Source organism: Sciurus carolinensis, chromosome 2, assembly GCF_902686445.1.
Source record: "Sciurus carolinensis chromosome 2, mSciCar1.2, whole genome shotgun sequence".
Lineage (NCBI taxonomy): Eukaryota > Metazoa > Chordata > Mammalia > Rodentia > Sciuridae > Sciurus > Sciurus carolinensis.
In genome coordinates, this window is record NC_062214.1 from 51,692,362 (window position 1) to 51,764,450 (window position 72,089).

Here is a 72,089-nt window from a genome sequence, read left to right on the forward strand (position 1 = left end):
GTGTGTCACATATACAGAAAGCTGAAGAACTCAAAAGTTCTTACTCCAGAGACTGTATTCTGAACAACAGCAGAAGAATGAGAAAATGGAATAAACAGTTCTTATAGATATTTACACATTATGTGCCCTTTAGGAAAAAATAATCTCCTAATATAGATTACATAGTTATTGTTTTTCATAGGTGGTGGGGACATATCTTCACTTTGCACTGGTAGAGAGACTTTCAATGCAAAGAGGCTCAGATCAACCAGAGCTGCCATGCAGAAGGTTCCTAGGGCAGTGTTCTAGAATCCAGAATAATACTCCCCAGCTATAGGCAACTTTGGGCATGGACAGAGTTCTAGGATCTAGAATGAATACTCCCCAACTCTGGGCAATTGTCAGATGTGGGCGGGTTCTAGAATTTAGAATGAATGTTCCTCACTTCTGGGCAACATTGAATTTGAATAGTGTACTGGTTTCTAGAATGATTATTTCTTAACTCTGGGCAATGCTGGGTGTGGACAGGGTTCTAAGGTCTAGAATAAATGCTCCCCAGCTCTGAGCAACCTTGGACTGTGGATTGCTAAGCATCATGGTTTGATATAGAAGTAGGGCTGACACAAGGAGATGCTAGTCCCAGGAAAGATGAGGGTACCTGAAACAAGGAAACAAGGGGAGAAACTGATAGGTGACCACCATGAGACTGCCATGAAAAGAACATTTTTCCTTTTTCCTTGAACTCTGAAAGTGGTCACTTTTTGAATTTTTTATTGAAAAGTGCATATATCGTAAGTACATACAGAAAAAGTATACAAATCATAAGTGTACAGCTTCATGAACTCTCAGAGACAACATATTCATGTAGCCAGAACCTAACCCAAAAAATAGAGTATGACCAACATTTCTGAAGCCACGTGATGCTCCCTCCTGGTTGCTTTTTGCCTACGCCCACCCAGGTCACCATGGTTTCAAATTCTAACACCAAAGATTGGTCTTGTCAGATTTTGAACCGCAGACACATAGTAAATACAGAATATTCAGCTGACCCTTGACTTATGATGGGTCAAGAATCCATGAAGTCCAATGAAGTTAGCATAGTAGAAAATATCAAAAGTCAAAATACATTTAATTTGCTTAACTTACTGCACATCCTAGCTTAGCAACCCAGCACACTCTGGTGTCAGTTTTTCACCTTCACAATCATGCAGCTGACTGGGAACTGAAGCTGCTGCTTCCTGGCTTCAAGAGAGAGAGTATCTGACCAATATTCACAGCCAGGGGAAAAATAATCAGAATTCAAGATTGGAAAAATCATTTCTACTGAATATGCACAGCTTTCTTGGCATTGGAAAGTAACAAATCCTAAGTCAAACCATTGTAATTCAGTAGCCATCTCTACCTTTTTCTGCCTATAATCTTTTGTCCATCAATTTCTTTGTATGATTCATCAATATTGTTGCACTGGTTTAGTTATAGCTTGTCTATTTTTGTTGCTATATAGTATTTATTTCTTTCTATGAATATAGTGTCATCCATCCATTCTACTTTTGATGGACTTTTGAATATTTCCAAGTTTAATGCTATGGTAAATAAAGCTGCTACAAACATCCTCATATAGGTCTTCTGGTGAACCTTGTATGAATTTTTAAAAATCATTTTTTAGTATCTAGTCTTAAGTGGACTTTCCCCCAACTACATTTAACTGCCTCATCTCCAGGAACTTCATCTTCACCAACAGTGAAGTCTTTTATGTATTCATATATTAAGTTCAAAATTTGAAGAAGAGGGTAGAGAAAGGAGAGGTACTGGGAATGAAACAGATCAAATTATGTTATGTGGAAGTATGAATATGTAACAACAAAGCCCACTATTATGTATAATCATAATGCACCAATAAAAGAAGAAGAAATCTGCAAAAGAAATTACATATGATTCCAAATGTCCATCAACAGTAGAACAAATAATTACTCATTGGTGTATTCACAGAATGAAATGCTATATCATACCATGGGATGAGGGGACTTGGGAGACTGAGAAGTAGGGGAACCAAAGCTTCTCCTATTACTTCATCTCATCATGGCTGTGGCCACATCACATTCAGGAAATAGGCGTTTTGTCATTCTAGACAGTTGCTGATGGCAATCTCTGTGTATTGGCAAAGATGAAAAAGGTCCCCAACAGGGACAATCAGAAAATTCCAGGTTCAGAGTAAAGTCACAGCAGGGTCAACTTCACACTCCCTCAGAGCTGAACTATCCTCCTTCATTCTGATTTTGTGTTTTCATAAGACAATTTCCTCTTTTGAGGGAAGCCATTAAGCATGCTGCTGAGGAATTTTTCTCTGAGATAAATAGGATCCCATTTTCAGGAGTAGAATTGGATGAAAATAAACATGAGAATGCTTTAAGATAACAAGTGCATGTGAATGAGAGAAGGAGAGCAGAGAGAGAAAGGCAGACAGAGAACTATCCAATTAAATAGTTATCAGGTCCTGAGAATGGGATTTGAAGAGATGTTTCCAAATCCACATGCAAGAGTGATTTGTATTCCTAGTAAAATGTTCTAAGCCAGCCATCCACAGGTCTATGTAAGTAACAGGGCTAGTGAGGGAAATTCCTGGATTGTATTTAACCAATTTCTCCTCATTTAAGTTTCTGTATTAAAGAAACTCATGAGGCTTATGAATGGATTCTGCAATATAAATGAGAACCTCTGTTTCCAAATCAAAGACAGGGAGAGAGCACCTATAAGGTTTGAAAACTAAAGTTGAAAAGTGCCCTTAACATGTCAGAACCCTGTGAAAACACACATTAATATTGATTGATTTTCAATAAATGCTCATGAAGGAAAATCTCTTTCCAAAGAAAGTAAGCCAAATTACTTTATTTCAGATATTTTTCCATCTTTCCTCCCAACTTTCCAAAACCCACTTCCATCTGTCTTGAAAAAGAAAATAAAGTTGTTTTCCAGAAATGAGTATAAACAAACACCTCCATTTTGAAACAGCTATTGGGACGTCTGCATGGAGAACACAGGCGGGTTTTTTGGGGTTTTTTACATAGATCAATCACCCTGTGAGAGGTAGAGCACATTCCCCAGGGAACACATTTCACATAATGCTGCGTGCTCCTGCTCTTTTCCAGGAAAGACAAATGATTAACCACAAAAAAACACTCTTCTCTCTGCCAGTGGCTGAGTAGGAAGTTCTCAAAGTCAGCCTAAACTGATTATTTTCCAATTTAACTGGTGTGTTTTTGTATGTTTGTTTTTAATCTGTTTCCCAGGCACCTCGCCTGAGATTTTCCCAGAGTGTTCCATTTTATATAAGCTTTGTCAGTGAACTGCAGCGACTGTCAGAGACCAGACCAGGTCCCTTCAGCTCTGCTGTGGGGAGAGGAACAATGAGCTAGGGGTGTAGAAGCTACCTGATCCCTCCTCCCCTGAAGGTATGAAGGTCAAAGCTGCATGCCTACATGAAATAACATCTTAAATATAACCAAAGTCACAAGTACTAGGAGTGAAATAGTTAAACAAAAGTAACACTGAGTTGTTTTAATGGTGTCATCAAGAACTCATGGGTCTGTTAAGGATTCTGTTCAAGGGAAAACTCATTCTCAGTTTGGACCCTGTATTACTCAGGTTTCCCCAGAGAAGCAAAACTAATAGAAAATATTCACAGACATAACAGAAACCAGCAGGTGCAAGCATTTACTCACTGATGCAGCAAAAACATGTTGAGTGCCTACCCTATGCCTTGCACTGCAGAAGGCATTGGAAACACAGTAGAAAACAAAACAGACCACACACAAACACACACACACACACACACACACACACACACACACACACACACACAGTGTTAGTTAGGTTTTCATCACTGTGACCAAAATACCTGACCAGAGCAACTTAGAGGAGGAAAAGCTTATTTTGGCTCATGGTTTTAGAGTTTCCGTCCATGGTCAGCTGACTCTATCATGCCAGGTCCCACCTTAGATGGAGCATCATGGTGGGAGGAAAGTAACTCATCTCATGGTAGACAGGAAGCAGAGAGAGAGCAGAAGGAGCAAAGGCCAAAATATATAATTCCCAAGGCATGCCCCCAGTAACCCATTTCCTCCAACAATGCCCCATCTGCCTACATTTACCACCCAGTAATCATTCAAATTATGAATCCATCAAACCAATTAGGTTGCACCTCTCATTATTGAATCATTTCACCTTCTGTGTGAACACAGGAGTTTTGGGGGGACACCTCATATCAAAACCACCAGAGAGAGAGAGAGAGAGAGAGATTATGAGTAATCGCTCACATGATTGTAGAGGCTGAAAGTTGCATCGTCTCCCATCTGTAAGCTATAGACTCAGGAAAGTCATAGTGAAGCTCTACTCCAAGTCCAAAGAATGAGAAGCAGGAGAGCTAATAGAGTAAATCCCAGTCCAAGGGCTGGAGAAGATGAGCTGAGATGTCCCAGCTCAAGCAAACAGGTAGGAAGACGAATCGCTCCTCCCTCTGCCATTTTATTCTATTCAGACCCTCAGTGGAGTTGGTGATACCCACTCACTTGGGCCATCTACTCTGCTGAGCCCACTGATTCAAATGCTAATCTAGTTCAGAAACACCCCCATGGACATATTAGAAATAAGGTGTATTCTGGGAGCTCATGACACGTGAGCTTTAAGTTGACACAAAATTAACCGTCCGAGACCAAATTTGAAAGTTACTACTTGCACTAAAAAGAATAGGAAAAAATACCTTTCCATTATAGCAGCACAAAAAGAACATAGGCAGCTGAGGAAAATATACAGACACAATATATAGTATAAAATATAACAGACACAACATGGACAGAAAGTAGCAGGTACAAACGTTTACTCATCAACTCAGATACCAAGTGCCTACCCTATGCCAGGCACTTCAGTAGACACCAGACATACAGTGGAGAACAAAACAAACCAAGTCCTGCACACAAGAGCCCACAAGATGGTGGGAAAACAGATAATGAGTACAATAAAAACCCAACGAAACAGGTTAAAAGGAACTGCAAGGTTGGATGGGATAGTCATTGAACACCACTCCAAGTAAGTGACATTTGAGGAGGATCTGGATGATATGAGGAGTGAGCAACAAATTTGAAGGCAGATCATTGCAGACTGAGAAGATGACCAGTAGAAAGGCCCACAGCAACAAGAAACAGAAGAGAACATTTGTTTAGGATGCACACCTGAATACTGGAGAATACTGAAACAAGAAATTCTATCCAGATTAAGGGAAAAATAACTGTTTTAGTTTTAGCCACATCAAGATGTTTTCTTCAGTATTTTTTAGCGGATAGGGATTATGTATGATGACAAGGACCCAATTCACCCACCTTTAAGCCTTTAAGCAGGGGCAGAAAGAGCAAGGACATGTCTGGGTTTAATGGACAGCCTTTCTTCACTGAAGGGGTGATCAGTTCCTCCTCACTGCCAATATCCTGATTTTAAAACTGAAAGTTCAACATCCAAGGAAAACCCTAGGTCCTGGCTGAATGTAAGGTTGAATTCTAGAGAAAAGTCATCTTGAAGCATATGAGAATTGGTCTTCAGTATGGTAAAAAAAATATATTTATATATAACATATTTTACATAATATATATTTTAGATATATAACATATTTATATATAATATATATATAATGAAAAGAAGAAGCTGCAGTCAAAAGTAAAACAAAGAGTTTGAAAAATATTTGCAAGAAGAAACAAATTGAACTCTCATGAGTATCTTCCTGCTCTTCTTAAGAAATAAAAAAAAAAAGTTAAATATGACATATAAATGTAAAGATTACTCTTAAAACAAAGAAATATAGTAGAGTCCCCTCAGTATCCATGGGGTATTATTTCCAGGACCCATACAGGAATACTTAATCCCTTGTCATTAGATAAAATTTTTTAAAAGCCATTTGGAGAATGAGGACAGAACTGTACTCTGGAATCTGGGGAAGTAGGTCTGGCCCACTCCACTGTGACTCTGGCCCTTGTGTGGCTTTAAGAAAATCCCTTAACCTTTCAGGATCCTGATTTCTTCTCATACAAAACAAAAAAGGAAGCAGGCGTGGGCTTAGAGGTCAGAGGAGAAAGTTTTAGAATAAATGCAAGAGAACTTAACCAGTCACAATGCTCCCTTATTTCTGTCCCACAACAAGCAGAGCAGTTTGCTATAGACTTGATCTTAAGTGTCTCTCCAAAGCCCATGTACTAAAAGTTTTGTACCAAACCTGGGATGATTTTGGTAGGCTGTGGAACATTTAAGAGGTGGGGACTAATAGAAGGAACTTAGCTCATTAGGGAGATGTTCTTGAAGAGACCTCAGTTCCTTCCTGTTATTTCCCTTTCACTTCCTGGTCACTGTGAGGTGGCAACTTTCTCCATGGTGCCCTTCTGCCGTGATGTACTGTTGCCACCACAGGCCCAAAGCAATATGACCAATTGACCACAGACTGAAACCTCTGAAGCCATGAGCCAAAATAAACCTTTTCTCTATTTAATTTTTTAATTTTTTATTTTGTTGGGTTAATTTTCTTTTAGTTATACATGATAGTAGAATTTATTTTGATATAATTACACAAGCATAGAATATATCTTATTCTAATTAGGACCCCATTATTAAGGATGTACACAATAGTAGGATTCACTATGGTCTATTCATATATGTACATAGGCAAATTATTTTTGATTCATTCTACTGTCTTTCTTTTCCCATCCCCTCCCTTCATTCCCCTTCATTTAATAACCTTTCCTTTTTTTAAGTTGTTTATCTGGTATTTTGTCATAGCAACAAAAAGCTAGCTAGCACACAGTTTCATGCACATGTTCTCATTTAAACAGAGGTGGACTTGGTGAAAAATGTATATCACAGTCACCCTATCTCTCCACCACCCATTGGTGTTGTCACATCCACAGGAAAAAATTTCTAATTTTAGGAAGGGAATGTTCACTTGTACTAAAAACTGCCAAGATGGCAGGAAAATTGTCTATGGTTTCAGCAATGATAATGACATCAATTACCTCAGCAGTAATTAGTTTTTGTGGATAATGGGAGCAGACAAGAGATTTTAGTGGACTCAGATAAGTGGGAAACTTGGAAATCAAAAAATGAAGGCAGAAGGTTTGAACTATACTTTCAGGCAGGTGAAAATTATGAAATGCAGCTGTGTGAGTGGCAGATCCAGGGTCATCTGAAGGTGATTGCCATTTCATTTTTATTTGGTTTTAGATGAGACTTGCACATGATCATGAACCACAGAGAAGATGACAGGAGACAGGCAAAAATGAAAGGTTAGAAACATGGGGGAGGGACAAAATAGGAGTAGCTGCTATATAAATCACAAATAAAAGGAAGATTTTCTCCTAAGCTGAGGTAGAAGTGAAGGGCAATGAGGAAGGAGAAGACAAGAGGTTCAGAGTGAACATGCTGATTGCCTCTCAAGTAGAAGATCAAGTCATCTGAGAATCGTGTGCAGGAGGGAAATCTAAATCAGAGTGGGGAGGGTTTGCAGTAGCCACTGATTGTGATGGGGGAAGAGCATGACCAGGTTTTCATAGAAGACTTGCAAAGTGATATCTGTAGTTCCCAGTTATTTCCCTTCATTGTTAAGTAACCAAGTGGTCGCTCATGGGCAGGGTTGAAAGGTGAGTGATTGGAATATTCTAAGACTGAGTCAAACAGAGTGGAGGTTATAGAAGGACAAAAGGCAGCCAGGACCTGGAAGGCAAGTGAGAGGGTTTAGAGAATAATGTTCTCTTTGATTCGGGCTGAATGGGGAAGGGAAATGAGGCCATGAGTGATGGGATATTGTGGGAGGGGAGCAGAAATGTGTGTGTGTGTGTGTGTGTGTGTGTATGCGTGCGCATGCACGGTATGATAGGTGAGGGTGTTTATTTTAGGTTGTTTGTGGCCCAAGAGTGGGTTTTTAGGAATGTTAACATGAAGAATGGGAGTGAAGTGTGTGGAAATGGAGAGGGGGAGTGGGATCAAAAGGGAACGCTGGAGTTTAAGATTCAAACTCTGAGTTTCCCACAATTCCCTATTGATGGCTGTAAGCACTCAGGCTAAGTGGTTAAGTTCCTCTGTACTCAGGGTAACCTTCCAGTCTATCTCCAGCTCCCATAACCATGACAACTCACATTCCACAATAGCATTAGAGCCATTATTAGAATGATGAAGAGAAGCAAAACAATCAATGCCCAAATTACCCCACCTCAGAGATGATTATCTCAGAGGTCTCAATCATTGATCTTGTTGGTTCTTGATCAGCCAACACCTCAGTGCCAGAGGGCTAACATGTCAACAGCATCCACAGATTATGTTTGGAAAACAAACAGGTAGAATAAGACCATTGTGTTTTAAACACCAAAGGGGACTACAGAACATCCCAAGATCTAGAACAGAGACTCCAGAGAGGTCACCAAGAATGCAAGATATCACTGAGCAACACAACCACTAATCAGAGAAAACAAAAAGGTAAGAAATGGAGGGAAAAAATTGCTGAGATGAGTCTGAAATATCCATGAAGCAGTATGCTGAGCACAGCACACCCCACTTCTATTTTAGGATCCCTCACCAATTTCTTAGAAACAAAATCATTCTGGATGATGGCAAGGTGCAAAGTAGTCAAGGCCCTGACTAAGTTGGAAGTAAAGGCCACTGGAAGTGAGGAGACCACAGAACTCTAAAACTAATGTGTTAGTGATGGATTCCCCAGGGAGTAAGATTTCCCAGGGTATAAGAGGTTTGGTGTTGATGCCAAAGCCTTAGATTAATTTCATGTTTTGTAGATTATAGTGCCAAGACATGGTGTGAACCTCATGTAAAAATTAATTTTTGCCCAGAATTTGGAAATGGTTGAGTCCCATGACAAATCAAATCCTCTCACACCAGCTTCATTATTTAAGAGGGTAGATAAAAGAGAAGACCCACTAAAGAGGGTGCATTGGTTGAGAAATGAATATCTTTAGCATGCCTCTAAGCTTTCATTCAGGCAAAAGATGGAGGAACATTTGGAAAAGGGACTGGAATTTAAGGAGAATATGTCCTTGTGTTGGCAAGAATACAAGAGGACATTATACATAGAACCAGAGGAATCCATAGTTAAAAGTCAAGGAAGGAGCCTGCAGAAGCAGGAACACACATACATGGTAAAGACAACCTGAAGAGCTTAAATTTTGGATGGTAGCTAGGACTGGGTTGAATCAGGAAGCATCATGGTTACACAGTGATCAATGTTAAAAATGTTATTTTGGAAGACCTGAGCTTCTGGGAACCATTCTTTAGGTGCTCAAGAGATAAGTGTTACACTGAATTTTCTAATCTGGGTCTTTACAACAATCTCATAACTAATATTTTAAATCTCCAGTTGCAACTTCCACCTAAATCTAAATCCCATAATCCCATCAGAATTATCCTCCTAAAATGTGGATTCAGGACTTGGGACTCCTCTGCTGGAATGATTAATCAAATTCTCACCAAATTAAGGATAAACACTTTAAATGGGTCATTTAAGCCAGCACAATTCTGCACCATCCTACCCACCAGCCTGATCAGTTCTATCTAACCCGTTCTATCTGGTTCAAGCCACTAGATTTCCTACCATGGGGAAGGATGAGGTAGTAAGTCAGAGTTCAGACCTCAAAGGCAATTTGGTTTGGAACTGGGGTTTATCAAATGACTGACATAGCCATGTGACCTTGCTTTAGTTATGTAACCCCTCTTTCCACTTTGTGAAAATGCAGTGGTAATGATATCTGCCTCAGAAATGATTAAATTAGTTAATCCAGTCAAAGTACCAAGTATGTGATCAATAAATACTAGAGATTATGGAACAAGAGTTCACATTTCTCCATGAAACTGTAGACTCGTTTCTCCACTGGAAATGTTCATCCCACCTTTCCCATCTCAAAATACTTGTCTTCTCTCAAGTTTCAGCTTAAATATCACCATTTCTTTGAATTCTTTGAAGTTTTTAGAGGTTTTTTTTACCTAATCAGCTAAGTTAATCACTGATAATGTGTTCCCATGAGATTTATTCAGACCAATTAGAGCAATAATAGCAGTGCATTTGAATTAACTGCTTAATGCAGTTTTGACTCTTGCAAATCATGGAGTGGATTTACCCTTCCACAAAGAGCCACAGGCTAATTCAAGTTCCACGGTCTTTGATACGCAAAATAATGAAAGGGACAGTACATTCTGAAGCAGAAAAAAGAAAAAGATTTGCTATGTTTTGAAAAAAAGAAACTGTTATATGCTTTCCTGACTGCCAGGAAAAATCCAATTACTGTCTTACTCAAAACTTCTACATCCCCAAGGTCTAAATAGTGCTAAGCACTTAGTAGGTACTCCGTAAAGGTCTTTTGAATAAAATGGGATATAACAGAATAATACTGAATGGAATTTAATATAGTTACATTTCAGAGAGGTTGAAATGTCCACCATACAGGTATTACTTGCATAAGGGGCATCTATTTTGAAGAAAAATTCTAAGCTGAACCACTAATAATATGAACAGCTAAGATGCATTTTAATGAGCAACAGAAAGCTTATCATGTCCCTCTGCACTAGCCAGCAATATGTCCTTTTTCTTGCCAGCAATATTTTCAATGGGAAAAGTATCTACAAGTATTTCTAGCTCCCTTTATGTTATTAAAAGTACCAGCGTAACCTAGCAACCACCAAGATACAGATATTAAAACAGACACTTTATAATATATTCCAGCACTTTGCCATCCATTTAGTGTAAATGTCTACATTCTAATAATTACCCATTTCTTATTTATGAGAATAATTTTATGCCACTTTCCACAATGTCTTTTTCAAAACCCCTTTTCCCTCCCCTCAATATTTTGACAGATCTACTCAAAAGTAGAGTGAGGGAAAGCACATGCTAATTTTAAAACAAAAGAAGTAAGTCAGCTTTGACAGGTCAGGTCAAGTGAAATGAAAGAACACTTGACTTGGCCTAACAGAGTCACTTGGACTTTCATTTTTGAACCTGAATAGGCTGCTTTATTAGCGATGGAGGGGCATCCATTTTGGTTGAAAATCTTTGCATCATTATGCAAAGAGTCACAGAGGCCCTTGCAATAAATGCCTTAAGTCAATTTATAGTCTCATAATCTTTTGGCCCAGGGATCATAAATTGGTTAAAGCTGGTTTTTAACCAAGCTGCAGGGCAATGAACAACAGAATCACAGAATTGGAGGTTAAAGAGCATCCTGAGTCATCTCCACCACCTTTGCTTATATCTCAGCCACCCTGACTGAGTCTTGGAACACATAGACTTCACTGGCAGTGTTTAGTGCCACTAAAAGAAAGGCAATGAGATGTGGTCCGAAGTGGGTGTAGAGGATCTGGAGTTCTCCATTTCTTTGAAAATCTTGGATGTGAATAGAGGAATGAATGTTGAATGTTATTCAAGACACAGAGAAAGTCCAACAAGATCCTTTTTAGCCTCTTACCCCCTACAGTGCACTTTAAATGATGAGTGAAGGTGAAAAGATGATGCTCCTAAAGAAAGATCATGGCAACAGGGTGCAAAGCCTGGGGTAGGCACGAGGAGTATGTTAATGAAGTTCACATAAGTCCAAAAAAATAAGAAAATCTCTTCCTAGGTGTTAAAAAGGAAGAAACAGAAAATAGTTGGAATAGAAGTGCATTTCTAAAAATATGTTTTTCATTTACTTGAATTTAATAGAACTATTTCCCTTTGTCATGCACTGTCCTAAGCCCTGGGGAGGGGGAACACAATTCCCTGTGTCCAGTAGTAGGGAGAAGATCAAAAGTGGAAGATCACTGTTGCAACAAGAGGATAAACAAAGCAATGAAAGAAAGGCCCTAAGATTCAGGAGATGCTTAATTCATGCCTCAACCAGGATGATTTCCAAGGGCAGGTGGCATGTTATGGTGACAATAAAGAAAGTGGTTGATGTTATCAGTAAATTGACTGGATTTTCTGACCACTATTTTTCTCTGTAATTGAGAAGAATAAAACTAATGAATTGTATGTAAGCTTAAATAAATTTATAAGATTTAAGAATGTGATGCAGTTGCTAAAGCAATCTGACAGCATCTCCTGCATCTAGTTCCATGCTTCACTCTAGAAACCACAGTTTAAGTGCATCCAATGATAAAAAAAAAAAAAAAAATCACACCAGCAGATGTTCAGAGGAAAGAACTGAGCACATGTCGGCCATGAAGAGTATCTCAAAGGTTATCAGTGAGCATGTGGATGTGATCCCTTCCCCAAAACGATCCAGTGATATATGAATTGGAAGATGGCATCAGTTTCACATTTTAGGGTTACTTGGCAATAGTTCCCCAAAAGTTTTAAAATTAATGTAGGATACACTCCCCACCCCACATCTGCAGGAAACAGCCTCTGGGCATGGACTCGGCATGGGTTTCAGCTCCTGAATTCATTTCAGAGTGTCATACTTTGCTCCTCTCCTCACATCTTCTTGGCCTGTAAAGCCTTGAAATTCTTCATTTTACCCTGTCTAGCAGGTTCCTGCTGGTCCTCAGGCTGGAGGAAAAGATGGACAAAGACTGAGAATGAGCAGCAGGACCAAGAGTGAGAGGAGTGAGTGTAGTATCAGTCTCCCTCAACCCCCTTCAACCCTGTGACTGGAGAACAAATGGGACCCTGAGCTGTTCCCTGAAAAAAAAAGCTGCTTGCCAAGACTAACACCATCTGTCACATGCCCCAGATCAGCTCTACGGTGCTGATGGCATTGGCTCAAGTCCTGGATAGTAGGTGCTGTCTAAATACCCAGTATATATGAGGAAGTGAGATTTAATTGGGACGAAGATGGGGTAGGTAATTCATAGTGGAAGCAACATAAGACGTGATGAACTCATAAGGTGGCATATAGAACTGTTGAAGAATGACAAAAGCCAACAGAAAAAGATAGGACTAGAAACAAGGACCTAGAGCTTGGTAGGAAAATATCACGATGGGATCAAAGTTGGCACTGAGTTCAGGCAGTTGTGGAGTGACTGTGGCAAAGGCCTGGTGTTGTCGCTTCCTTTCATATGCCTGGGGGTACATTGCTTCAGTTAAAGAACCAGAGACAGAGAGCAAATCATTAGTGGGTCCCTGAGAAACCAGGCCTCTTTCTCCAAGACACCAGCCCATCAACCCCATTTAGTTTCTCCTAACAATATCTTATAAAATTGACACAGACAAGAAGTGTAAATCTAAGTCCTTCTGCTACACATTCTGACTGCTGTGGCTGTCAATAGCAGCTGCAGATAGCTCAGGAGAACGAATTCTGAAAGGGGATGAAAAAATTCAACTGAGAGAGCATTATCCTCAACAGTAGCATTTCCTCTTGGTCATATAAACTTGTGGGCTTATTTTGACATGTAGGGAGATTTGTAAGGGACCCACTGTAAATGATATTGGAAAACTAGGATATATCCAGAAGAGAACAATCTAAAAGGTAAGAAGCATTTGAAGGATCTAGAAATGTACCCTGAACCTTCCCTAAATCAGAATTCTCTATAGCAGTGATTCTCTGACTTATAAAGCAAGAATCACCTGAAGGGTTTGTTAAATTAATAGATTACAAGACTCAACTGTCTGTATTTTCTGATTGGTTGGTGTGTGGTGGGCTTGGCAATTTGCATTTCTAATGAATTACCAGGTGCTGCAGCTGCAGCTTCTAAGCAAAGAGGCTGGTTCCACATATCTTTATAAGTATCTTTTCTGTAGAAAACAACTAGGATTAATAAAATATAGTCTTACTTTTGGCTCAATCTAAGACAAAGATTAATATGCAATCATCAAGAATACAAATAACAATAAAACTGGTGCGGATATGGGAAAAAGGAACTCTTATACACTATTATTGGAAATGTAAATTAGTACAGCCACTATGAAAATCAGTATGGAGGTTCCAAAAATACCTAAAACTTGAACTACATATGATCCAGTTATACTATTCCTCGGTACTCAAAAGTCAACATATTTTAGAGATACATACATATCTATCTTTATTGCAGCACAACTCACAATAGCCAAGATACGGAATCAGTTAGGTGTCTATCAACAGATGACAAAAAATGTGGTATATACACACACAATGGAGTTTTATCCAGCCATAAATAAGAATGAAATTATGCCATTTTCAGGAAAATGGATGGATCTGGGGAGCAATATGTAAGCAAATAAGTCAGACTCAGAAAGCCAAGAGTTGTATATTTTCTCTCATATGTGGAAACTAGAGAAAAGAAATGTGTGTCATGAAAGTAGAAGGGAGACCTTAGTGTTATAGCTGGTCTTTATGTCAATGAGTCATTGTGTTGAGTTAAACATATTGAGACCTCCTCCAAATTAATATTCTATTCTTGGATGGTAAGTTCATATCAGAGTGATAAAGGAACACATTGAGGATATTTGTAGGTAGAGAGGCATCCCTTCCCTCGATGCCTTATCCAGCAGAAGTTCCTACCTACACCATCTCACAAACTCCATTTCATCATGTGTTAGGATGTTAGCTCAACCCTGGTCTTCTCACCTGCAACTGTGATATCAGTGACCTAACCTACAGATCATGTCACTCTCCTGCTTCAGCAACCTTCCAGTCTCTCCTGATAAAATTCTTAGCATAATATTCCAGACTCCTTTGATCACATCATTCTCTCCACTTCCAACCCCACACCCTCCTCCATTTCCATTTGAAGCTGGAGCCACAATATGTTGAACTACTTAAGTTCCACAAATAAAGTACAATTGTACATAGGAGTCTTTGCAAAGTTTTTTTTCTATATGCCTAGAATACCCACCCTCACCTTAACCACTCTCAAGAATCCACTCTCCAGGAATCTGTGGGCATGGTAGCATACACCTGTAACCCCAGGGTCTCTGGAGGCTGAGACACGTTGATTACAAGTGTTATGATTTGGATGTGAGGTGTCCCCCAAAAACTCACATATGGAGATAATGCAGGAAGTTTCAGAAGATAAATGATTGGTTTGTAAGAGTCTTAACCCAATCAGTGAATTATTCCCTGATGAAATTAAGTGAAGTGGTAGGGTGGGGCTGGAGGAGGTGGGAATGAGGGTGTGGCTATGGGGTATATATTTTGTATCTAGAGAGTAGAGTCTTTCTCTCTGCTTCCCAATCTCAGGTGAGCAGCTTTTCTCTGCTACACTCCCTACCATGATGTTAAGCCTCACCTCAAACCCCAAGGAATGGAACCAACCTTCTATGGACTAAGACCTCTGAAACCATGAGCCCTCAAATAAATCTTTCCTCCTCTATAATTGTTCTGGTCAGATCATTTAGTCACAGCAGCAAAAAAAAAAAGCTGACTAAAACAACAAGTTTGAGGCCAGCCTCAGCAACTTAGTGAGACCCTGTCTCAAAATAAAAAAATAAAAAGGACTGGGTATATGACTCAGTGGTTAAGAGCCCCTGGGTTCAAGTCCTCAATACAAAAAAAAAAAAAAAAAAGTTTAAAAGAATCTCTAGGAGAATAAAATTATGTCATTTGCAGGTAAATGGATGGAGTTGGAGAATATCATGCTAAGCAAAATAACCAATCCCCAAAAAACAAAGGCCAAATGTTTTCTCTGATATGTGAATGCTGATCCATAAGGGGGCGGGGCAGGGGGGGGCGGCGGCAGGGCAAGGGAAGAATGGAGGAACTTTGAATTGGGCAGAGGGAAGAGAAGGGACCATGGGGATGGGTGGGTGTAGGAAAGATGGTGAAATGAGATGGACATGATTACCCTAGGTACATGTATGATTGCACAAATAGTATGACTCTACATCGTGTACAACCAGAGAAATGAAAAGTTGTGCTCCATTCCTGCACAATGAATCGAAATGCATTCTCCTGTTCATGTATAACTAATTAAAACAAATAAAATAAAGTCAAAAATAAGAATCTCCAGAAATTTAAAAAGCTCAGAACAACTCACCTGATATTGTTCTAATTCATGGGCAAAGACCACAATGTTTTGTTTTTGTTTTCAACACTATCTTCACTGCTTAATTATTTTACATTGCTCAGGTCTGTTGACAAGGAGAACATCTTAATCCTTTCTTATTGACAGTGCCACCTAGTGACTCTACTACATAAAATCCTCCCTGGCCATCAGGCACCTTGTCATGTGAGCTAGTCCAGTTGGTCTTTAACAACTGGAGGTTGCAGCAGCCATATTGGTGGCTGCCGGCTTCCTACAGACAGCTCAGCTTCCCCTGTTGGCTTCTATTTTTATTAGTGAAGGGGGAAAAATAGCATCACTGGTGTTTTATAATTGGAAACATGACCTATATATTCTTGGCTGCCCCAGCCTTTCCTAGAAGGGGGTAAAAAGAAAAATTTAATTTCAGAAACAACAGTTTTTCTAATCTGTGTACTCAGCATAATACCTCCAGGTTAATTAAGGACAATGAATTGTGGTTGATGGAAAACAATGTGAGTCGGAGGCAGAGAAGTCAGATTCCAGAAGTACAAAGCTTCCAAGAGGAAACTGAAGAATAGGCTGCATGCCTGCAGCAGTCACGGGAGTTTTAAATAGCTGGATCTACTTAACTTGCAGTTTAAGCCTTCTGAACACAGCCTTGGAAGAGGGAGGTTTCCATGGACCCTGGGAAACCAACACAGAAGTCTAATCCAGTCCTTGAGCTATGAAGATCCTAGCCACCACCTGTTCCAGGTGACCTTAAACAGGAAGAACATATCCTGCAACTTCTCTAAAGCCATAGATTAAAGAAAAGCACAGATGGAGTCTCCAGATGAGTGACCTCTTGGCCCTTCGTTCTTTTCTATCTTGAGGCTACTGACTGAGGCCCCTCAGTACCTCCACATCTCTTCCTATTTGACTCTAGTGTGAAGTCTCAGCCCTTTCCAACTCCTGAGCCCAGGAGAATATGACCTGGCACCCACAGGTGGGATGTGATTCTGCTGGGTCTCTGTGTTCCTGGCATGAACTCCTGGTGCTGGGAATTCACCAGTCTGAAACTTTCCTGAGCAGAGAGAGCCGGTGCCTGAATGGGATTCAACCTGCTTCCTGCCATCTGCCCTGGTCAGGTTGGAACCAGCTAACATGCTGTGAAGCCTCACAAAGACAGTCCAGCCTCTGACCTCTCTCGGCAACAGCTTTCTTCTGTCACTTATTTCTACAGAATTTTTTGAGGATCTAGTTCTGGCTCAGTTGACTTATTAGCTTGGTAACCTTAGAAATGTCACTTTCTGGGTCTGTTGTCTCTTTAGGGAAATGAACACAGTGACTTCTGCTTCTGCCTCTATAATTCTTCACTCTCTACTATTGTCCCAGAGTTTAGACTTGCCTTTCTTTAGCCCTATGGCAAAAGATGAACCCACCAAAGTAGAGTCAATCATTTATCCTAGGTATAAATTAACTCATTGAGAAAGGAAGGGACAAAGGTGGGTGACTTCTAATGACTATTGTTACTATCTGCCCCACAACTTTCCCATCCTGTATTTCCTTGGGATACTCCCTCCCTAACTTCCAATAATTCTGGTGGGGCTGCCAACCATGTGCCCTGTTTTCTCCTCCCCACTACACATGACCAAGAGTAGACTTCCACTGCACCACAGCCACTCAGCAATGTGCTCCATAATGAGCCTGTCCAGGAAAAATAAATAGTAGATGATTGGCTAGGTTTTCCCATTTTAAGTAGATAGAGAATTTAGAGGATTATAGACACAGGGCTATTGACCACTTCCTCAGGCACATGGAGAAAGCTCATTGAACATGAAGAGTAGCTCAGTAAAAGCAGAGAAACAGGAGGCAAAAAGTGATTCTTAGTGGGTTCTCTATGTTTTCATGGACCCCTCTATCCCATGTACTTCCCAGTAAACCTCCTCTCTGATCACTGCTACCACCCTCTTTTGTTTTCATTCTAAACTAATACGAAGTATATTTTCATGTTAGTCAACTTTATGGCCCTGTTTCCAAATATACCTGACAAGACCAACTTAGAGAAGGAAAATTTTGTTTTGGCTCACAATTCCAGAGGTTTGGTTCATGGCTGGTTAAGTTCACTGCTCTGGGCCCCAGGTGAGATAACAACACCGTGGTGGAAGGGCACGGTGGAGGAGCATTGTTCTGCTCTTGGCAGCCAAGAAGCAGAGAAAGATGGTTAGGAGCTATAGGAAAGATGTACCTTCTAGGGCACATCCCCAGTGATCCAGTTCCTCCAACCACATCCACCTGTCTATAGCTATCACCCAGGGAGTCTGTTCAAACTAGAATGGACTGAATAGGTTAAAGCTCTCACAATCCAGTCATTTCACCATTTAATATTTCTGCATTAGCACAGGAGATTTTGGGGGACATCTCATATCCAAACTATAACTGTATTGCTTGAATCTGAAAGTGTCCTGAATCATAAAATAACTCCCTGCTCATTCCTATTCTTTCTGTGTATGCAACAACACATCCCCTTAAGTTTCTATGTCTTGGTTTTCTTCACAGCACAAAATCTGCATTTCTTGGTCTTTCCTCTAACTCTCATATGCCTGCAGATCTTCCAAATCATTCAGATTCCTTTGACCATCTTGTCAAAAATAAAGCATTTCAAGAAATACAGTCCATGGACCATATACAAGCATGCTATCTTTATTTTAGGGCAGTTTCCAAGCATCCTAGCAAATGGAAAGGTGGGAATACAAACAGCCAAAAAAAGCCAAGCCCTAACACTGCCAGAGATCTATGAAGCCCACATTTCTAATTGCCTCCCTCCAACACAGACCTCTGGAAGACAAATTCCGCCCCCCCCCAACTAACTAGAGTAACCAATTTACTAATCTCAAACTAACCTCTGCAAATACCTTCCATATGCCCAGTCACAAAAGAAGTTACAGTAACATATTATGCATATGCATCATTTCTGCTGGTATTGACTCCCATTCAATCCCATTGAATCTGCTTTTTTTTTTTTTTTAAAGCTCCTGCTCATGCAGGTTGTGAGAGGACACTGCAGTTTAAAATTCTAAACTAAAACATCAAATATAATAATTTTACACCTTTCTTATTCCACAAATAACCATACTTAGTTTAAATGTGTCATTTGGCAGAGCCACAAAGACAAAGGAAAATACTCCTAATGACTAATCTTTTATAAAAACAGTCCTGAAAAAAAAATCTCAGTGCTTTTTGGAGCACAACATACAAAATACAATTTTATTTTTCCATTTTTCCCTAGGTTTCAAATGGCAGAAGCAATCTGATGGACTTCTAAGCTCCTTATGTAGGTCACTGGCACATTTGCATGTCTTCCCAAGAATCATTTTCCATGGGATTTTTGCTCAGGGAGTGAATATATCTAAAATTTAAACTCTCTTTGGAGAGGCTGGTATTCAAGTGGGAAAAAATAGACAGCAGCTCCCAGGCTGTGCTAACAATGTTGGTTCCTTTTCAAAATGTGTTGAATCTGATGAAAATTACAGAGATGACCACCTAAGTTCCCAAAGTAACACACAGCCGAGAACTGTATTTGGGAGGGGAAAAAATTGTGTTGTCATTAACAATTCACATATGCCATTTCTAGATTTATGCCCAAAGGCATCATGTCAGTTATTGTTTGGCCAGTGCTTTTTGGAGACGTTTTTCTGTAATTATTTCCAAGAATTTTCACAGAAGCATCCTCCTTTCAGATGGTGGTGCCCAAGAAGGGAATTATAGAGGCTGAATATCCTAAAAGTCATGGAATGAGAAGTGATGAAAGCCAAGAAGGGACATAGGGTGATTTTTCCAGTTCTATCTTTAGAATGTGTTCATCTCCTAAGTTACTGCGGCAGTGGCAAAAACTCCTTTTGCATTTGTCTCAGTTCCTCCCTCTGTGCTATCCAGTAGAGTGTTTTTTAGACCAAGTACACTGCATGTCCCCTTAACAAACAGGCTAATCTGATGCCACTTATGAAGGAGGCCCAGATGCCCTGATGTATATATGCTGCAAGTCTCCACAATGGGCATAAATTACTGCCTCTACCTCGGGAGAGACTAGCAGCAACTAATTTTTAAGAGGAGCTCCAGGCCTTCCCACCTTTCCCATGAAGATAAGCAACCAAGGCTAAGATTCCAATGCTTCCAGGGGTCAATAGTTGGTAAAGTTAAGAATAAAGACTTGTCAATCAGCCTCTGCTACATGCCACCTTTGAATATTGAATGCCACCTGTTTTGATGGCCTTCTCCCTCTTGGGTTGCAACTTTATCTCATTGTTAGGACACAGGTGGAACCCAGAGAGACAGAATTTTGACACAATGGCTGAATTCTGCCCTTGGCTTTCTTTCAGGTTCCTCCTTCCAGCCTTGTGAGCGATAATGTGACAGTAAAGCCCCAGGAAATGCTCACTGGACATTTCTCTTGTTTCTGTTGAGTCTTGGTACAGGAGAATATTGACTTTCATGTACTTCAGCTCAATTCACCTCATTAGGGTACATTACAGGCTGTCACAATGTGCCACCTTCTAAGCCTAACTGGACCATGGATGGGTGTTATCCTGATAATCCACTTCTCAGGATCTCAGCAGAAAAACACACTCAGCCTTTCCCCCAGGCATACACACTCATTTACTCAACAACTAAGCCCTGTGATGGGGCTAGGGAAATAATGATAGCAGAACCACAGTGACATAGAGGGGACAGATCTAGGGCAGAGTCAGGTAAGTTGATGGCTATGTTTCAGGGTGGTCCATTGTTTTAGTCATGTTTTTCACTTCTCTGGCCAAAAGACCTGTCAAGAACAGTTTAAGGATGAAGAGTTTATTTGGGTGTTCACACTTTCAGAGGTCTCTCTCCATTTCTCAGGACTGAGTTGAGGCAGAACATCATGGTAGTAGTGTGAGGCAGAGAAAAGTAGATGGAAACATGGCACCAGGCAGCAGAGAGAGAGATTTGCTCAGTAAAGACAAAATATAAACCCCAAAGTCACACCTCCAGGGACCCACCTCCTCCAGCTACATCCTATCTGCCTACTGTTACCACCAAGTTAACCCATACAGGGGATTAATGCACTGATTATGTTAACCCTGTTACAGCTTGATTATTCATCTCTTACCTTTCTTGCATGGTCTCACACATGAACTTTCGTGAGACACCTGATATTTAAACCATAATATCCATGTGGATAGAGGTACCAAACAATGATGGATGCATTACCATCCTCAGCTGTTCCTGGAGAAAGGAAAGAGATCTCAGAATGGGTCCAGGGTTGAGCAGGAATCTAAAGAAAGGGGAAGAAGAAGAGGAGGTCCAAGGCAGGAAAAGCAATAAATAAAAAGTACAGGGCAGGGTGGTGTTGTGGCTTAGTGGTAGAGTGCTTGCCTAGCATGCATGAGGCAAGGTTCATGAGGGGTCAATTCCCAGTGCCGCATACAAATAAATAAAATAAAGGTCCATTGACAACTATAAAAATATATTTTAAAGAAAAGTACAGGGCAGGTAAGAAATACTAGGTTTTATTCAGAGGGCAATTATGGGGCAATTCAGAATGGGTAGAGAACCAGACCCAGTAGAAGAAAACAGAAATAGGGGAAAGAAAGGTCAGGGATTTATCACAGAGCTCCTTTTATGTTATTTACTCATTTGTTTGTTAATTCACTCAAAAACTAATTAATGAACACATTCTTAGTAGCTGGCAATCTTCTAAAAACTGGGAATTCAGAAGAGATAGCCCTGGTTTCATGGAGTTTACCTTCTGGTGAGAAAGACAAACACACAAACAAGTCAATGGGATTAGTAATATGAAAAAGCTAAGGTGGGAAGAGAGGAGGGTGTCATTTTATACAGGGTGCCCAGGATCAGAACTGGGCAAAAACCTGAAGGAAGCGAGCAGTGGGCAGGCCAAGAGAGCAGCTGATGAGCACCCTTATCTTTACAGTCCAGTGTTCCCAGATCTTACCTGGACCATTGGCACCACTAAGCTGTCTCACCATGTGTCCCTAACTGGTTGCTTGACCCACAGGCCACAGCATTCCTGCAGACCTTTCCCAACTTCCTGGGCCCTGGACCAACCTACCTGCCCTTGTTCACAGCAGGAGGTAACATTTTCCTACTGCAAAGAGTAATTCAAGGTCACTAGGGCACAAGTTCCATTGTCTGTCCCACAACCACAAACTTCATTTCTGTGTGCACCAGTGCAAAGTCAACTCACCAAAAGCCAGCACACTGAGACACAACCCACAGATTCACCCACCAGGTGAAAAGAGTCAACCCAAAGATTTGCTAAATTTACCACATCCTTTATTCATCAAAAATGCCCTCAATCATTTTATCAATGATTTTCAAAGGGCTTTAAAAATATTCTGTCTTTATTACTGATTACAAAATATAATTTCCTAAATGCAGAATATTTCATTAGCTGAAACCAAAATTCCAATATTCTTTCCAGTTAATGATGATTTTTTTTTTTTAGAATCAATTTGGAAATCTCTTTTAAGATCTTTTGTTTGTTGTTTTACAAATCTTTTCACATATTTTGGATTTAGTTGTACTTCTCAGACCTCGCTTCCTACCACTATACAACTTGGGATGAGGTGGGGGAGCAGACCACCAATGTTAACCACTTTTGTCACTTTTCCTGCTGCCTGTATTTGGGTTCACAAAGCTCTCTTTCCTAGAAAAACTACTTTCAGAACTGGTAAAGGCAAAACCAGAGCTTTCAGCCATCCCTGGTCCAGTAAGGCTCCATGGCAGACTCTCTTCTCTGTCTTAAGCAAATCACTATGTCTGTGCTTCCCCTCCACCTTTTATGATATGGGTATACTTTTATTCATTCTCTGTATTGGTAAAAAGAAAACATGCTTACCAGCATAAAGTACAATTGTCTTTCTCAATCTTAGCATTGTTGCTATTTTGGAGTGGATAATTGTTGTGAGGAACTGTCCTGTGTATTGCAGGATGTTTAGCAGCATCCCCGATGACGTCTACCAGGTAGATGCTCCAATTGTGACAACCCAAACTATTTTCAGACATTGTTTCAACACCTGGGAGCAAAGTTGCCTCCATTTGTGAACCATGATTATACAGGAAGCCAAAGATAGGGAACTAAAATTTAGGGGAATGATTCAGTAAATCATGGAAGTTATTTATATATGTTAATGTCACTTGATTTCTGGAAGTTAAGAATTTTTAGGCCAGAGAATAGTATATTGAAATCTGTGCTTAAGAGCAGGCCTCAGGCAGACAGGAAAGGAAGCTTTCTGAGTCTAATGTTTTTTATATTTTTAATACTACCATTCTTTGTAGATTTTGCATATTGCAAAAATCTTTTCCAAAACTATGAATGGCATCTTAACCTCGATTTAGTATTTTTCAATAAAGAGAAGCATTAAATGTTAATGCAGTAGGAAGTTTCAATCTTTTCCTTTGTTGTTTGTGCTTTCCTTTAGCTTATTTAAAAAAATTCTCACTCCAATATCATAAGCATATTTTTCTGCATTTTATTTTAACATTTTGTTTTACATTCATATGTCTTTAATTCATCCTAGAATTTGTTTTCTTGCAGTACTTGGGATTGAACTCAGGGATGCTCTACCATTGAGTAACATCAAGAGTCCTTTTTTTTTTTTTTTTTTTAATTTTATTTTTTGGTAATTTTGCCAGGTTGACCTGAAACTTGCAATATCCCTACCTTGCCTCCCAAGTAGTCAGGATTATAGGCATGTGCCACCAGCACCCAGTTTATCATTGTTTTTTAAAGGCCTGAGATAGAGATCTAATTTTATTAATTTGGAAAAATTGGCACTGTAAACATAGATATGGCATGGTTCTCCCTTTAAATCAAGTCATCTTTTCTGGCTTAATAGTTTTATTATATTTTTAATAAATATTTTTATCACTTCTGGACAAGAAAATATACAAGAATGTTTATCACAATATATTCCATAACAGTAAACAGAATGTCTCTCAAGAAAAAAAAATGAGTAAATAGCATTCAGTATATTTATACAGTAGTGAAAATAACTGAATGGATAACATGCATCAGAGAAAATCTCAAATTAGAATGTTTAAAGAAAATTAAAAGCTCAGAATATTGTTCTTTGGAGCTATTTAATATGAATAACAGCATCAGATGCACAAAACAATTTCATATGTTTAATATGTAGTAACAGAATAAAAACATACATAGAAACCATTGGCAGACACTGAACTAACCAGTGAGGTCTGGGTAGCAAGAGGGGGACAGAATCAAGGACATGCAGAGATCAGTGATGTTTAAATTTAAAAACAAAAGTAATGTTTAGCTTAAAAACAAAAGAAAAGAAAGTAAAAACCTGAGGTACTACAGATTATTGGGAAACTGGATGGTGTAGGACTGAGCAGAATTGAAGGGTAAAAACTTGAATTTGGAATACTTAGGTGTTAAAATATTTTCCATGCAGTGGTTGTTGAACTTTATGATGGAATCCACTATAAGCAATCTCATACTCTGAGAGAAGAGAGAGAGAGAATTGAAACAAATATTTCATGAAAAAAATATGCACACTTACTAAATTGATGCATTTTGATATTTTCTATTCAAATTTATTCTATTTCTTTTTTATTTTCATAAATTGTACACAGATGGGGTACAACTTTCCTTTCTCTGGTTGTGCGTGAAGTAGGTTCACACCATGTGCGAAATCATACCTGTACATAGGGTAATGATGTTTGTCTCAGTCTATTATCTTTCCTTCCCCCTACCCCCTCCCCATCCTTCATTTTCCTCTATACCATCCATCCTTCCTCCTTTCTTGTCTCCCCCCACTCCCTTTTATGAATCATCATTCTCTTATCAAAGAAATCATTTGGTCTTTGGTTTTTTTGGGATTGGCTTATTTCATTTAGCATGATATTCTCCAATTCCATCCATTTACCTTCAAATGCCACAAGTTTATTCTTCTTTATGACTGAGTAATATTCCATTGCGTATATATACCACAATTTCTTTATCCATTCATCTACTGAAGGGCATCTAGGTTGGTTCCACAATCTAGCTATTGTGAATTGAGCTGCTGAAAACATTGATGTGGTTGTGTCACTGTAGTATACTGATTTTAAGTCCCTTGGGTATAGGCCAAAGAGTGGGATAGCTGGGTCAAATGGTGGTTCCATTCTAAGTTTTCTAAGGAAACTCCATATTGCTTTTCAGAGTGGCTGCACCAATTTGCAACCCCACCAGCAATGTATGAGCGTACCATTTTCCCCACATCTTCATCAACACATATTGTTGCATGATAATACACTTTCTAATTGGGGTGAGATGGAATCTTAGGGCAGTTTTGATTTGCATTTCTCTAATTACTAGAGATGTTGAACATTTTTTCATCTATCTGTTGATTGCTTATAGATCTTATTCTGTGAATTGTCAGCTTATTTCCTTAGCCCATTTATTGATTGGGTTATTTGTATTCTTGGTGTAAAGTTTTTTTAGTTCTTAATAGATTCTGGAGATTAGCGCTCTACCTGTAGTATGTGTGGTAAGGATTTTCTCCCACTCTATAGGCTCTTTCTTCACATTGTTGATAGTTGCCTTTGCTGAGAAAAAGCTTTTTGTTTGAATCTATCCCAATTATTGATTCCTGCTTTTATTTCTTGTACTTTTGGAGTCATGTTAAGGAAATCTGGTCCTAAGATGATATGATGAAGATTTGGACCTATTTTTTCTTCTATTAGGTGCAGAGTCTCTGGTCTAATTCCTAGATCCTTGATTCATTTTGAATTGAGTTTTGTGCAGGATGAGAGATAGGGGTTTAGTCTCATTTTGCTGTATATGGATTTCCAGTTTTCCCAGCACCATTTGTTGAAGAGGCTATCTTTTCTCCATTGTATGTTTTTGGCACCTTTGTCTAGTATGAGATAACTGTATCTATGTGGGATTTTCTCTGTGTCCACTATTCTGTACCATTGGTCTACCTGTCTACTTTGGTGCCATACCATGCTGCTTTTGTTACTATTGCTCTGTAGTATAGTTGAAGTTCTGGTATTGTGATATCACCTGCTTCACTCTTCCTGCTAAGGATTACTTTAGCTATTCTGGGTCTCTTATTCTTCCAAATGAATTTCATGATTGCTTTCTCTATTTCTATGAGGTACATCATTGGGATTTTAATTGGAATTGCATTGAATTTGTATAGAGCTTTTGGTAGTATGGCCATTTTGACAATATTAATTCTGCCAATCCAAGAACATGGGGAGATCTTTCCATCTTCTAGGGTTTTCTTTACTTTCTTTCTTTAGTGTTCTGTAGTTCTCATTGTAGAGGTCTTTCACCTCTCTTGTCAGGTTGATTGCCAAGTATTTTCTTATTTTGAGGTTATTGTGAATGGGATAGTTTTTCTAATTTCTCTTTCAGAAGATTCATGACTTAATGAATAAAAATGCATTAGATTTATGAGTGTTAATTTTATATCCTGTGACTTTGCTGAATTCATTTATGAGTTCTAAAAGTATTCTGGTGGAATTTTTTGGCTCCTCTAAATATAGAATCATGTCATCAGCAAATAGGGATAGTTTGAGTTCTTCTTTTCCTATTTGTATCCCTTTAATTTCTTTGGTCTGTCTAATTGCTCTGGCTAGAGTTTCAAGGACAATGTTGAATAGAAGTGGTGAAAGAGAGCATCCCTGCGTTGTTCCAGTTTTTAGGGGAATGCTTTCAGTTTCTCGCCACTTAGAATGATGTTGACCTTCAGCTTAGCATAGATAACCTTTACAGTGTTGAGGTAGGTTTGTACTATCCCTATTTTTTCCAGTATTTTGAGCATGAAGGGGTGCTGTATTTTATCAGATGCTTTTTCTGCTTTATTGAAATAATCATATGATTCTTAACTTTAAGTCTGTTGATGTGATGAATTATATTTATTGATTTCTGAATGTTGAACCAACCTTGAATCCCTGGGATGAAACCCACTTGATCATGGTGCACTATCTTTTTAATATGTTTTTGTATGGTGTTTGCTAACATTTTGTTACGAATTTTTGCATCTATGTTCATTAGGGATATTGGTCTGAAGTTTTCTTTCCTCAATGTGTCTTTGTCTGGTTTTGGTATCAGGGTGATACTAGCTTCATAGAATAGGTTTGAAGGGTTCCCTTCTTTTCTAGTCCATAGAATACTTTGAGGAGTATTGAAACGAGTTCTTCTTTGAAGGTCTTGTAGAACTGACCTGAGAATTCATCTGGTCCTAGACTTCTCTTGGTTGGTAGGTTTTTAATGGTTTCTTCTATTTCATTGCTTGAAATTGATCTGTTTAAGTTTTGTATATCCTCCAGATTCAGTTTGGGTGGATCATATGTCTCTAGAAACCTGTTGATGTCTTCAAGGTTTTCTATTTTGTTGGAGTATAGATTTTCAAAATAGCTTCTGATTATGTTTTGTATTTCAATAGTGTCTGTTGTGATATTTCCTTTTCCATCATGAATTTTAGTAATTTGAGTTTTCTCTCTACTTCTCTTCATTAATATGGATAAGGGTTTATCAATTTTGTTTATTTTTTCAAAGACCAATTTTTTGTTTTGTCAATTTTTTCAATTGTATCTTTTGTTTCAATTTCATTGATTTTGGCTCTGATTTTAATTATTTCCTGTCTTCTACTACTTTTGGTGTTGGATCTGTTCTTCTTTCTAGGGCTTTGAGATGTAATGTTAGGTCATTTATTTGTTGACTTTTTCTTTTTTTATTGAATGTGTTCCATACAATGAATTTTCCTCTTAGTACTGCTTTCATACCATCCCAGAGATTTTGATATGTTGTATCATTGTTCTTGTCTACCTCTAAGAATTTTTTATCTCCTTCCTGATGTCTGTTATCCATGCATAATTCAATAGGATATCATTTAGTCTCCAGGTGTTGGAGTAGTTTCGGGTTTTTTATTTTATCATTGATTTCTAATTTCATCCCATTATGATCTGATAGAATACAAAGTAGTATCTATTATTTTTTTGTATTTGCTAAGAGTAGCTTTGTGGCATACCATATGATCTATTTTAGAGAAGGATCCATGTGCTGTTGAGAAGAAAGTGTATTTGCTCATTGATGGATGGAATATTCTATATGTGTCAGTTAAGTCTAAATTATTGATTATGTTATTGAGTTCTATGGTTTCTTGTTCAATTTTTGTTTGGAAGATCTGTCCAGTGGTGAGAGATGTGTGTTAAAGTCATCTAATATTATTGTGTTGTGGTCTATTTGGTTCCTGGAATTGAGAAAGATGTGTTTGATGTACATGGATGAGCCATTGTTTCAGGCATAATTATTTATGATTGTTATGTCTTGCTGATTTATGCTTCCCGTAAGCAGTATGAAATGTCCTTCTTTATCCCTTCTAACTTTGGCTTGAAGTCCACTTTATTTGATTTAAGGATGGAAACCCCCACTGTTTTACTGAATCCATGTGCGTGGTATGTTTTTTCCCATCCTTTCGCCTTTAGTCTGTTGGTATCTTTTTCTGAGATGAGTCTCTTGAAGGAAGCATATTGTTGAGTCTTTCTTTTTAATTCAATCTGCCAGTCTATGTCTTTTGATTGATGAGTTTATGTCATTAATATTCAGGTTTATTATTGAGATATGAGATATTATTGAGATATGAGATATGTATTCCTGGTCATTTTGGCTTATTTTGGGTTTTTAACTTGACTTGGTTTCTCCTTTAACTATTCCTTTAGGGTAGTTCCTCCCTTTGCTAACTTACATTGTTGTTTTTCATTTCTTCCTCATGGAATATTTTGCTGAGAATGTTCTGTAGTGAAGGCTTTCTATTTGTAAATCCTTTTAGCTTTTGTTTATCATGGAATGATTTCATTTCATCATCAAAGCTGAAGGTAAGTTTCAGTGGGTATATGACTCTTAGTTGGCATCCATTTTCTGTCAGAATTTGAAAAATGTTGTTCTAGGCCCTTCTAGCTTTTAGGATCTGGGCTGAGAAATCTGCTGATATCTGTATTCGTTTCCCTCTATATGTAATCTCTTACTTTTCTCTCGCAGTCGTTAAAATTCTATCTTTATTTTGTATGTTAGGTATTTCATTATAATGTGCCTCGGTGTGGATCTGTTGTAACTTTGTACATTGGTGTCCTGTGAGCCTCTTGTATCTGATTTTCCATTTCATTCTTCAGATTTGTGAAATTTTCTGATATTATTTCATTGAATAGTTTATTCATTCCTTTGGTTTTTATCTTTGTGCCTTCCTCAATCCCAACAATTCTTAAATTTGGTCTTTTCATGATATCTAATAATTCTTGGAAGTTACCTTCATGATTTCTTATCATCTTTTCTGTTTGGTCAACTTTGTTGTCAAGATTAAATATTTTGTCTTCATTGTCTGAGGTTCTGCCTTCCAAGTGACCTAGTTTGTTGGTTTTGCTTTCTATTGAGTTTTTATTTTGGTTTATGGTTTCCTTCATTTCAAGGATTTCTGTTTGGTTTTTGTTTTTTCAGAATCTCTATCTCTTTATTGAAATGATCGTTTGCTTCTTGCATTTGCTCTTTTAACTGTTTATTGGTGCAATTATTCATTGCCTGCATTTGCTCTCTTATCTCATCCTTTGCTTCTTGGATCATTTTAATTATGTACATTCTGAACTCCCTTTCTGACATTTCTTCTACCATGCTGTCATTGGATTCTATTGATATAGCATCTAGGTTTATTTGGGACACTTTCTTCCCTTGTTTTCTCATGTTGTTCGTGTATCTTCCCCTCTAGCAGTGCTGATACAAGGTATTGCAGTCCCTTCCGCCCCATAGACTTATAGTGACCCTGCAGGTTTCCAATACCTCACCTTAAAGTGGAAGATCACTATTAACAGCACACAATACAAACAATATGCATCCTTAACCCAAATAGTCCCTGTTAAGGTATTAACAGTATTATCTTAATAAACAGAGATGAAGAGTTCAATTATTATCTACAGCATAAACAATAGGTTTGCAGTGATGACACAATTTCTAATGGTGGACAAAGAGGATGGGGAAGAGTGTAGGATGTAATGCTAAAGAGTTATGAAGTGAGTCTATAGAGATACTACATCTTAGGAATGGTGAAAGCAGAATTAAAAGAAATTGATTGTTGGCATGAGAAAAGGGAGAAACAGTCTCCAAGGAAACAGATAGATAAGAGGAAAATAGAGTGAGAAAAATAATTAAGAAAAAAAAAAGAAAAGTAGGAATAACACTACATATAATAGGAATAATCTGTAATAATACTACCAATAAAAAAAATTCTACAATAAAACTATACTGTACAGTTCAAACCTCCTAGTCTTTAGTAACCTATTGCCTGAGAGGTACTTGATAATGTGTCCAAAGAAGGGAGATGCCAACTAGGGATGGTGGCCTCCAGGTCGGGAATAATCCATGATAGCAGGCAGAGGTGACCCCACCTGTTGGTCGATGGTCAGCCACAGCATGGGCGTTAGACCACACAGGATGTGGGTGCTAGACTGTGGGCTGGGCTGAGGCAGCGCTGGACTATTCTATTTCTTTACAAATGTAATCTGCAACTTGAAACCAACTGGTCCATAGTTTCATGTGTTTGAAATATTTTATGGTTAAAAAGATATCAGTACCAAGTATCTCAATATCTCAAATATTTTAATTGGATGAACGTACCAATTTAGCAGGGTGCAATGGCACACTCCTGTAATCCCAGCGTCTCAGCTGATACAGGAGGATCACAGGTTTAAAGCCAGCTTCAGCAACTTAGCAAGGCTGTAAGAAACCTAGCAAGACTCTGTCTCAAAATAAAAATAAAAATAAAATAAAATGCTGAGACTGGTACTCAGTGGTTAGAGCCCTTGGGTTCAATCACTGGTAGAAAATAAGAAAGAATAAAGAAAGAAAGAAAAAGTAAGTAAGAAAGAAAGAAAGAAGGAAAGGGGGAGGAGGGAGGGAGAGGGAGGGAGGAGGGATGGAAGGAAGGAAGGAAGGAAGGAAGGAAGGAAGGAAGGAAGGAAGAAAGGAGAAAAAAAAATGAACCTATTTATCTGGAAGGATTACTGATAATGCAGTTATAGAATTACAGCATGCCAGAGTCACAAGAAAACTTAGTAATGTGCAATGATTTTTAAACTGTTTAACTGTGAACCCTCTTGACAAATTAAATGTTAATCATATGCAAAGAAAGAGGAAAATATGACAACCTGAGCATCACTGCCAAACCCTTTCTTAGGGAGAGAATGATCTTTCTTGGAAAGTTCCTTTGGTGTGTGCCTAGAGTGGAAGGCCAGCCTTTCCCAGACCTGCCATCATGCTTTTGGAGGCAGAGAGGCTGCTTTGCACAACTGATGGGGAAACAGGCTGAATTGAGCCCCTCCCCCACCACCCTCTGAGCTGGGAACAGATTTCTCCTGCTGAAAGAAGGAAGCTAAAGGGCTGCGACCCACACACTGACAGGCGCCAAAGATAGAAGTGGAGATTGCCCATTCAGGCCTAACACATGCATGTATTTCCTGCCTTTTTTCATTTCCCAGACTCTTCTCCTTTAAAAGCTCTGCTAATTTGTAGGAATTTTAGAGATGGAACTTTTGAAACAATTTGGTTTCTTCCTTCTTCCTTAAAGTCGGCTTTGAATAAAATCTGTTTTCCTACCAATTTGATTCCGAATATTTCTGTAGCAGCTACTGTTGTGGCCCAGCCTCTTTCCCAGGAGGAGGGTATTACACAACCCAATAACAAAGGGGAAGAATCAGAACCTGTCAGGGGAATCCTGTGGGGATGAGGTAAGGATCACAGTTAGTTAGGAAGGAGACCAAGAGCTGGCAAAGAATGGCAAAGGACAGTGGCCGAATGCAGTCCCTCCCCAAAACCATCCACCCAGTAAACTCTATTAATTCCAAGGATACCTGTTGTAGAAACCAAAGGAGCTGTTTCACATCAGGGCAAACTTAGGGTGCATATCAAACCCCTAGAGCGATAGGAGACTACAGGAATCCACGCTTCCTCTGGATTGCACATAAATCAAGAGAAAGATCTGGAATTCCACTGAATGTGAACAGGAGAGATCTAACATCATTTCAACTAAGTCTCAAAGGGCAACAAAGACCATGGATGAATATTGGGTGATGACAACATCTCAATGCCAATAAGATCTGGGCTACTCTGATGAAGTACACAGGGATGGGGGAAAGGGGAGGGGATAGAACGGAGAGATGTTGAGTGGAACATTTGCCCTTGCCTCCCTCCCATACACCCACTCCCATGCAAAGGGACCTCTGTGAAAATCAGAGCTCTGGGAAAACATGAGCAACCCATTTTACAGATTCAGATAGAGGCCCAGAACAGAGAAGTTACCAGTCCAAGGTGACCTAATTAATGAAAAAATCTGGTGTCCTGACTCTCAGCTCATATCCTGTAGCACCTGTTGATGTGAAGTGCCGCACCACATTAATTAGGTAGAACCAATAGGATCAAAGTCTTGGGAAAATTAAACAGACCATTTAATTTGGTCATGGTATGAGAAGTTAGAAATAAACGAGTAAAGAATAGACCATCCTACAGTAAAAAAAACAAGTAAGATTAGAGACATGAAAAAAAGAAGATTTTTAGCCTTTTAAGAATTTGAATAGGACCAAATTCGCTAGATATAAAAGGATAATGGGAACTATTAGGGCCAGGCCCCCATGCACCCTGTAAGACTTTTGGACAGATAACCTTCTCTCAGCTTTACTGTGCCACCTAATAGGCTCATGGGAAGATTTATGGTTGCTAAAGAAACTGCCAAAAGAGATCAAAAGATATCTTTGGTGTCAAGACACCAACAATTTGCCTTGGTTTAGTTTCCCACCTGTCCCTTCCTGCCTATTTTTATCAGGGCACATGATAAAGTCCCTCACTAGTGAGAGCAAAGCCAAGAGAGTGTTGCTTTCATGATCTTCCCTGACTTCCTTCTCCAGGTGCCTGAGTTGTGAGCAGCATGCAGAATTGATGGTTCCCTGTCAGTAGTCTCCTCATTCTGTTTTTGTTACCTCTGCTTTTTACCAAAGTCTGGAGCTGAAGATTAAAAGGGGTTTCAGTTACCTTGGTGTAAAGAACAGAGCTGGATATACTGACAGGGAAGTTGATTGTGATATGCTACTCTATCCTTCTTAAGGAATATCATGTCTCTTGCTTAGTGATATAAGAAGTAAAAAACTACAGAGACTAGACCTAAATCAATGTTTCTATAAGAAGAGCAGTCCTACATTCAGAGTCAGGGCCCAAATTCAAATTCATGGTGAAGGGCTGAGGGTGTGGCTCAGTGGTAGACTGTGTGCTTAGTATGCATGAAACCGTGGGTTTGATCCCCAGTACCAACAAACAAAAAATTCATGGTGATGCAGCAATACAGGGCATCTCTAGATACAATTTTGACATTTGTCCCCTCTGCCCCATACATACAGGAATAATTTCTGTTTGCCCTAAGTGCGCACCAAAGTGGCTCATCAACTTGTATGTCCTGAGAGCCAGAACAACTTCGAATAGTCCAAAATAATCTGGTAGCTATCATTGCTTTCAGGATCTGATAAGTGATCCTCAGCTCTTGGAAACTATCAAAACATATCATGAGTGTCTATCAGAATCAGCCAGAAGAAGAGGCTTCCCCATATTTCAGGAGGGTACTCCAAAAATCACCTGTTCCTTGTACCTCAACCTTCACCCAGAAGGCTCCTGAGCAGGCAGAGGTATTTGGAGTACATTTTCTGAGAAAATACTAGTTTCCACAGATTCTCTGTGTTAGTCAGCTTTATGTTGCTGTGACAAAATACCTGAGATCATCAATTACAAGGAGAAAATATTTATTTTACTCACTGTTTCAGTGCTTTCAGTTCATGGTCAATTGGATTTAATGCTTACAGCCTATTCCAAGGCAGAACATCATGGCAGGATGCACATGGCAGAGCAAAGTTGCTCTCCTTGTGACAACCCAGAAGCAGAGAAAATCGACAGGAGAGGGCCAAAGTTCCAATATCCTTTTTAAAGGCCCACCCCCAATGACCTACCTTTCTCCCACTAGACCCCAACTTCCTAAAGGTTTCACCACCTCCTAATGGTACCACACCTTTAAGACATGCACTTTTGGGGGACACTTAGGTCCAAAACATTACTACCTTCATGTCTTCCATGAGCTCTGTTTGTTCCAGCAAGAAGAAGTACAGAACCAGAACTGAAAGAACATTATGAATATTATTATATGAATATGTTATGAATATTATCATTCTCTGTAATTATTATTAGTACAATAACACAGTAATGATGACTCTTGTTGTTTAATTTATGACGTCTAAAACTTAGCAGAGACATCATCCAGCAGGAAGTTCTTTGGCGGAGGTCTGGAAATCCTGCCCTCTCTGCCTAGAGGCCATTTGCACTGTGACTGTGGATTTATCACTCAATTGCTTCATGATTCCACACCTGAGCATGGAATGATCTGCCCTCCCCTTCACAGGACAGTATTGAGCAAAATGAAGTGTGTGGGGGCTTCATAGCTCATTGCACTGTGTAAGTATCACCAATTATATTCAGTCACATAAATACTTCTCTAACTGAAATGCAGAAGTGGTAGGAGGCACTATGATTTAGACATAAATCATGTGATTTAGCATGTGAGCAGAGGAGACAGGAAAGGGCAGTGGGCATTAGCACTGGCTCCAAGATTAGATGCTTGGGCTGGAAGCCAACTGTAGGACTTTTTAACTGTGTGCCATTAAACAGGAATCCTCTTCTCCCACTCCCTCAGTTACCTCCACTGTAAAAATGCAGATAATACTAGAAAGTTTTTGAGTGTCGACTAAGATACCAATGAAGCCTGTGGAATATCTGCTGTATATAAAAAAAAAAAAAAAAAAAAAACAACCCACAATGCTGACAATTATCTATCATTGTCAATGATAAAATGTGAAACATAATTGTATCATTTCTGATAAATATCTCTAAAATAAAAGGATGGGCATTAAAAAACTAAGTAACTGCATACTTTTGATTAATGAAGAAATTAAAATGGCCAAAAACATAAAAGAGAGAGAAAAAGCATTCAGAATTAATGTTTGCCTAAAAAAATGAGGGGGAGGGGGACAAAAAAAATAGAAGAACCACACCTGAGGTCACATACTCAGGGACAGAGCCAGTGCTTGATCTTCAGCCTTTTGATATCACATCCAAGGCTGGAGGGTCATGGACCACGGGAATCATGAAGATTAATTTTAGATGTTAACTTGACCAGACTGAAGAACACCTAGAGAATGCTTTCTTTTACTATTACACAGATTTAAGCCTTAAAGCTTAATGAGATATGTATCAAACATATATATGTTTCTGAATTAGTGTTCTCCAGAGAGATACAACCAGTATGATGTACATGAAGATATATATTTACATATATACATAAGAAGGGGTTTTTCAGAGGATTGGTTCACATGATTATGGAGGATGAAAAGTCCTACACCAGGCTGTCTATAAGCTGGGGTCTAGGAGATCAGTGTGTAGTGCTGTCCAAGTCTGAAGGCCTGAGAATCTTGGGGACTACTGATGTAAGTCCTGGGATCCAAAGTAGAGAAAGTATGGAATTCTGATGTTTGAGAGTAGGAGGAGAGTTTATTCCAGCTCTAGCAGAGAGACACCAATTTGTCTCTCTCCTGTTTTCATTCTATCCATACCCCTGGCCAATTGGATGGTGCCTACCCTCACTGAAAATGGATCTCCCCACCTCCTCCACTGATACTTAACTCACATCTCCTCTGGGAAAACCCTCACAGGCACACCAAAAAACTTTACCAGTTCTCTAGGTGTTCTTCAGTCTGGCCAAGTTAACACCTAAAATTAATCTTCATAACTCCCATGGTCCATGACCCCCCAGCCCTGGATGTGAAATCAAAAGGCTGAAAATCAAGCACTGGCTCTGTCCCCAAGTATGTGACCACAGGTGAGGTGTTTATACCTCAGGTGTGGTTCTCCTATTTTTTTGTTCCCCTCCCCCTGGTTCTCATTTTTTTAGGCAAACATCAATTCTGAATGCTTTTTCTCTCTCTTTTATGTTTTTGGCCATTTTAATTTCTTCATTAATCAAAAGTATACAGTTACTTAGTTTTTTAATGCTCATCCTTTTATTTTAGAGATATTTATCAGAAATGATACAATTATGTTTCACATTTTATCATTGACAATAATAGTTAATTGTCCATGGTGGGTTTTTTGTTTTGTTTTGTTTTGTTTTTGTTTTTTATTATACAGAGGTTTGGGACTTTTAAAGAACAATTTTCTATAGCCAGTGTTCTGGGTTTCTGTTGCTGCAAAACAAACCATTCCAAAATAGTGACATTTTACTAAGACCACAGATTCTGTGGTTCTGGAATCCATACAGGCAATCTCAGCTGCTTCTGCTCTGTGCCACTATGTCCAGGGTCTCGGGTAGCAAGTCTCAAATAACTGAAAGTGACTCAGAAGACTGTGGCCTTCTTCACTCAGGTGTGAAGCATCTGGGCTGAGACAGAATGACTCAACAGCAGATGTCCAGGCTCTCCACGTGTCTGGGTAGTCAGATTAGGTAGTCAGATTACTTATATGGTGACGCAAAGTCTCAAGAGCAAATATTACAAAGGACATAGCAGGAGCTTTAAGGTCAGTTATGACCTAGTATAACTCTGGTACACACTACTGGACCAAGCAGTCACAAGCCTACCGATACCTAAGCACTGGGTGGTACATTGTTCCCACCTTTCAATGGGAGGGGTGCCCCAGATGTTGCAGTCATTATTAACCTTCTTTTACATTTTTTCTGCTAATACTACTATTCTCAGTTGGAGGCCACCTGTAGGAAATGTTCAGGACGGGATGAAGACTTTTGAACTAACAATTACTGGGAAGAGAAGAAAGGGTGATACTGGCATTTAATAGGCAAGGATCAGGATACTAACTGTCCTTCAAAAATCAGGATGCTCCGATACAATGATTGCCTTTGTAAAATGTCAGTGACAAGAAAAACCTGCTCTAAGAGTATTATCAACCTTTGACATTGTGGATAACAAGGCATTCTTCACTCCAAAATGAAATGTCCACTTACATTTTCTTCTCTTATATTCAGATATTAAATGTATAAGATATACATGTGATGATTAACTTTATGTGTCAGTTTGACTGAGCCACAGTACCCAGGTATGTGATGAAACATTACAGTGGATGTTTCTAGGAGGGTGTGTTTGGATGAGATGAATATTTAAATCAGAGGACTTAAAGTAAAGCAGATTGCCCTCCATAATGTAGGTGAGCCTCCTCTGATCAGTTGAAGGCTTGACTAGTACAAGACTGGCCTCCTCTGCACAAGAAAGAATTCTGAAGCAGATGGTCTTTGGTTTCCAGCAGCAACATTGGCTCTTCCATTAATCATAGTGACACATGCATACCCCTGTTTTAACTCTTTTAGTTTTTTTCATTTGGTAAGTCTTGTTTCAAGAATCTCTATAGTACAGTCCAGACTTCACCAACACTTGAGCTAATTACCTTTATCATCTAGTAAAATCTCTTATACATGCTTGAATCTATTTCTGGATCTTTTTATTCTCTTTCATTTCTTTGTGCACTCTTCTGATGGACACATAGTATGAAATTATTGTCGCTTTAAAATACACGTTAATAGCTGGTAAAGAAGGCTCCCTCTATCATTATCCTTTTTACAGTATATTTCATCAGGTGAATTGATAATTGTGTGCTAGTATTCTAAAAATCTTTTCTCTGAGGTTTCCACTGGTGATGTGGTAAACTTAAGAAATAATTTGGGGGATATTGACATATTTACAGTGAAATTTTCTCAAATATCCATCGAACATTCCTTCCAATTAATGATAATTTAATGTTTATCTTTAAAGTTTTCTAGTTTACTTCAAATAAGTGTGACTTGTTTTGTTAACCTTATTCCCAGGTATATTTTTTTTTATTATTGATGCTTTGAGTGAGTATTTTTTCTTTATATATTCTGAGATATTTTTCAGTGCAAGAAAAGTTATTGATTGTTGTATTTTTTGAAACTAACACTTTTATCTCAAATACATTTTCAGTTTATTTGCTCGAATCTTCCCAGTAGGTTAAAAAAAAAATGTGTCATCTACAAATAATTGTTTTGCCTCTGCCTCTTCAATATCTCTGTTTTCTTCTACATTTGTACTACACTGGAAAAAAATCATAATAGTATTGAAAAACAGTGTTGAGAGCAATATTTTTACAGTACAGTTAAGAAACATTACGGGAGGTAGTATGTGCTAAAATCTGCACATACTATCCTTATTATTTATCCTTCAAAATAACCCAAAGAGCTAGGAAAAGTTTTTCACATTCTCAGACCTTGCTTGAGTGTCCCTAAAGCCCCATGTGTTCAGGACTTTGTCCCCAGATTGATGCTACTGGGAAGTAGTGGGAACCTTAAGAGGTGAGACCAAGTGGGAAGCCTGTGGGTGGTGGTGAGAATATTCCGAAGGGACATTGTGGGACTCCAGTCCTTCCTCTTTCCACGCTTAATTCCCAGACATGAAATGAGGAGTTTTGCTCTATAGCACACTTCTGCCATGATGTACTGTCTTACTGAAGGCCCAAAGCAATGGGGCCAGTTGATCATGGACTGAAAACTCTAAAACTATGAACCAAAATAAATGTTTTCTTTTTAAGTTGATTTATCTCAAGCATTTTTTATAGTGATGAAAAACTGACTGACACAGTCTCCTGTCTTCAAAATGGATATGGCAACATACCTACACCCAAGGGTTATTATAAAGATTAAATACCTATAAAATACTAGTTAATTTTTAACACAGTCAGCTTCCTTATGAGAGTTATTATCTCACTATTATGACTATTATTGTTTTATCATTGTTTAGATGGAAATAAAAGGATTGAGGATGGCTCCCATGTGGGTTTAACTCCTAAATCTCTGCTTTCTTTACCTTTTTTAAGAATTTTTGATGGGAATTTTCTAGTGTTTCAATGTTAGGCACAATAGATAAGTAACTTTTTTATTTCCTAGCTAACAAAGAGTATCTTGTGAGGAATCATATCTAACAATACAAATTTTATTTTAGGATATTCAGATGACCCTATAATTTTTTTTTTCTTTCCTAAATACCCTAACACAAGTAATTTTATAGGTAGATATCCACATGTTGAAACATCCTTGCATTTCTGGAATAAACTCTACTTGGAAGTGGTTATACTATTCTTTTAATATATTCAATTTGCTAAATATAACTCACTCTATGATTTATTTTTATATGCAAGTTCTTTTTCTTTTTCTTTTTGAATATTGAAGTTCTTTATTTCAGGTGTGTCTCTTAGAAACAGTATAGAGTTAAATTCCATGTTTTGATTAATTTAAGAACACTATATTTTGGTAGGAACAATTAATTCAAATACATTTAGTTTCTTAACTGATGTAGATAGTTTTCTTTTATTCATATATATTTTCTTATTAGTTAATTGTTTTCTTTGCCATACTTTTCACTGATTTTCTTCATTTCGGAATTCAAAAGAATCTGAAGAGCAGAGTCTTAAGGATCCCCAAAAAGGATTTTGGATTTTTTTAAACCTCAGAATTAGAAAATGTCCTAAAATTTGTCCTTTTATTTATTTATTTTTTAAGTTTTTCTTTTTATTGTAAACAAATGGGATACATGTTGTTTTTCTGTTTGTACATAGTGTAAAGGCATACCATTTGTGTAATCATAAATTTACATAGGATAACGTTGTTTGATTCATTCTGTTATTTTTTTCCCTTCCCCCCCACCCCTCCCACCCCTCTTTTCCCTCTATACAGTCCTTCCTTCCTCCATTCTTGCCCCCCTCCCTAACCCTAACTCTAACCCTAACACTAACCCCTCCCACACCCCATTATGTGTCATCATCCACTTAATAGCGATATCATTCATCCTTTGGTTTTTTGAGATTGGCTTATCTCACTTAGCATGATATTCTCCAATTTCATCCATTTGCCTGCAAATGCCATAATTTTATCATTCTTTATGGCTGAGTAATTTCCATTGTATATATATATACCACAGTTTCTTTATCCATTCATCAGTTGAAGGACATCTAGGTTGGTTCCACAATCTGGCTATTGTGAACTGAGCAGCTATGAACATTGATGTGGCTGTATCTCTGTAATATGCTGATTTTAAGACCTTTGGGTATAGACCAAGGAGTGGGATAGCTGGGTCAAATGGTGGTTCCATTCCAAGTTTTCTAAGGAGTCTCCACAAGCTTTCCAGAGTGGCTGCACTAATTTGCAGCCCCACCAGCAATGTATGAGAGTACCTTTCTCCCCACATCCTCGCCAACACCTGTTGTTGCTTGTATTCTTGATAATCACCATTCTAATTGAGGCGAGATGGAATCTTAGGGTGGCTTTGATTTGCATTTCTCTTATTACTAGAGATGTTGAACATTTTTCCATATGTTTGTTGATTGCTTGTAGATCTTCTTCTGTGAAGTGTCTGTTCATTTCCTTAGCCAATTTGTCGAATGGATTATTTGCATTCTTGGTGAAGAGTTTTTTGAGTTCTTTATAGATTCTGGAGATTAGTGCTCTATCTGAAGTATGATTGGCAAAGATTTTCTCCCACTCTGTAGGCTCTTTCTTTGCATTGCTGATAGTTTCCTTTGCTGAGAGAAAGCTTTTTAGTTTGAATCTATCCCAGTTATTGATTCTTGCTTTTATTTCTTGTGCTATGGGAGTCCTATTGAGGAAGTCTGGTCCTAAGCCAACATGTTGAAGCTCTGGACCTACTTTTTCTTCTATAAGATGCAAGGTCTCTGGTCTGATTCTGAGGTCCTTAATCCATTTTGAGTTTAGTTTCGTGCATGGTGAGAGATATGGGTTTAGTTTCATTCTGTTGCATATGGATTTCCAATTCTCCCAGCACCATTTGTTGAAGAGGCTATCTTTTCTCCATTGCATATTTTTGGCCCCTTTGTCTAGTATGAGAAAATTGTATTTATTTGGGTTTGTGTCCGTGTCCTTTATTCTGTACCATTGATCCACCTTTCTATTTTGGTACCAATACCATGCCGTTTTTGTTACTATTGCTTTGTAGTAGAGTAGAAGATCTGGTATTGCGATACCCCCTGCTTCACTCTTTCTGCCAAGGATTGCTTTAGCTATTCTGGGTTTTTTATTCTTCCAGATGAATTTCATAATTGCTTGCTCTATTTCTGTAAGGTATATCATTGGGATTTTAATTGGAATTGCATTGAATCTGTATAGCACTTTTGGTAGTATGGCCATTTTGACAATATTAATTCTTCCTATCCAAGAACATGGGAGATCTTTCCATCTTCTAAGGTTTTCTTGAATTTCTTTCTTTAGTGTTCTGTAGTTCTCATTGTAGAGGTCTTTCACCTCTTTTGTGAGATTGATTACCAAGTATTTTATTTTTTTCGAAGCTATTGTGAATGGGGTAGTTTTCCTAATTTCTCTTTCTGAAGATTCATCACTTATGTATAAAAATGCCTTAGATTTATGTGCATTGATCTTATATCCCACTACTTTACTGAATTCACTTATGAGATCTAAAAGTTTTCTGGCGGAATTTCCTGGTTCCTCTAAGTATACAATCATATCATAAGCAAATAGGGATAGTTTGAGTTCTTCTTTTCTCATTCGTATCCCTTTAATTTCTTTGGTCTGTCTAATTGCTCTGGCTATTGTTTCAAGGATGATATTGAAAAGAAGTGGTGAAAGAGGGCATCCCTGCCTTGTTCCAGATTTTAGGGGGAATGCTTTCAGTTTTTCACCATTTAGAATGATATTAGCCATGGTCTTAGCAAAGATGGCCTTTACAATGTTAAGGAATGTTCCCACTACACCTGTTTTTTCTAGTGTTTTGAGCATGAAGGGATGCTGTATTTTATCAAATGCTTTTTATGCATCTATTGAAATAATCATGTGATTCTTGACTTTAAGTCTATTGATATGGTGAATTACATTTATTGATTTCCTGATGTTGAACCAACCTTGCATCCCTGGGATGAAACCCACTTGATCATGGTGCACTATCTTTTTAATATGTTTTTGTATGCGATTTGCTAAAATTTGTTGAGAATTTTTGTGTCGATGTTCATTAAGGATATTGGTCTGAAATTTTCTTTCCTCGATGTGTCTCTGTCTGGTTTAGGTATCAGGGTAATATTGGCTTCATAGAATGAGTTTGGGAGGGTTCCCTCCTCTTCTATTTCATGGAATAGTTTGAGAAGTATTGGAATGAGCTCTTCTTTAAAGGTTTTGTAGAACTCGGCTGAAAACCCATCTGGTCCTGGACTTTTCTTTGTTGGTAAGCTTTTGATGACTTCTTCTATTTCATTACTTGAAATTGGTCTATTTAAATTGTGTATGTCCTCCTCGTTCAGTTTAGGCAATTCATATGTCTCTAGAAACCTGTTGATGTCTTGGAAATTTTCTATTTTGTTGGAGTAGAGATTTTCAAAATAGCTTCTAATTATGTTTTGTATTTCAGTAGTGTCTGTTGTGATATTTCCTTGTTCATTCCGAATTTTAGTGATTTGGGTTTTCTCTCGTCTTCTCTTTGTTAGTGTGGCTAAAGGTTTATCAATTTTGTTTATTTTTTCGAAGAACCAACTATTTATTTTGTCAATTTTTTGTATTGTTTCTTTTGTTTCAATTTCGTTGATTTCAGCTCTGAGTTTAACTATTTCCTGTCTTCTACTACGTTTGGTGTTGGTCTGTTCTTTTTCTAGGGCTTTGAGCTGTAGTGTTAGGTCGTTTATTTTTTGAGTTTTACTTCTTTTATTAAATGTGCTCCATGAAATAAATTTTCCTCTATGTACTGCTTTCATAGTATCCCAGAGATTTTGATATGATATTTCTTTGTTCTCATTTACCTCTAAGAACTTTTAAATTTCCTTCCTAATATCTTCTGTTATCCATTCATCATATAATAGCATATTGTTTAATCTCCAGGTGTTGGAGTAGTTTCTGTTTTTTACTCTGTCATTTATTTCTAATTTCAATCCATTATGATATGATAGAATACAAGGTAGTGTATCTTCTTGTATTTGCTCACGTTAGCTTTGTGGCATAATATATGGTCTATTTTAGAGAAGGATCCATGTGCTGCTGAGAAGAAATTGTATTCGCTCTTTGTTGGATGGTATATTCTATAAATGTCCTTTAAGTCTAAATTATTGATTGTGTTATTGAGATCTATGGTTTCTTTGTTCAATTTTTGTTTGGAAGATCTGTCCAGAGGTGAGAGAGGCATGTTAAAATCACCTAGTATTATTGTGTTATGGTCTATTTGGTTTCTGAAATTGAGAAGGATTTGTTTGACATACATGGATGAGCCACTGTTCGGGGCATAGATGTTTATGATTGCTATATCTTGCTGATTTATGCTTCCCTTAAGCAGTATGAAATGTCCTTCTTTATCCCTTCTGACTAACTTTGGCTTGAAGTCCACATTATCTGAAATGAGGATGGATACTCCAGCTTTTTTGCTGAGTCCATGTGCATGGTATGTTTTTCCCCATCCTTTCACCTTTAGTCTATGGGTATCTCTTTTTATGAGGTGAGTCTCTTGCAGGCAACATATTGTTGGATATTTCTTTTTAATCCAATCTGCCAGTCTATGTCTTTTGATTGATGAATTCAGGCCGTTAACATTCAGGGTTATTACTGAGATATTATTTGTATTCCCAGTCATTTGGTTCATTTTAAAATTTTATTTATTTATTTATTTATTTTTTGACACACCTTGGTTCCTCCTTTATTTGACAGTTCCTTTAGGATAATTCCTCCCTTTCCTGATTTGCTTCTTTATTTTTTATCTCTTCCTCATGGAATATTTTGCTGAGAATGTTCTGTAATGCTGGCTTTCTTTTTGTAAATTCTTTTAGCTTTTGTTTATCATGGAATGATTTTATTTCATCCTCAAATTTGAGGTAAGTTTTGCGGGGTATAAGATTCTTGGTTGGCATCCATTTTCTTTCAGAGCTTGAAAAATGTTGTTCCAGGCCCTTCTAGCTTTTAGGGTCTGGATTGAAAAATCTGCTGATATCTGTATTGGTTTCCCCCTGAATGTAATTTGGTTCTTTTCTCTCACAGCCTTTAAAATTCTGTCTTTATTTTGTATGTTAGGTATTTTCATTATAATGTGCCTTGGTGTGGGTCTGTTGCTATTTTGTGTATTTGGAGTCCTATAAGCCTCTTGAACTTGATTTTCCATTTCATTCTTCAGATTTGGGAAATTTTCTGATATTATTTCATTGAATAGATTGTTCATTCCTTTGGTTTGTTTCTCTAAGCCTTCCTCAATCCCAATAATTCTCAAATTTGGTCTTTTCATGATATCCCATAGTTCTTGGAGATTCTGTTCATGATTTCTCACCATCTTCTCTGTTTGTTCAACTTTGTTTTCAAGGTTAAATATTTTGTCTTCAATATCTGAGGTTCTGTCTTCCAGGTGTTCTATCCTATTGGTTATGCTTTTTATGGAGTTCTTAATTTGGTTTATTGTTTCCTTCATTTCAAGGATTTCTGTTTGGTTTTTTTCAATATCTCTAACTCTTTATTGAAATGATCTTTTGCTTCCTGAATTTGCTCTGTTAACTGTCGATTGGTGCGATCATTCAATGCCTGCATTTGCTCTTTCATCTCATCATTCAATGCCTGCATTTGCTCTTTCATCTCATCATTCAATGCCTGCATTTGCTCTTTCATCTCCTTGTTTGCTTCCCTGATCATTTTAATTATGTACATTCTGAACTCCCTTTCTGTCATTTCTTCTGCCATGCTGTCGTTGGATTTTATTGATGTAACATCTAGATTTGTTTGGGGCATTTTCTTCCCTTGTTTTCTCGTGTCGTTCAGGTATCAGTGGATTGCTGAGATATTGCAGATTTCCTCTATTGACTTATAATGTCCCTGAAGATTGTTAGTATATCCCCTCTTATCCTTCAGTAGCCTGAAGTCTTGGAGGAAGTTGATAATGTGGTGCTCCACAAGGAAGCTGCCTCTCTGGTTGGTGACCCTTAGGTGGGGTATATTCCCTGATTATGGGCAGAGGTGCCTCCACTTGTTGACCAATGGTCACCCAAAGGGGAACTAGGCTGCGGGCTGAGGCAAGGCCTGTTTGTGCCTGTGTCTCTGGTTTTACCGTCCTTGTGGGAAAACCTCACCCGGCAGGGAAGACTCACCCAGTGGGGAGGTCTCGCTGGTCAGTTCCCCTCCTAGAGGTTCCCCTCAATCTACAACTACCACCTGGACTGGGCTGTCTTCCTCTGCAACGTTCCCAGGGGTTTGGACCTACCTCCTGGGCCTGGGAGCCTCACCCTTCGCAGACAAGTCTCCTTAGGCTGCCTCTCCTCAGAGAATCTGCCCGCAGTCCTGGAAACTTTGCTCCGCCCCTAGGCGTGTCTCTGTGCGGCTCTTCCAGCAAGAAGCCGCCTAGGTCCTGGGACCCTGCTCTGCACCTAATCGCCTGGCTATGCGGCCCCTCCTCTGAGCCGCCACCTGGAGCCCCGTACAATAGCTCCGAGACCCAGAGACCCGCCGCACACCTCTTCCTCCTGACAGCTGCCCGGTGTTCCGACGCAGTCACTAGGAGTCCAAGCAACTCACTTCGCATCTCCTCCTCCCGCCAACCGCCCGTAGCCCTAGGCAGTCACTCCAAGTCCAAGTGACCCGCCCTGTTCCTCCTCCTCCTTGGGGGTATGCCCCCGGTGTTCAGGAGCAGTCGCTTTGAGTCCAAACAACTCACCACTCACCTCCTCCTCTGGCAACCACCTGTAGCTCTGATGCAGTCACTCCTAGACCAAGTGACCCGCCACGTTCCTCCTCTTCCTTCGGGCAGCCCCCCGGGTGTTCAGGAACGGTTTCTCAGAGACCAAGCGACCCACTACACTCCTCCTCCAGGCAGGCCACCGGTGTTCAGGAGCGGTTGCTTTGAGTCTAAACAACTCACCACTCGCCTCCTCCTCTGGCAACCACCTGTAGCTCTGATGCAGTCACTCCTAGACCAAGTGACCCACTGCGCTTCTCCTCTTCCTCTGGGCAACCCCCCAGTTGTTCAGAAGCGGTCACTATGGGTCCAAACAGCTCGCCACGCAGCTCCTCCTCAGGCAGCTGCCCGGAGCCCCAGTGGTTGCTCCGAGTCCAAGTGCTATGCTGAGCTGCCTCCATTACGATGATCCCAGTTGTCCGTGTTTACCGCTCCAGTGGGGGGAGGGGCGTCTCACCGAGCAACTCTACTTCACAAAGTTCCCTGCGTTCCGGGGCTACCGCCCCATCCGGGACACTTCCCCAATGGGAGAGACTCACCCAGCGGCTTTGAGTTCGTCCCAAGTCTCTCACTATCTCCTCTTTTGAATCCTGCGTCCTGGAGCAACATGAAATGCAGCCACCCTCTAGTCCACCATCTTGAAAACTCTAAAATTTGTCCTTTTAAAAACACTTTTTTTTCTTTTTGATGCTGTCATGTATCATTCTGTGATTAAATCTGTAGCTTACTATAAATGATATCTAAATTTTGAAGAGATAATTCTAATTGTCCCAATATGACCTTAAGGAAAAGTATGGAAATAAACTCATTTTTCCACTGTTTTGTTGGAGTAAGTTATTTAGAATATGGTAGAAAAAAGAGGCGAACTCCTCAACCTTTCAAAATGAAAGATTAATTTTAAACTTAGAATATGCTTCTATAACCTATGGTAGATACTGTCTTTGCATAAATGAATAAACTTTTTTCAAAAGTAAAAAAAAGTCATAAGTGCTTGTATGTTAATTTTCTTTTAATATACTTAAAATATTGTAATATATATTGATTATGACCATGAAAGCTGCAGATTAGTACATGCAGTAACTTCTATGATTTCTCACCCAATCTCTCCCTGATTCTAAATATTGTAATGGGGATGTTCCTTTCACTCAGCTTCTTTCTTTAACCTTTTCTTTTTAGTTGTGGATGGATACAATGTCTTTATTGTATTTATTTATTTTTTTGTGTGGTGCTGAGGATCGAACCCAGTGCCTCACATGTGGTAGGCAAGCACTCTACCACTGAGCTACAACCAGCACTCACCCAGCATCTTAATGACAAATATTTTGACTATGTTATGAATCTTATCTTTGAAAAGTTACCCACAACATTCATATTATCATTCGCAACCATACTTACAACAATTATTTGGATTTCACTCATTTTTTTAAATATCTTGGGGCTTCCCTCTGTTCCTTTTGCACCATGAACTCTCGATGTTCAAGTTTCTGTTTGATTTATCTCACTGCTGCCTAGTGTATAACTCCAAGTAAAGTTTTGGGGAGGGATATGGGGCAATATATTTTCTAAGAGCTTGCAAATCTGACAATGTCTTCCTTTTGCTTCTACTCATGAATCATAAATTTGGCTGTGAATAATATCTTTGGATCATGAAATTTTAAGCTCGAACACCTATCAACCTCACTTCACTGCTTCCTGCCGTTGAATTATGGCCCCTCTCACTTTATTTACATCTTTGCTATAGCATTTCCTACATTATGTAGTGATCTCTCTCAAGGTATGACACCCTGCTACCAGACAATGAGCTCTCAGGGGTTATGACCATATCTTATGGGTTTTTGATTCCCCAAGACCCAGCACCTCACACCTCACCTAGCACATCTTAGGATCTAAGCAAAGGTCACTCAATTAAGGCATACATGGATAACTGAGATTCACAAATTATAATGCACTACATAGATATAAGGCCTATCTCACTTAGCATGATATGCTCCAATTTCACCCATTTGCCTGTAAATGCTATAATTTTATCATTCTTTAAGGCCATTTCTATCATGAAAGATTCCTCAGTGTATATGAAGTCACATAACATTATTTAAGATGCTTTCTACTAAAGTGAATGTTACTTTAATCTTTTTATTGATGAATTTGCAAATGAGACTATGGCTGAAACTAAAAGTAGAGCCCATGGTAAAAAAGTCTTTCTTCCTAGGACTGTGTTGGGCAAAATCTGGACTTCTCATCCAGTGAACTGATAAGCAGGAGTGACCAGCAAATGAAAATAAGTTAGATCTGAAAATAACTTAAAAGAGAAAGAACTATTAGAGAAAACTGACATGCCACTATAATAATCTCAATACCAAGCAAACTTCAAACCATGCAAGCCTAGCACAGGGCATGGAGAACTTTTATCAGGAACAGCCAAACATCCTCTCTAAAACAGCATAGAAGAGTGGACTGACAGGTTTCAGAATCTGACAAGCCCAAGCATGAATGTCACCTAACTAGTTTGGGACTATAAGCTGCACCAGCAACTGACCTCCAGTTTCCTGGAGGGTAAAATTGCAACAGGGCAACCAATGTCCAAGGCATCTTTGAGAATTAATAGAATAGGGCATTGAAAGGACTTAGCTCGGTACTTAAAACTTTAAGTACACAATTCATGTAAACTCCATTCTTTTGCCACCTGTGCACAGGGCTCTAAATGTGGACACAAATTAATAGATATGTGCTAGAATTGACTTTTAAAATGCCATCTTTACTTTTAGTTTATTTACCATATCAGAAGAATTCCATGCCTCAAAGTAGTATTTAAACACAGAGGTGAGCTGGGGATGTAGCTCAGTGGTAGAGTGCTTGCCTGGCATGTTCAAGGCCATGGATTTGATCCCCACACAGCAAAAAAAAACAAACAAAAATGACCCTTGGAATCCAAAAGCCATAGTACTTTCAATTCAAAACAATCGATTTAAGAATGAACATTTGAGAGTTCCCTTTTCTAAACTCATAACAACAAAATATACTGAGTCAAATATTCATTGTGTTAGTCAGGTTTTCATGATTGTGATCAAAATTCCTGACAATGACAACTTAGAAGACGAAAAGTTTATTTTGTCTCACAGTTTTATAAGTTCAGTCCAGGGTGGGCTGACTCCTCTGCTCTGGGCCCAGGTGAGGCAGCACATCAGGATGGAAGGGCATGTTGGAGGAGGAATGCTTTTTTCACGATTGCTGGGAAGCAGACGGGGGAGGACCCAAGCGAACAAGATAAAGTCCCTCAGGGCCCCCTCTCAGGGACCCTCTGGTCCTAGCATCGGATCACTGACCAGGTTCCTGGTAATACCATCCTGGATGCAGCAGGACACAGGTCCTACACCAGGAAGCCAAAATGTGTTTCTCTTCAACACCTACTGAAATTCAATTTCACATTTTCTCCCTCCCTCAGTTTGGAGTCAAGCTTAAAGCTTGACTCATGTGTTCTTTCAGAACTCTCCTTTGATCCCAACTCAACAATAATTTTTGTATTTTTTGTCTTTTTCTGTGTATCCCTTTTTTAAGACTTCAGACTTCCAATGTACCAGCCATGGACAGGCTGAATTCAGGACAGATAGAATTTTTTTTTTAAGGAGATATCTATATAAAGTGATACTATAAAAATGTAATTCTGCAATATGAATATAATCTTGATTTAAAAAACAAAAGCAATCCAACTCCATATATCATACACACGCAGGAAAACCAGGTCAATTTCACTTAAGAATATAGATGTAAATATATTATATTAATATATTTTACATTACAGTAATAAACAAAATAAAAACATGAATTAGAATATATAATCCAGGAAAATATATCAACAAACATAATTCAGAAGCATATAAAAAGAATAACACAAAATTGGTCGCAAACTGAAAAATGTTAATAACAGTCGAAGCTAGGTATAAGGCTTTGTTACGCCATTTCCTTGACATTTGTTTATTTTTGAAATTTTCCATAGTAAAATGGCTTTTTAGATAGCCTTTCACGTCATGTTAAGGTAGTCTTCACTCCATTACATTTAAAAATGATTCAAAATTAAGAAAACTCTTTTTAGAATTTATCAAGTCAAACGGGGATAAAGAAAGGACATTTGGTAACATTAAACCTCCATGCCTGTTAATGGAGTCAACTAAAAAAATGTGGTATTTTGTAAAATGATAAAAATATTTTAAGCTATTTGACACCATCATATTTACAACTAGAGAAAGCACTTATAGTTTTCACTCACGGGTTAGATATGCATAGGTGTGTTTATTTTTCCAAGTCCATGAGAAACATATTGTTAACATTCCCACTTCATAAGTAATGGAACCCAGAACAGAGAAGTTAAGTCATTTGTCTAAATTCACAGAGCTAAAAAGTAGAGGAGCCAGGATTAGGATGCAGGTAGTTTAGCTCCAGAGTCTATCACTCAGTCACCATGCCTCGGAGCTTCCCTCCTTTGGGGTCACCTATGGTAAAACTCCAGAGGATTTATCATTAGCATCAGGACCACATCTAGCATGGTTATTACAGCTTTTCAGTATTATTCAGAAAGCTCCAGTAAATAAATAACATGGGGAAAAGGAATGACAAAGAGATTGAATTTATAAATATGAGAAAGAAACTGACTATATTACCATTGTTCAAAAACAAAAAGAAATTCCCCCTTGGAAATTCAGGATAACCAAATGGAATATTAGCAAATATAAAATAAACAGTACATGAAAGACTTTTTCTGTATCCTGGAGATTTTTCAATTAGACAGCATAATGAAAAATAGATTTCCTTTGGAATAGCAAGAAAAAATCTAAAATGACTAGAAATATACCTAACAGAACATATGCTGTGCATAAATGAAGGAAAGCACAGATTTTTATTAAATAACTTAAAGTAAGACAAAAAAAACTTTAGACATATACCATGTTACCAGAGGTAAAGTTCCTACATCACAAAGATTTCATTTCCCCAAATTAACTTATAAAGATGGCACCATTCCAATTATAATCCCAATACAATATAGTGATTGTACCCCCCTCCCCCAACCGTATGTTGAAGCCCAAACCCTCAGTGTGACTACATTTGGTAATTGCTTTTAGGAGGTAATTGAGATTAAATGAGTTCATGGGGGTGGAGCCCTAATTCAATAGGACTGCTGCTTTATAAAAAAGAGGAAAATATTTCTCTTCCTCTCTCTCCCATTCTCTCTCTATCCCCCTACTTCCAGAACCACCAAATGAACACACAGGGAGAAGCCAGCCCACCTACGAATCAAGAGAGACCCTCAACAGAATTGAAGACAATGGCACCCCAAGTTTGCACACCCAGTGTCCAAAACCGGGAGAAAATCCATTCCTGTTGTCAAATTCACCCAATCTATGTTAACTTATTATGGCAGCCCAAGCTGACTAATATACCCACCAAGTTTTTTTGTGTGTAAATATTTAATAAAATTATTCTTAAGTTCATCCAAAAGAATGAACTCTTAAGAATTTCATTATAGAAAAATCACCATTTTGGCAAACTTCATGGTAATAATTGAATCATGCAAGAATCATCAATAGATGCTGAAACTAGTGGGTGAAAGTTTGGTGAGTAACAAGATATTTACAGAATATCAAAGGTTTCCCCCCACACATGATTCTTATTAATTATGACTTAGTAATAGAAAAGTCTGGCAGACATCACCTTCATGAAATTGTTAACATCCCTAGTAATAAGCCAGCAAGATTTGATGTGTGTCCCGATAGGAAGTACTGAGAAAACAGTGTCACTTCTGTGATCTTCTTCCCCAAACTGCAGACCTGAATCTGATCACGAGGGAAAAGCTGACAAATTCAAATGGGGGGACATCAGCAAGATAACTGATCTGTACCTTTCAAAAAAGTCAGTCACAGAAGACAAGGAAAGGTTGAGGAATTGTTCTAAAATATAAAGGAGACCAAAGAGATGTGACACCAGAATGCAACACATGATATGGGATTTTCTTTTGTCACAAAAGGCATTATTGAGACAATCAGCAAAATTTGAACATAGTTGATAGGAGTGACTAAAAGTATTATATCAGTGTTGAATTCCTGATTTCAGTCATTGTTACATAAAAAGTTGTCTTTGTTTAAATAAATATATATTTATATGTTCAATATGCACATTTAAATACATATATAACATAATTTTAGATACTATATATGTTTTGTATGTTTTACATATAAATATAATATGTACATTTATCCAAAATGTGTATGTATATAAAATGTGTGTGTGAGAGAGAAAAAGTGATGAAGTAGATGTTGTAAAATGTTAAAACCTAGGGAATCTTTTGAAGGATGCACGGGATTTGTGTGTATTTACATTCTTCCAACTTTCTGTAAATCTGAAATGATATTTTAATTTAATTTAATTAAGGGTTGCATCCCAAGGATAGCTTTACCTCCAAGTTTTGATAGGGGCACATCACTGTTGTCCTGTTTCCCACATAAACCACTTTAACTCTAGAACCAAACACTTTTATAAATGCACATGGGCATGTGTACCTACAAATTCAGACATATACAAACATGTATACTATCTAAATTATGAAAAATTAAACAAGCAGAAGTAAATCCAAAGTAGAATGACAACAGATATGATCATAGATAATACAGAAGTGATAAGACTGTTTGGGCTAGCTTTCATTGTTATGACAAAATACCTGAGGTAATAAAACTTACAAGGAAGAAAGTTTATTTTGTCTCATATTTTCTGAAGTCTCAGTCTATGGTCACTTGGCTCTTTAGCTGAGGTCCAGTACATCATGGAAGGAGCATATAGCAAAGGAGGCCTGTTTACCTCATGGTGGCCAGGAGGCAAAGAGAGAAAAAAGAGGCTGAGATTCCAATAAGCCCTTCAAAGGCATGCTTCAGTGACCTAACCTGTTCTCACTAGACCCCATCCTAAAGGTCCCACCATCTCCCAAGAGTGCTACAGGCTGGTGACCAAGCTTTCAGCATGTGGCCTTTGGGGAGCATTTAAGATCCAAACCGTAACAACAACTTTATGGTCAGATCTCATTTGTATAGAAATCGTACCTAAGACTTTGTTAAATCTCTTTCGAAGATTCAATTACCAGAAAGAAACAAAAACTTTCTCATCACTTTGATAAAACTGAAAATAAGCGGTAAGCCTATCATTTTAGTTAAAAATCTCCTGCTCTTTCCAGAGCTCATTAGAGAAGGTAACAAAAACTCCATTCCTTGCTTGAATGTGACCTTGCAGATGTAGGGAATTAGGACCCTAGCAGGCAGATGCTCTCTAAGCCATTTCATGAGCCAGAAAAGAACATCCAGGTCCCCAGGGGCCCCACAGAGAAAAGACTACCTCTACCAAGTAGGGTGGAACCACTCACACTCAGTGTTTCCAAAAGACAAGTAAAATCTGTTCTTTGGGTTTGAACACAGTACTGGAAACTGTCATACATCATACCTGTAGCCAAGCCCTAATACAGTAAGGGTGAATCTACAGCTACAAATCCAACAGCTTCAGGTGCCTGATAGGAAAAGCAGGTTGAACTTTATTAGAAATCACACACTGCCTGGTGTGGAATAGAAGGCCCTGTTCTTCAGAGTAGAAGAATATTATAACTGAGTCTCCCCCCAAAATAGTCTAAGGCAAAAGAGGGATTCCAGGTAGTCTATTTGAAAATGAACCAGAGACACGAGTAAGGACCTCAGGAGAAGAGGGTAAGTGTGCTTACTGAGCTGGAGCCTTCTGTGGGACCCCTCCAAGTAGCTGCACATAGTTCCCCTCAGAATCTGCTGGTGATGCGGAAGGAGATTTTATTTATGAGCATGTATCCACACTAGCCAAGGGTTATTAGAGAGGTATTCTTCCAGATGTGTGCATGTCAGGCTCCACAGGACATCTACAATTCTTGGAGGGTGGAGGACCAGGACAACTGAAGAGAGGTGCTATCAATTTGTGCCTGAATGTGGCTGTTGGTTGCAGCAATACCTGGAGTAAGAGTGGGTTGAAAGACTGCAGATGGAGTATAAAAGACCTCTCTTCCATTACAATAGAAACTCCCACTCCAGAAAAAATCCTCAACAATGAGGAGGAGCAGTAGGAACACAGGAGTAACACCTGCCATTTTAATCATATTCACTTAACTTACCAAATATTTAAGGAGTGTTTATGTGCAAAACACTCCACAATGTCCCTTGAGGAAAGCAGAACATGCAGAGACAAAGACCTAGCTCTCTGCAATCTCAGTATCCGCCTAGAACAGTCACGCTTTCTCTTTCAAGTTCCACTCGCTCCAGAGACATTCTTGCACACACTACCATAAAACTCAAAAGTCCGCTTTATCTTTCCACAGAAACCATGGTTTGACTCTTTTATTCTGCATCTTTATGACATCAAACACATGTAATCAATCAAGAAAATCTATCAGTGATATAAAAACAAAAAGACTAAGGCTTTATAGCAGTTTTAAGTCTAAAAAGTAAACTCTTAAGCCCTACAAATAGGCATCCTTGAATCATACGGCATACATATTGTCTGAACACCATTGCATCATATGGTATGGCACCATGTGAACAGGTATACTGTCCAGGATTGTGGTGGGACAGTGGGGTCACTAGAGTCATCCAAGCATAATTCCAACCCCAGCTCTAGAGTTGAACAAGTTGCAGACCCTCCATGAAACCTGATTCAAACTCATATCTTTCTAGAATATTCCTCCAGATCTGACTTTCTCCATCCTTTGAACTCTTCCAACATTTAACAGGATTTAACTCTGACGCTTAGCATTTCATGACTTTCAATTTTGCTCTATTATTTGAAAGTCTCATGCTGAAATAACCTGACTCAAAAAAATGAAATAAAATCACCATGGTTTTAAAAATATCATTAGCCTCAACAAAGTAAGAGGGTCAGAGGGAAAATGAAAACTAAATGTGTGGTGTGGTGTGTGTGTGTGTGTGTGTGTGTGTGTGTGTGTGTGTGTTTGCCTGAAGAAAAGGCCTGATAATTGAGATTTTATCCCTGAAATAAAAAACCCTTGAGGTCTCAGAATTAGAAAGAACCTTGAATTGATTCTTGAATTATTTTGGCAATGTTCCCACCAAGGGGTATTCAGAACATACCAAAAGACATGCAGTGGTGGAATTGTTATCACTACAGGCAGCCATTAGAGTAAGATAAGTATAAGGAAGTTAAGCATTTACCATGTGCCAGGCCCTGGGCTGCACATTATCTCATTTAAGCCCTTTATACACATCATCTCATTTAACTCTCACAATAATTTCAAGAGGTAAACACTATGATTTCCACTTCAGAAATAGAAAGCAAAGCCAAAGGGGTTAAGAAATGTGTCCAAGGTCACAGCACTAGCCAAGAGGATGGTTCAGAGATCTCCTAATTTTCACTGCATTAGAAGTTTCTCTTTATGAAGGCAAGACCCCTCCTGTGCCCACTGGTCACAGTTTAGCTCCTTGGGACCCCACAAATCAAATCTCACCATTTCCCAAATGTCTGCAGACTCCACACAAAACAAGGATGTTCCTGTTCACTTGGAGCATGGATGGATGGAGGAACTTCAAGTTTGGGGAGGAATTGAAGTTTGAAACAAAAAAAAAAGAAAACATAAAATTGCTTTAAGGGAGGAAAGGCCAGCAGAAAGGAAGGATGCTGGCATCAATCTGGGGAGAAAGAGAAAAACCCAGAGCCTACCCTCTGAGAAGGGCCACGTTGGTGCCAAGGTAAAAACATCCAGGAAATTTGCAGACAGCCAGCAATTCAAGTGCATGTGAAAAATAAGTCATTGGAATGTGTCTATAAATCATAGAAAGAAAAGACCCCAAATTCCAGAGATTCAAGAAATAGAAGAAGAACAATAATAAACTGAAAGTCCTCTATGTATGGGAAGCACTAGTGTTCCATCAGATTGGTAAGCCGGGCAATTAATTTAACCTCTCTGAACCTAAGTCTTCATCTGTAAAGTGGAAATAACAGAAGTTATTTCAGCACACTTAGTAGAATTAGTTAACATATGTAAGATGTTTAGCACATAGTAGGTACCTAATAGTATTAGCACTTTTCCTTCATTTTTCTTGGGAAAAATGAACCTATCTCCAAAAGTCTCCAAAAGAATATTAAAAAGGACCAGGTACTGGATGAAGAAAGAAATTAGTAGAGACCTAGAGGAAGATAATAATTATTTAAACCCACACCAAACAACAAGTAACAGGTTTCCAGTTGGGTTTCTGGGATCTGGCAACTGTGAGGGGCTGGTGGAGCGTAGACCCAGCATCCTGGAACCTCACGATGCAGATACCAGGAGACAGACAATCCTCTCATCCATCTGCCCTACACCTGACCATTTGCTCCTGGAAATCTCCCACTTGATGCTTTGCTTGTGTCACTTGTTCTGTTTATTTATTGTTTTGTGGTACTGGGGACTGAACCCAGGGCCCTGGGCCTGCTAGGCAAGTGCTCAATCACGGAGACACATCTCCAGACCTCTGTTTTGTGTTCAATCAGATTCCACCTAGCCAGAACCTTCAACCACAGTGAGTCATGCTTGTGGATCAGAATATGTCTACTTGAGACCTGGCCTCCTTACACAAATGAGGAAATGAGGCCATGAAACAGGCAGGGGTTAGTCAGAGGGCATAGAGACATTTAGTAGCAAATCCAGGAGCACTACACAAATATCTTGAGTTCCAAACTCACCTCAGGACACTAGGCTACTGTGAAAGACAGTCTGTTTTCCATTGATGATAAAGGTGGGGACAAAAAAAAATGTTTCCAGGGGCAGGGGGAATAGCAGGAATTCCTTCAGCCAGTGTACATACTCCCCAATACAATAAGCCCATTGGGCAGGGACACCGTTTGTCATCATTTATCTTCCAGTCAATGCAGCATCAAGTGTAATGCTGTTAGGTGCTTAGAAAAAGTTGGTGGAAGTGCATTGGGCTTTCTATTGCGGTTTTGGAGAAGGTCTCCAAAGAAATGTTAAAAGAACTCCAGAAAATCAACCAAACAGACAGAAGGGCCACCTGAGACAACATGACCATGAACATGACTGGCTCATGATCTTCATAATTTTCCTTCTGTATATTTATTATCTCTGAAGTGAAGATTGACATCCCTCCCCTGTACCTCTTCCCCAATAAAAAATAAATAAAAAAACAGCAGAGTGAGTAATTGTCATGGCTTGCAAATTGCCTTTTATGGCAGGTGTAGTTGTTTCCTTCTGTTTTGTTTTAGAAGGCTGTTTTCCTCAAGCATTTTCAATTATTTTGAAATGAAGTTAATTAGCCTTTCTAGAAGTAGAATGTTAAATGCAACAAATGTGGATTCTGCATAGTCATTATAGTACCAAACTGCCCAGCAAATCATTAACTAATTGCTAATGTCAGAAGCAAGTAGAAGACGCAATGGGCACACAGATAAATTATAAAATCTTCTTGTACCAAATGAGAAACCCAGTCACCACTGTCTCCAAAATACCCTTTAATTCTGCCAAAAAAAAAAGATTAGGCATAGTTAATTGCATTTCCAATTCAAGTTATATATCACTATTCTATAGCATTAAAATGTCATTAAAAATGAAATCAACCAAATTATACTATATGCATGTATGAATGTGTTACAATGAATCCCACTTGTATGTATAAGTATAACGCACCAAGTAAAAATAAATAAAAAGGAGGAAGACGAGCAGAGTAGAGGAAGAAGATCAGAGTAGGGAGAGGAGGGCAAAGGGAAGTAGTGGGGAATGAACCGGAGCAAATTATGTTATATGAATATATGAGTATATGTCACAATGAACCCAAATTTTGTGCATAATTATAGTTCACTTATTGAAACATATTAAAATTAATTAATTAATTTAAAAGTCATCACTCTGAACTGAAGGGTTGACCATAGGAGTGGACTCAGAGGCAAAACAAGGTTCAGTGAATAGGAAAGAAGCAGGGGAGGTACCTAGAACATGCACTTGGGGTAATTAATAGAAGCCCCAAGGTCAGCCTCAGTGGTATGATTCTTCTATTGAAACTTGCAATAAATCAGGATGGGGCTAAGCAACTTTTTAAAAATCTTTGATGAAGTCTCAACCACTCTAATGGTGTAGAACTGTAATGAAATTTTACTTATTATTTTGAAGAAAGCTAATGATTCAACCTTTTAAGAACAAAGGAGGAAGGAAAGGATTGGACAATCTCAGTGCTTAAAGTGACCTCATTACACATGGTTGAACTTCTCACCTAAGGACCTACAAGGTACAGGTGATAGAGCTGTGGTTCTCTCCAGCCTGGCATGGGTTCTCCCATTACTACCTCCTGATGACATGTTTCCCATTTGAGATTTTTAATTTCAGGTCCAGAGCACACTGCTGCCTGATTTTCTCAGATGCCCAAAAGGCAATTTTCCAGATAAATGAATCTAATCCTTTTTAAGTACCAGATTGTGAAGTCCACTGGGGGATGAAAACATTTCCAAAATAAACTGTTCTCCTCCACCACCTTATCAAACAGAGAAAACAGAACAGATTTTAATAGACAGAACAAAGTCCACTCCAGGGATGTCCACATCCCAAGTGCTATTTTAGATGATGCAAGGAACTTTGCAGATGTGATTAAGGATCTTGAGATGGGAAGATTATCCTGAGTTATTTGGGTGGGCCTGATGTTATCGTGAGGGTTCTTATAAGAGGGATGTAGAAAGGTCAGAGAAGGTAATGGGATGACCTGACACCAGAGCAGAGGTGGGTGATGTGGGCCAGGGCAGCTCTAGAAGAAGTTTTCTCTAAACTGAGATTTAAATCATGAACAGATATTTGTTAAGCAAGGAAGAGATGTTAGGCTATATCAAGGAAAAAGATGTCGAAAGGTAGAATTAATTTGGGGAAAGGTAGAACTAATTCAAGGAACTGGAAATTGATGGCCAATATAACTGCACCAAAAAAAAAAAAATAGGGGTTCTGCCCAAACGGCAGTAACCAGATCATATACGACCCTGTGGAGCATGTGAGTAATGATTAACTGTATTCTAGAAAATAGAAAGCAGTGGAAGATTTCAAATAGAAGAGTATGGTAAACAGATTTGCATTTTGAAGTGGTCCGTGTGACACAGTGGTCGAGGGGCAGGTATGAAAAATGGTGGAATGAGACATCATTACCCTATGTATACATATGATTACACGAATGGTATGAATCTACATCATGTACAGTCATAGAAACGAATGATGTACCCCATTTGTGTACAATGAATCAACATGCCGTCTGTAAAAAATAAATAAATAAATAAAAGACAACTACTAATAAAATTAAAACTAAATATCAAATCGGATCATGGTTAAAAAAAAAAAAAAAAGAGTAGACTGGAGAAGGGGCAGTTGCAGAGGGGCTGAGTCATCCAGACGAGTGAGCAGGGTGACTTACTCAAGTGATGGCGGCAGGGATGGAAATAAGGGGACAGATTTACGTGCTGTGTAGACAGCATAATCACCAGACCTGTAAAACTGATTAGAGATAGAGTGGGAAAGAAAGGGGAATCAAGGGTGTCCCCAACAGGATTTTGTTTTGAACAACTAAAGAGAGATTAAAGCCATAGTCAAATATAAGAAACACTGGAAGAGAAGAAGCTTTGGTCATTTGAAATGGAAAAGATGTCAAGAACAGTTCTGGATATACCACATTTCAAACCTACATTCCCTTCATAATAGTAGTCGATAAATACATTATGATGCATCTTGACAATAGATTGCCCAGCAGGATATAGAGTAGGAATTATATGAAAAGATCTAGAATATTCTCCAACTATACAGTTGGCTGAAAAAAGCAAAGTACAGCATGTAGAACGTGCAACCATTGCTTTTTTTCTTTTAATGTGCAATTAAGTGTGTATGCACTTGTTCATTTATACAAGCATAAAAGTATTCTTCATAAAAGAAACTACTAACAGTGACTATTTTCAAGGGAGTTATTTCAGGGCTTACTATTCACTGTATAATTTTGTACCTCTTGAATTATTGACATATGTAGGTATTGACAATGTATTTCAATTGAATTTCAAATCAAAACATACATAAACTTAAAATGCATATTTGTCTTAAAGAACACAGGGCATGAGAGAATGTCAAGAAGAATCAAACAAAAGAGAGGAGTGTCCATGTCAGGTAAGATACAATTCCTGGCCAAAGACTATTTTTGCTGAAAAAAGACACCATGCAAAATGAATGTACAATTATCAAAAACCTTTGTGTACTAAATAGTATAAAAGAATGTAGAATTTTAAAACCATAAATATAAGATAAAGATAAATTGACAGCCCTAAAATCAAAAAAGGAGACAAAAATATCTCTTTGTAATAGATATGGAATAAATTAAGAGAAAATAAAGAAATTAAATAATAGATCTGAGGTTTTACTTAGAGAAAATAATAAGCTTTATAAACTACAGTCTATTCATCCCTTTAAAATAAACATAGAACATTTATTTCAAAAATCATCTTATAGGGCAAAATGAAAACTGGAATAAATTCCCTGAAGTAAAAGCTATACATGATTCATTTTCTTCCCATAATGAAACAAAATTAGCAATTAATATTTGGAAACCACTTAGAAATTTCTTTTAAAAATATCTGAGAGAAAAATCTAATTGTAAATACAAGTTGTTTGAAAAATAGTAAAGTAATACAGAGAAAACATTACATATCAAAACTAGTGGGTGTGTCTAAATTTGTCCTCAGATAACTGTAACCTTCAATAAACGTTATCCAAAAGAAAGAAAAAAATTTAAAAATGAATAAAACTCAACAAGCCAAAGTGGAAACAAGAAAATAAATCTAAGGCAACATTTACCAAATTACTCCCATATTCTTATCACACACACACACACACACACACACACACACACACACACACAGAGCTGGTAAAACTTTTAATAATATGCCTTCTTTGTTCATCAGCAATATATATTAACATGTTAAAGCTCTAAAAACTTTCACATTTAAGAGACTGTTTATTTAGTACTATAATAACTATGTTATCTTATCCAGAGATAAAAAAGTAAATTAAGGTCATTTTTGTGGAGATATATTTGTTAATACATATTAAAAGATGTAGTATTTGCTGGGTGTGATGGCACATACCTATAATCCCAGCCCTTTGAAGGCTAAGGCAGGAGGATCATGAATTCAAAGACAGCCTCAGCAATTTACTGAAGCCCTAAACAACTTAGTGAAACCCTGTCTCTAAATAAAAAATATAAAAGGAGGCTGGGGTTGTGGTTCAGTTGTTAAGCACCACTGGGTTCCATCCCTGGTATCAAAAAAAATAAAATAGAATTTAATTGATGACTTGACTTCTCAGTAAACATTCTACATAAATCATCTTGGATATGTGCACATATCTGGCACATATATTTCACAAGGATTATTTTAATGGTGAAAATTGGAAAACTCTAAATGTGCAATACTTATAGATCAATGTTCATTTATGTATTAGTCATTGAACACCATCATAAGTAGCCATTTAAATTCCTGTTGAGGATACATTTCTGGTTAGGTGGGAACATCAACTGACAGACAATGCATAAAGTCCCATTTTTATTACATGCCTTGGCTACTTTAAAAAATGAATCTCTGTGAAACAAATTTTCAAGTAAAATCATCTTGGCTATTAGAGGAACTACTTCCTGGTTCTAACTATGTTTAGCTGTATGATGGGGGATAATTACTTTTCCCTTTGAATCCATCTCTTCATCTGAGGGGATTGACTTAAATTATCCCTTCCAAGTCTCAAATATGATTCTTTTATTCTATGGATTCATAATGATAAAACCATTATGGATACAGACTATAAATTCAAATCTAAGTACTTATATTTTATGAATGACTACTTCATGAAAATCACTTTGGTAGAGACCACACCAAAGGGGAATGTGCCATTCAAAGGTCCAATGCAAGTCCCCCAGACTCCTGGGGGATGACTATTAGTCAATTCTGATGCTACAATTAATACTAATAATCAACTTAGAGTAACCCAATTTTCATCTAAGAACAAAGGCAGACAGCAAAGAGTGCAATCCATTAAGCCATTTAGACTGTAAGAAATTTTAAGAAAATCTTTATTTTGCAGATAGAGGAGCCAAGACAAAACATGAGTTCTGGTTATTTAATATCATCATTTTTTAATTACTCTGTTCCATTCCTTAACTTTCAGATTATTTTAATTCAGCCAACATCTAATTACTGCAGCTTTCTAAAGTACATGGTATGTTAATGTGGTGATTTGTGTAGTTATCTTTTCCTTTCAAAAATAATTTCTTATCTTTCTGGGAGAATGTTTGTAGACTTTTAATTAAAGCTTCTCAAATGTAAAACATGTTTTCATCCTTTGTTTTCTTTCATTATTTTCCTTGCATCTTTCTCCTCTTCCTTAATCCTCAGCTCTAGATTCAGTTTTCAGTTTCCATTGTTTCAACTTAACCATTCTACAGTGAGTAGATCATTTTCCCTTGAATTTTAAGTGTGGAGTAAATTACCCTGAGTTTCAGGCTTTGGAGAAGTTATATTTTCTGCAAGCCAGACACCTCCCTGGGAGCCTGTGCATCGAGAGATCTGGCTGGAGTCCCTGTTTTGCCTCTGTGTGAAGTCATTTCCCCACCCAGGGCTCAATTTTCTCATGTTATTTAATACAAAAAGGAAGTAAAGATGTAGGAAGTTTGTTCCAGGAAAATGCCTTTGAAAATCACAAAGGTAACAGTGTGAATGAAGTGACCAGTTGAGAACTGGGGCAAAACTGCAAGACTCCATACCCCATCATAAGGGAGCAGCTGCTGTTTGGCTGCAGCCAAAAATATACTGTTCCATCTAATTTTTTCCAGGGACACCAGAAATGTGGGTTTTATGTGAAATTGCCCCATTGTTAAATGTTGGCTAAAATTGCATATTTTAATTTGAGGTAAGCCAGATAAAAGTGGATACTGGCCAAATTCAGCCTGTAGGACAACAGTTTTCCGCTTCTTATCGGGAAGAACATAAGGCCAATTCTAGTTTGTATGTTCTGTCAATATGAATTTGTCTGAAGTTCCGTCATTCACACAATAGTACACCTTTCATCTTACCAATAATAAACATGCATAAAGCACCTACTTGTAAACAGAACATATGCCTGTCCCTGCAGTGTGACACAAACATAGACACCCACCCCAAGCCCTGGTGATCACAGATACTGAGAATCTGTTAAGGATCAACTCAAATATCTCTTCCTGTTTAAAGACTTCCCTGAATCACCCTCCATCATGACTCAAACCCAGGCAGAAGAAATTCCTCTCTTACCTTTTTATAGCAGGTGTCTTGTTCAATTATAATAAGAGTTGACCTCCTCTGTAAGACATTGGCCAACCCTCATTATAATTATTTATTTCAGTGTCCATCATTCCCCACAAACTATGAGCTCACTGAGGGCAAGAGCAGGCCTTTTTCTTTTTGTATTCCCAGCATTTAGCTTGGGGGCTGTCTGGCCCAGTAGGAACACCGAACATACAATTCTGAGCTTAGTGCCCATTTTAAAAAAAATGTTGCTTTTATTATCATTCAGGAATAGTGAGAGCCACAGACCAGGAGATAATTGCTACTGAAAGGATAGTTTATTAATCTCACAGATGCCAAGAGGAGGGGCAGGTCTTGCTACCTGTGGCAGGGGGAAGGTGGTACACACAGAGTCCCAGAGTAGCCCAGGAGGCAGAGAAGTGAGGGGAAAGAAAGACCAGAATATTTTTTTGTGGTTAGCATGGGAAGAAACAGGAAAGGCAGGTTAAGCAATGTAGGATCAGCTGGCGTAGATGATTTCATGTGGATCAGGGTATAGGGGCCATCTCTAGTTGTCTAGTACCTAGTCTTGGGGCAGGAGCTTGGTTAGGGCAAGGGAATAATGTGAGTGCAAGAGCCAACTAAAGGAGGTTGGCTTGCATATCAAAGGAGCACTCCCAAGTTTTATTTGCTAGCATTGAAAAAGGTAATTCCTTTGGGGTCAACAAAGGTCCTAAGACCTCAAAACATCAAAACTACAGAATAAAAGACATTGATCTGTACTCCCCAACCAGAGTTCAACATGACCAATGTCATTACCATGGGTAGGTATAACTAAGATGCAATGGGATCTCCTTTATCTCCTAAAATATAGGACAATTGGCTGGGCATAATGGCACATTCCTGTGATCCCAGAATCTTGGGAATTTGAGGTAGGAAGATCACAAGTTGGAGGCCTGCCTTAGGAATTTAGTGAGGCCATAAATAGTTTAGTGAGACCCTATCTCAAAATTTTAAAAAATAATAAAAAGGACTAAAAATGTAACTCAGTGGTAAAACACCACTAGTTTCAGTGTGTGTGTGTGTGTGTGTGTATGTGTGTAGAATTCAAAGTTCCATGTATATATATATGGAAAGGGTTATGGAACTTTGAATTCTTGAGGCTTCTGAGAATTAAATCACTCCAGAACACTTCTGTGGAAACTCAGGAGGCTCATGGTCTTAGGACCACCTCTGCCTCTGGGTTTCAGCTTCATTCACACACACTTCTGTGGTTGTCACCACATTGACCCAGACATGACACCGGTTCCTTCTCTAATTTCCACACACCCCAACAGGCGACAACAGCTGCCTTCCACAAGGCACAAGACAACATGGCAAAGGATTTGTTCAGGAGACAGATGAATTACTCGCCTGGTAACAGCAGAAACAGTCGTGTGTCACATGGTAAATTTTCTTGCTATCATCTCCAACTCTGAAACTCACAGCCAGTCATACCCACATGGACACAAAGTCCATGACTAGCTCCTGAACTTTCTTTACTGCACAGCCTAGTTTTTCTTTCTCCTTTCACGGGATCTCCCTCACTTCTCTGTCTTTCTTCTCTCAGCCCACACCAGTCCTCCCTTCTTCCCAGAACCAGGATCTAAAACAGTCTAGTTGCCTCTTGCCTTTGTTCCCCTGTGACTTGAGTCCTTGCCAGCTTCCACATGCTCAAGTGTCTCCCTATCCCAGATGTCTATACAATGGTGGCTTCCTCCTTCAGGAGACTTGTATGGGCTGCAATCCTTCATATCAAGTGACAGAACCTACGGGAAATCCGACCAACTGCCAGACCCCAAAAAGGGTACCATCAACACAGTCCTCATCCTTTAAAATTTAGAACTTCAAAGAGTCGTGAGTTCCCTAGAACTTGACCTTACCCAGAAACTTGGCACTGGACACCAGAGTATAGAATTCAGGATCTTTTTCTTTACTTCTCCAGAAATATTTGGCAGTATAGCAAGGAGTCAATGAAATCACCTATGCTCTGTGTTCCTTCAGTTTTCTTAAGACTGAATTGAGAGGAAGGGACTAGGTTTCCTGAGCCTGATTCAAAGGAGGGAATACTTGAGGGAATTTGGATTGAATTTGGCTTTCCCTTTCGCATTTCTGTGGGAATGAAAATAACATCTAAAAAAATCTCATTATTAGACAGGATCAGAAAAGCATCCTCTCAGCCTCAGGCCCCAGTGTGACCCCAGTGGTGGCTCCAGCAGGGAGGAGCAGGGCTGAGGTGTGTTTCTGTGAAGAATGCTCCAGTTTCACTTAACACCATGCAAAGGCTCTTTGCTTTGGGGTCTCACATTTAAACATAAACTTCTGCATTAGCTAGCCCAATTTGTTTTTGTTTTAATCCACTTTCTAAGTTAATGTAGTGTTTTCAATATGATTCCGCAGTGTCTTGGCATAGGAAAGTCCATGATGTCATATTTGAACTATTCATTATGACTCTAATATGTGAGGGGAAATGGCCAATTCTTTTCTGGCTCTGTATGTGATGGCAGTATGAACATTCTCTATCCAGTTAAGAGTAAATCAAGATGAAAAAGACCTATAATTTCCCCCCAAAGAAGGCTGAAGCAGACAGCCCACATAAATTAGGAGTTGCTTACTTGGAGGATGCATCAACTTGGTAATTATTTTTAGGAGAAGATAACTGTGATCAGATTAAAGTGCTCTACTGATGGAAAAGAGGGAAGAGAAGACAGGGAATGAGACAATGAAATAAGAAAATTGAATCAGTCTCAGGAATTTTGATTCCTGTATTTGTTCTCAGAAGTGAGAGAGGAGAAAGAAAGGGGCCAAAGGAACAAAGATGAAGGGATATCTTCCATATGGGCTCCTTCCTGAAATGAATCCCCAGAGACATATTCCATTAGGTAGGGACAAAACGGAGGCCTTGCAGATAGGCGGTAACTTGGCCCAACTCTCTTGCGTGAGTTAAGCTAGAATGAGGATAAGGAAACAAGCCTGCTAAAATTGAGTCCAGTGGTCAACTGTTTACCTCGCAGTGGTGTCTTTAGAGCTGCACGTTTCAGGAGTGTTCGTGAGAGGAAATCATGAGTAGTTTTTACTTTACCTGAACTAAAAGAGCTTACTTTTGGAAACCAGCCAGGATTTGGGCCTCTCACTACTGCCCAAGACTACCCTAGGGAGGGGATTTCCCTTCAAGAGCAGTGAAAAGGTGGAAAGAATTCCAGGATTTGGGGTCAGAAGGTAAAGATCCCAGCTCAAACATTCCTGCTATTTGTTCAGTGAAACTTAATCTCTTCCAGATAAATGAGCCAATCACCTACCCAGCCCCATCTCAGAGAGTTGAGTGAGGCTCAAGAGAAATGAGGGCAGAAGTGCTCTGCCAGTTATGAAAGTGCAAAAGAAATGTTCGGTGTTGACAGGGTAGCTGTTGTGACTCCAAGACTGATGGAGGGTGTCTTCCAAAAGGAGCCCAGGAGCCATAGCTCAGAGTTGGGAGACATTTTGGATGCAGTTTGTTATGCACAGCATAAGCAGGATGTCCAGAGCCCAAATGCTTTCCCAGAAAGGGGGACAACAGACCTAGGGGTGTGGGTGGATAGATAAGTCTGCTGGGACAGTATTCTCAGATGAGATGCTAGGACCCTTCGTGAGGTAGATGCCATCTGCAACATTCCTAGCTGCAGGACATGTCAAAGCCCCCAAATCAGACACACCAGAGTCCTGGCTCACTCACTTCCAAAGATATCACAAAAGACAAGAATCATAGGGTCAGCTTTTACCTTGAAAATCTCAGTTTAGTAGGTAATAATGCATTATATTTATTATATCAGAATTGAAAGATTAGGGTCTCCCTGGCTGGGCCCCAGTGAAGTAGTTGGTTGGTACTTTAACCTGTGTTATGAAGAAAAGCACAAGTCTTTAAATACCAGAATCACACCCAGAGGACTGAGATGCTCAAAGCCTGAGAGGTAGACCAACCATGCTCCTCCTGCAATGTTAACTCAAGGAAAAGAGCTCATGGAGAGAACGGCGAGCAAAGTCCTCTCTACCATCTAAATTGTTCCCCCGACCTTCCTCTCCACCACATTTATAATTGAATGATCATGTGTGTTCTGCCTTCTCTGAACAAGTGTGGGAGCCTGAACCCCTCTCACAAAATTGTTCCCCTTAGCTGTGTTTGCCACTGAGCTTTCTCTAGCCCAAAGAGTGTGTCCTGAACAGCTTGGTGAGTGGATCATGCATGGTCAGGTGGGGTACCTAACTGGACTCCCTTGAAAGTCTTTTTTCATCTCTGTGACTGGGGCTCTGGCTGGGAGCCTTCTGCTTTTAGGAGTCTCAAGGCAGAACTTGCATCATACTCTCAGCAAAGGACCCAAAGGAATGTGAAGAGAATGATTCCCTTTACAGGCCCCATATCTTAGGTTCCCTGGAGTGGGCTGGGCAAATCTCTCCTCATGCCATGCTTTATAGATTGGAAAAATTGAACTAGATTGATGTCCCCAATCTCTAAGACTCTACTGAACCAACCATGCACTGACATAGGCCATAACTAGACAATTTCAAAAGAGGCAACATGCTCATGCAGAGACTCAGTCGCCAGTAGCATGATGATGCCTACATCTCTGACGTTTTCTTAAAAAGACTATTTAGAAACCAGAATGGAAAACATGCAAATGAGACTGTTGGAGCTGGGCTTGGTGGCTCACACCAAGGAGGCTGAGGCAGGAGGATTGTGAGTTCAAAGCCAGCCTTAGCAACTTAGCAAGGTGCTAAGCAACTCAGTGAGACCCTGCCTCTAAATAAAATACAAAAAAGGACTTGGGATGTGGCTCAGTGGTTGAGTGCCCCTGGGTTCAATCCCTGGTACCTGCCCCGCCAATGCCAAAAAAGACAGTTGGAATCTGAGGTCTGAAGTGAGGCATTGGAGTTAATGTGAGGTCCCTTGCTTACTTTCTTTAAAAAACATCTTTACGTAGCCCCTACATTTTCCACACTTTCTTCTAAGTGCTGCACAAACATGAATTCACTTAGAGCTGGTTACAACCTTGTGAGGAAGGCACTACGGTTATGCCCATTTTGCTTGATGAGAAAACTGAGGCACAAAGAAATTAAGAAAGCTGCCCAAGGTCGTATGCTAAGAAGTCAGTAGGACTCTTACACTTATCTGATCAGATTTAATGTGACCAATGTTTACACTGAGGGGCTAGAGAGTAGGAAACTAGAGCGCCTGAGAGGAGCAGTAAGGAAGCTAGGAAGAAGCCCAGGCCTTTTGACCCTCCAGTCCACGTATTAGACATATGCACAGTATTTCTCACAGTTTGTTTCTCCAAAGCCATGAAAAAATATTTTGCCAGCATATGAAATGGAGGTATGGGTGGGCTTTACATGAAATTCAGGAGGTTGCGTTGCTGTAAAGTTTCTCAGAGCCTTTATTTTGCTGATATGTATTATGAATCTCCAAGGTAGATGACAAAGTAGAACTGTTCCCAAATACATATGATGAAGGAACCCCTTCTTTTTTAAAGGAATATCTCAAAGAACTGAAGTGCTAACAACTCACTTCGGAAACACCAGCATAATATAGTGCAGAGTGGATAATATTCATGACATTCTCTAAGTGTAATATTTGACCTTCCTCAGAACCCTTTGTCACAGAAACCTCCCCTTTCTTACACAGGTGTAACATTGCCTCTTTGTGCCATAGTTACAGAAAGAATTGTGTGATCTCGGGTTACAATGCGGAAGCTCCTTAGGGCAGAGTGTCTCTCATTTATCTCAATAATCTATAAAGCTGCAAGCAGTTTCTTGCTTACGGTATACACTCAGATGCTTCTTGAATAAATAAATGAGCAGGTCTAGATCATTTCCATATGAGAGAAACAAAGATTGGCTTCCCAAGAAAATAAAGAAATAGTAACAAAATTTAAAACTGAGAGCATCCGTGTTGAACTGGGTTTTATGGTGGTGTGAGAAACAGGACAGACCAAGACCAAATCTGAGAGTTAGTTTGTTGGCAGCAGAAAGGATGGAGGAGAAGGAAATGAAGTCTCGGGATTAATTAGCTTTCAAAACTGGAGGGAACATTCCATCTCCCACTCGTTCATAAGGTTTAATGAGTGGCATTAGAAGACAACTACCAAAAAATAAATAAAACACAGAAAATCACTGGAGTTAACAGGCAGGTGTGAAAACTGGACTTCTTGTGCTTTGTTGGTGGAAATGTAATTTGAGGGCCCCTAAAGGGCAAGTACAGTGTGGTGGTTTCCTAAAGAACTAACAACTAACTATCACATGATCCAGGAATTCCACTACTTAGTATACACCAGAAGGATTGAAAATAGAGGATTGGGGATATATTTGTACACCTATGTCAATAACATCATTGGCAACAGCCGAAAGGGGGACACAACTCCCCTGTTCATTGATGGATAAATGAATGAAGAAAACTTGATTTATACATATGATGGAATATTATTCAGCCTTTAAAAAGGAAAGAAATTCTGACACATGCCACAACACACGTGAACCTTGAGGACATGATGCTCAGAGAAATAAGCCAGTCACAAAAACACAAATACTGTGATTCTACTTATATGAGGTACTTAGAGTGACCAAATCAAGAGACAACATAGAGTGGTAGTTTCCAAAGGAAACTACTAATGGAAAGGGGAAATAGGGAGTTATGGTTTAATTAGTATAGAATTTCAGTTCTGCAAGATGGAAAGAGTTCTAGAGATTCATTGCACAATGGTATGAATGTGCCTAACACTATTGAACTGTGCACTTAAAAATGGCTCAGATGATACATTTTATGTTGCCTGTTTTTTACTACAACTTAAGAAATTAAGGGAGACATTGAACATATACTAGAGTCCAACATTTCATAAGTGGGAAAACAGAAGCCTAGGATCACATAGTGATATCCTCTAAGCTAAAAATACCCATCTAAAGAGTTTAAAATACTATCAAGGAAGTAAATCCAAGGAATCATTCCTAAGTGACCTCCTGAAATTATTTTTTAGGGGGATGTCATCATAAGTAGGCAGGAAAAATCATTTTTATTAGATTCTTCTTCTATTTGGAAATAACATGAGACTATCTAATTTGGAAGGGCCAAGGGGCAGGTGGGATGACCATCCTGAGCACCCCAGCAAGCCCTGCCTCTTATATCACCCAGCTCCCATCTGGTTACTTCATCCCAAACTCTGGTTACTGCCATCTCTAATGGCAGAGTGACCCAAAATATCAAGCCCTGGGTTTCCATCAGTTCATATCAAGCCCACAAAGTGACCGGGCTCACAGCAGAGAAACTGCAATTTCCGTTGCTTGCCTGTTCTGTGGATCATTTTTTAGCAATCTTGGTAAGGACTGAAGTAAAAATGATGATTTTTATTCAGATCTAAAATAAATCAGCAACAGCTGACTTCCTCAGCCAAGACATAAACTGCAGTCATGAAACATGAGAAGGAACAAAGTCCATTGAACTAGAATAGCTTATGGTTTCCTACAAAATATCATGTTACTTATCCAGGGCCTGGAGTTCTCTCCACACCGACTGGAGGAAACCTCAGTTAGATAAGGACAGGAAGCACTGAGCTGCCCCTGAAATTCAGGACTTTGTCTAAACCCTATGTGCCAGTGAGCTCAGGGGAAAGTTCTCTTTAAGTCCTCCCAAGGTCAAGAGTTTTTGTTTGTGGATGGGAATGTGTACTGAACTAGCTACAAGAGGATGCTCTTTGGAAAAAGTTACGAATGTTACTGTAACCTGCCTGATTTAACCAGATAACGCCAACTCCTACCTCAATCATTCTGTCATTGTCTCAGTGTTTAACTGAAAGATGGATTTATACAGAGATTGGGACTGAAATAGACCAGCACACAAGGAAGAAAAATCTGGATAGTTATAACCAAGAATAAATGGCAAGTAGAATATCAATTCTCTCTCCAATATGAGAAGCAATATTTACATTTTTAAACACTTGTATTCATCTTATCTCAAGTAATTCTTACAATGTGAAATGGATAGTAAACATAACAGAAGAAGTTGCCCCACTGCACAGACACTGAAGTTCAAAGACATAAGGAAGCTGCCCAAGGTCGTGTGGGAACCAACATTGTCAGGTGCGGGACCAAGTCAGACTCCTCAGTCCGTCCTGTTCCTTTGTACTATGTATATTCAATTACAGGGCTGTGGCTTCCATGCACTGTTGATTGGATTATACTGATCTTGAAGATGATATTCAAGTGCCCCGCTACAGAAAAAAAAATTGTCCAAGACCTGGTGTGCATCAGCAGTGCCATCGTGAAAGAAAGCCCTCTCTGGTTTCCCAGGCATCTGACCTGAATGAGAGGGTCTGCCAGGGGCACAGCAGTTGCTGGAGTGCAAACCAGGACAGAAGCAGGCAGGTGCTATGGTGCAGGTTTTCTGCAACAGAGAAGTCCATTCAGGTTGATTATAAATAACCCTATTTTAATATCACAGTGTGGCTATTATTAACTTCTATTGCTACATCCAGAAACCAAATAGAAATTTATAGAAAAAAAAGCAGAGATGTGCAGTGTGGCCATTTCCGTATTAATTTTCAAACCCAGCACTTAATCTATCCCTGACCTTCTCTCACACTAAACTAGAAAACAGTCTTCCAGGGCAGAGCCTGTCTGTGGTATATACATAACTCTGGCTCTGGTCCTAGGTGCGGCCAGCTAACATCCCCTGCCCAACCTCATTCCAGGTGCTAAAAGCCTTTGCCTACCCACAGCCCCAGCAGTCCAGGGCTGAGCCAGCCTTGACCAGAGGAGAGGACATGCTTGTCAACCTTGGCTTCTCCAATGCATGTGGTCTACAAAGGGTTATACTCCTGTAGGTCTGCACAAGCAGGCAAGCAAATGTGTACTGTGTACATGCGCGCACACACAGTTCAGAGAAGAGACTCAGGAGGTGTTATCAACTAGAACACAAAAATGAGATCCCATTTTCTTCCCCTTTGAATAGGAGGAATATTTTAAAGAGTTCTAGGCAAGGGCTTTGTGCCTCTTTAATT